We start from the raw sequence: 72,089 nt of genomic DNA, 5'->3' as shown, positions 1-72,089 counted from the left end.
GTCCCGTAAAATATTTGGGATTTTCATAAGACGTGGAAAAGCGCCATCTATCGTCATTGGTTAAAATCTTCTTGCGCCTGACAGAAATTTTTGAGGTACGTAAATATTCATGAAGGCAAAGCTGTCAAACGCTATCTATCGACATCATTAGTAAATTAGTAACTAAATATTACATGTACTATGAATAGCGCTGTTCGTAAATAATATTGAAAATTTAATAAATAAAGATATTTTATGTAACTGAACCATTCACTGTATGTACCTATTTGAATCATTCACTGTGTTTAAACGAGCAAATCAAAGTGTTAATTAGTGACTTTTTACAAACTTCCTTGCAAATTCTTACTATGTGCCGCCATCTACCGAGATGAATATTAGGGTACGGTTCAGCGGCGGACAAATGGGATGGGCGCGTGGGCGATTGTAGTTAAATAGGATAAGAATTACCTACTTCGTTTTTATTTTCTGTATGTAATTTGTAAATTTTTTGGTAGGGTCTTTATTTTAATTTACTTAGGTTGGTAGGTACTTACTTATTTGATTTTAATGATAATTACTATAGGTACGTATATTTTTAGTAGAAAGAAAGGTCATTGAATGACTAAGTGACTCACTCACTCATCACGAAGTCTCAGAAACTACAAGTCTCAAAAGAGTTCTCAGGGGTTAATGGTCTATTCCACCTGGCTTTGATCACCAAGATGATCAAAGTGGACTCCAGTTAAATTATAATTTTAGTGTTCTTTGATCACCATAAATAAATCATACCTCTGAATTGTCACATACATGTCCAATTTGTTTATTGTGGTTTTTAGAAAATATCAAAAATGTTACAAAACAAAATATGTAGTACAACAATTGGACATGTGACTATTCAGAGGAGGTGTGATTTGTTTGTAGATGATCAAAGGACACTAAAATAATAATTTAACTAGAGTCCACTTGGCTCACCCAGGTCATCGTATCCGTGGGTGATCAAAGGCACAGAATAAATTCAAAGGACACTAAATTGTCGCTGTAAGTCCACTTTGATCACCTGGCTAATCAAAGCCAGGTGATCAAAGTGGAATACACCTCCTTTTAGAACGTAGGTAGTCACTAAGACGAAATTTTGCAAAATTCAACCCTTATGGGAGTTAAAAAGGGGGTTAGAAGTTTGTATTACAGTCCTCGGTTTTTAAAGTAAGGGACTTGAAAGTTAAAGTGTATGCTCACTATGATCTACACTAATATTATAAAGAGGAAAACTTTGTTTGTTTGTTTGTTTGTTTGTTTAGTTGTAATGGATAGGCTCAAAAACTATTGGACCGATTTTAAAAATTCTTTCACCATTCGAAAGCTACATAACTCACGAGTAACATAGGCTAAATTTTATTTTGGAAAACAATAGGGTCCCGTAAAATATTTGGGATTTTCATAAGACGTGGAAAAGCGCCATCTATCGTCATTGCTTAAAATCTTCTTGCGCCTGACAAACATTTTTGAGGTACGTAAATATTCATGAAGGCAAAGCTGTCAAACGCCATCTATCGACATCATTAGTAAATTAGTAACTAAATATTACTATGAATGAATAGCGCTGTTCGTAAATAATATTGAAAATTTAATAAATAAAGATATTTTATGTAATTGAACCATTCACTGTATGAACCTATTTGAATCATTCACTGTGTTTAAACGAGCAAGTCAAAGTGTTAATTAGTGACTTTTTACAAACTTCCTTGCAAATTCTTACTATGTGCCGCCATCTACCGAGATGAATATTAGGGTACGGTTCAGCGGCGGACAAATGGGATGGGCGCGTGGGCGATTGTAGTTAAATAGGATAAGAATTACCTACTTCGTTTTTATTTTCTGTATGTAATTTGTTGATTTTTTGGTAGGGTCTTTCTTTATTTTAATTACTTAGGTTGGTAGGTACTTACTTATTTGATTTTAATGATAATTACTATAGGTACGTATAATTTTAGTAGAAAGAAAGGTCATTGAATGACTAAGTGACTCACTCACTCATCACGAAGTCTCAGAAACTACAAGTCTCAAAAGAGTTCTCATAGGGGTTAATGGTCTATTCCACCTGGCTTTGACCACCAAGATGATCAAAGTGGACTCCAGTTAAATTATTTTTTTAGTGTTCTTTGATCACCTATAAATAAATCATACCTCTGAATTGTCACATACATGTCCAATTTGTTTATTGCGGTTTTTAGAAAATATCAAAAATGTTACAAATCAAAATATGTAGTACAACAATTGGACATGTGACTATTCAGAGGAGGTGTATTTTTGTTTGTAGATGATTAAAGGACACTAAAATAATAATTTAACTAGAGTCCAATTGGCTCACCCAGGACATCGTATCCGTGGGTGATCAAAGGCACATAATAAATTCAAAGCTGATCAAAGCCAGGTGATCAAAGTGGAATACACCTCCTTTTAGAACGTAGGTAGTCACTAAGACGAAATTTTGCAAAATTCAACCCTTATGGGAGTTAAAAAGGGGGTTGGAAGTCTGTATTGCAGTCCTCGGTTTTTAAAGTAAGAGACTTGAAAGTTAAAATGTATGCTCACTATGATCTCTAGATATTGTGGAGGTGTACATATACTGTTCGGTACACTGTGGTACTGTGTACACATCGGTTTGCCGACGATATTATGGTCATGGCAGAATCGTTGGAAGATCTTGGAACAATGCTCGAAGACCTTAATCGATTTTCCCAACAGGTAGGCCTGAGGATGAACATGGACAAAACGAAGCTTATGTCGAATGTCCATGTTGCGCCCTACCCAGTTTCAGATTCTCGAGATTGTCGACAAGTAGGTATGTCTACCTCGGACAAACGATCCAGCTAGGTAGGTCCAATTTCGAGAAGGAGGTCAATCGTCGAATCCAAATCGGCTGGGCAGCGTTCGGGAAACTACGCAACATTTTTTCGTCCAAAATACCTCAATGCCTGAAGACTAGAGTGTATAACCAATGTGTGTTACCAGTGATAACTTATGGCTCGGAAACGTGGCCTCTCACTATAGGCCTTATACAGAAGCTCAGTTGCACAGCGTGCTATGGAGAGGGCTATGCTTGGTGTTTCTTTGCGAGATCGAATCAGAAATGTGGAGATCCGTAAACGAACCAAAGTCGCTGACATAGCCCAACGGATTAGCAAGCTGAAGTGGCAATGGGCAGGGCACATAGTACGCAGAACTGATGGCCGATGGGACAGAATGGTTCTGGAATGGAGGCCGCGTACCGGAAAACGTAGCGTGGGACTTCCACCTACAAGGTGGACCGACGACATCGTAAAGGTAGCAGGGAAGCGCTGGACGCAGGCCGCTTCCAATCGATCAACATGGAAAGCATTGGGGGAGGCCTATGTTCAGCAGTGGACGTCCTATGGCTGAAATGGTGGTGGTGGTGGTGGTACATATACTGAAAATGTATCATTAGAAATCAACCACGGGGGCTAAGGAGATAAAAGGAGGGTTGGAAGTTTATATTATGAAAGTCCTATGTGTTTAAAGTAAGAGAGTTGAAATTTAAAATGTATGCGCTATAGATGCTAAGAGCGGATTTTACGAAACTCCACCCCTAATGGAGTAAAACGAGGTCCACGCGTACGAAGTCGCGGGCGGCCGCTAGTACTAAATAAACAGATAAAGGGGACGGCATTAAGGCACTCAGAATTCTCAGAAACCATTGATTTCGTGTTTGTTTGTTGTAACTGTATTAAATGTATGAAAGCTGGAAATATAGGTTTTTTGAATAGATTCAGATCGTTCTTAAACACATTATTGATGCCGTTTGCTAGGTCTCATGAAGCACTTTTTCAGTAAGTAACCATTTGTTCGACATCTTGTATACCTACTATAAGAAATATTCGAGTGAGATCACTTATCGATTATTTTCGTCATCCTTATTTGTATTAAATTTAATCCCACCAAAAACATTCAGTAAAAAACTAGCCAAGTCTCGATGGAGCTGCTTGTTTATCTCTAAAGAGTAATGAAATCTAGACAAAGTCGTGCCAAGTCTATGGTTCCTTACTGCGATTTCTTTATTATTATAGTTAATGTTGTGTGACTTGGCCGTTGAAGGGTACAAAACGAGGTGCTCCATGACACCATTGCACCAATCTGTCGCCAGAACCGCTACCCATTGCCGATGGAAAATTGCCACTTGGAAAACGTTGATTCAACAGTAACCAGTCAATTGTAGGTTTAATAAAGCTGCGTATTTCAATAATACTTATGTATGATTATCTTAATAAAGATTGTTCAACGGCCAAGTCACTACTCAGTTGTTCTACGGTAAAAAGTTGTGAGATCCATGTAATACCAAGTCCAGTCCAGGAAATCAGTAAAGTTCAGTTACTATAAAAAAACATAAAATCGACATGAGAACCTCCTCCTTTTTTGGAGTCGGTTAAATAACAGTTTATCGAATTAACCATTAACCATTTCGACGTTCGAAACCAAAAAGAGCTTGCACAAATGCCCCTTAACGATTTATTGATCACTAGCTTTCCGCCCGCGGAATTTTGTCTGTCACAGAAAAACTTTATCGCGCGCGTCCTTGTTTCAATAACCGGGATAAAAACTTTCCTATGTCCTTTCCCGTGACTCAAACTATCTCTATGTCAAATTTCATCAAAATCGGTTCTGTGGTTTAGGCGTGAAAGCAAGACAGACAGACAGACAGAGTTACTTTCGCATTTATAATATTAGTATAGATAGTATAGAAGTATAGATTAACAGCACAGAGTTAGAGCAATCCAGCTTAAATATTTACCTAAACAACTGCTAACACAAGCTCTTAGTTACATATTTGTCCGATGTATTTAGCCACACGATCGATACCCGCCATTAATTCTGTTCCCATTCATACGACAGCCACGCTCGGCAAATAGGATTGCCTTCCAATGATTGCAATTAAATAAATGTGTGACCGTGTTACACGGAAAACGTCCAGTTAGCAATAATGGAGCTGCGTTTGAACTGATAAAATAAATAAACGTTATTATTTCTTGCATTTAAACACAAATAAGCGACGACGGTAAAAATTGTCGCACTAGCCGTCTCGAGATCCGAGGAATGCTAGTTCAAACCGCCGCCGCTCGACTTTTGCGGTGAACCCCCTTAGATCGGTTCAAAACAAAAACATAATTTAGCTTAGTACGAGTTATTTCTGCAATACAAATTACTAATATTCTTTAAAAAAACTCACATTTATTTTGTAACTTTCTTTAAGCACAACGACTTATTATAAGTACAACGAGATCAATATCACTATTATCATGTCTGAGAGTAGCAGTCCTCGACTTTATATAAGTTTTCTCCAAAGAATGCCTGAATGCACGATCTTCCGCTTTTTCATCCATGCCAGACCTTTCTGAAATCAATAAGAGAAAATTGAAAAATAAAACAGATTCTTCACAAGGTCTATTTTCATCTTCATATGCTGTAAAAAAAAGAAATAGAAAAAGATTGTGCAATGCTCTCAAAGAGAGTTGTAAAATTCTCAGTATTTTCTCTTCATCGCTGAAGGCGATTTCTTTACATGTGACATATTTCCTAGAAGTGCCGCGTTGTAATTGTACCCTATATTGGATTGGTCGAGCCCTCAACATTGCCTTGCTTGAACGATTCATCTGCAAACAACAGTGTAACCTTTGAGACTTTAACATTCTTCTTCTTCTTAGTCGGGCACTTTTCAGAGTGGTCGTGGTTGCGCTGACGAGGTACACGGTGGGGTATTCGATATCATTTCTGAGGGTAGCTCTCTTGGCGATGTGCTTCCATTTCTGACGGTTAGAGGCGTTTCCCATTCTGCGTCATTATTTCATACTTACAATTTTACAAAGGCGTTTGAACGAGCCTCGACTTATTCAAGTGGCGAACCGAAGAGATTACCAGGAATTAGGTTAACATCTTATCCAAATTCATCACAAATAGTCCGTTGATTTATTATATGCTTATGTAAATATATTACTTAGAACATATATAATTGCGGCGTTCTCAGATGCCCTCGAGGGGATTTGCCGCGAAGATCGGCTACGTAAACCATCTTCGGACGCACTAGCGCCGCCAAGACAGTCGGGAGACGAAATGGCCGCCGCCGCGCCGTGGCCGAAATTGGCCGGATGAATCATTACTAGTAAATACAACCAATGACACAAAATAATCAGCACTAAAATAAACAGTAATAAAAGCTAAAATTGGGTAATTAAAAGATTCTTTATAATTATTATTATAACTCACAACAACCCGTGTCCGTCCACCCCGTCGTTATGTGAATATACCTTTACTGTCTCATTCTAAGCAAACGGCAGTTCTTTGTTTGGGCAATGAGCTAATTCAGTCCCAACAGATAATTCTTTTAAATCTCTAGGGCATTGCCGGGACGGAGTCGGATGAGTGCTTTGTCTTTTTGAGTCAATAGCAGTTTTTTTGCTTATTTGTTTCAGTAATTTCAGCGCTAGTTCTTTCGTTCGTAGCAGCCAAACGAGTTCCACTGCTGGACAAAGGCATCCCCCAATGGTTTCCAGGTGCTTTCCGCGACCATCACCAGATCTCGTGATCTTTGAATTATTTATGTCTGTGAATTTATTGTGTCTAATAAATAACAAACCTGGTGGTTACTTACGTTAAACAATTCCTACTTACTTAAATGTCATGACTGTAGTTGAAACAATTATATTTTACAAAAATAAATCTGTTATACTAACATGAGAATTATCTAGCTATCTGGAACGTGGGGTCGATATAATGAAGGTCTGAATGTTACAACGAATTTTCAGAGCCCTAATTGGATTTAAATTTTCATGAAAAAACTGCGAAAATGTGAAATAAATTGGGAAAAAGTTTATTGGACAGATTTGCATTTTACAAAATTTGGAATATTTTTCGTTTCAATCAATTCGGCGCTGTGATTTTTTACAGGCATTAATGAAATATTTCACAAACTAAAACGTAAAAGCTACTCAAATAATTTTGAAGAGCGCTTAATTATTACTCGGATCTCCGAAGCCCAATAAAGCTTTTATAATAAAAAATCCTTTTAAAGGAAAATATTAGGCTACCCTTTATTAGAGTAGGTACGTGATATTATTACAATAATACCCATTTCGCAGATACAAGCACTATTATAGCAGTTTTTGGTTGAATAAATTCCAGGTAGACGAAATAAGGATCGTGTTCGTGAACCTAAAATAATAGCGTGGTAATTTATTAACGTAGACTCCTTGTTACCGCAAGTTAATAAAGTTCGCCCAACGAAAACACCGGATAGTTTTATTACCGGAATAAAGTAGGCACTACGGTCCGACTAGGCAAATAAAGGTTAGGGATGTTATTTTTTTATCCGAAACAGTCAGTACGTATCCGATCTTATTATTAAGTACATCACTATTGTTATCAAGTGATTCAGATCCTGAAATACTTGTTTAAAGGATTTCATTTTCAGAGAACGAAATTGATTTGAATTGAATACCAACGTCAACGTTATTAAAACTGAAATTTTAACTACCTATTTATTTTGTCTGCATAATTATACTCATTTTAAAACAGTGGCAAGAGTCAAGACAATAAGTTAAAAAAATATCCTAGTCCCATAATTATTTTTCAAAGTTAACTAATTGAATGTAGCAGACACAGGCAGATTTTCATAAGTATTTTAAAATCGTCGTTTTTATTACTTCAAGTAGGTAATCGTTTGAGAATAGTATCCGAATCCTACTGTGTATTGGGTATCCGTAAGCCCACTTTAGCAACCCTATAGAAATACCGATAGAATTGTATCGAGTGGCCAGATATACGGCACGGCAAACAAAATAGACTGCGAAAATGCGGGATTAGGGACGTCGCCAGACTACGTCGGGAAAGGACAATCGATTTTTTCTGCTTTCCGAATTCACATGACGTACTCGATGCGGATTATTCAGGCAATCGATTGCGGATGAACAAGGGTATTGCTTCGGATGGAAGGTCGGATTTTTCGCAGTTAAGGATAGTGGAAATTTTTTCGTATGATTTATAATTTGGGTCAGAATTTTGTGCGCAGATGTTTGTGAAACGTGTGATAAAATAATGTGATAAGCAATAAATAGTTCAAAAAACACATCTAGTCCTAAAATAAGCATACTGAGCTTGTAAGATCGTAGAACATCAGACCGCAAAACTGCCCTAAGTATTACAAAAACAGGTGCCAGATCCTTTTACCTTGATGTTTCGTTGTTAAATGTATATAGGTGGACTATAATATTAGTTTTGTAATACGCAAACGTACTATCGAACGCTTTCTTGACACTATCTGTTTATTACGTATCTAGTTGACCCAGCGAAGTTTATACCACCTACTCATCAAAAATAATGTAGGATACTAATGGAGAAAGATTTTTTCATATCGGTCCAGTGGTTTTGAAGCCTATTCAATACAAACAAACAGTCTAATTCCTCTATAATATTATTGTAGACAAGAAAATCAAACCATTTCTCCGGAGACTTCGAAAGGATTTGAACATTCGAAAGACGAGTGAAACTTATAAACTTGACTTATCAGTGAAGTGACATTCGCATGCAAGTTATTATGGTAATCTATTCATGGTTTTCGGAAGCAACAACCCAGTGTGATCCGGTTCAGATCCTCAAAATTACGGGCCGTTATCAATGGACCGGGCGGGATTTATCGGAGACCCGGGTCTACCCGGTAATATCTTAATTACTTTATGATTGTAAGGTAAGTCGGGAGTTAGTACGGTCTTGTCGGCTGATTTATGTACTTGTGACCGGTTGGCTTAATTGAAACCGGTTTCCTGGGAAATTTTGAATTTATATTCATATCACCTGCATTTTCGTATAAACGTATTTTTTGGAATTTCTTTTTGAAAAACTTCTTTTCAATATCATGGAAAATTGGAAAAACGGTTATTTCCTTTTTTTTTCATTTGAATAATTTTCAGTGTCGTTTAGAACAAAATAATTAATTTATTAATAAGTATGAAGAGTAGCATTTATACATAGATAAGTTTTTAATTAACAATTTCAACTTTTACAAAGTTAAAATTACTTAGTTAATCCAACAACAAAAACAAACTTGGAGTTGCTGATTAAATGAAATTAAAACCCTTGCATACCTTTGGCAAAACTTATTAAGCCCCACATATTGAGTTATAAGGGTCCCTGCAGTCTTGCACCCTCTCGTGGGGGTTTGACAAACATTTACTTTTCGTGTTGTATTTTGTCATTACGCGGCTGGGGCAGAAGATAAACCTGTCAACTTTCATGTTTCAGCAACAAAATGGAGGAGAAAAGATACATGGAGCATCTTTTAAAATGTTATTTGACAAATTTATTAACGCCTGTATTCAGAAACGATGCTTGCTAAAGTGAAGCATATTGTTTTAACATTGTTGTGTTCCGGCAGTCAGAGGTAAGATAGCCAGTTCCTCCGTGGTTGAGGATTCCGGGTGAAGCTCGCTTACACCTTCGGCCTGATCATCACTTACCATCAGCTGATATACAGGCCAAGAGACCAGTGATTGGTTCGTATGTGACCCTGTGCATCCACGCGCACTGTGAGATCTCATTGTAATGTTTGTGAATACGGGCGTCAATAACGGCAATCTTTGACATTTTACTTTAGAATTCATTGCATAAACCACTTTTCCTAACATATATTTGAACACAAAATTCGTGAAAGCCTAAACGAGTCAAGAAATACAGAGCACAACTTATTAAACTATACATTTTTGTTGAAAAATGACTCCTATTACAACTACAAAAGATGTCAGTATTTGGCTTGATGTGCTTTCGTCTGTACAGTCGGCGTCAAATAGTGACACCCAAAGTAGCCAAAAAGTTCTCAATACGTCTTTGTTACTATTGGAATAAGGCTGTTGTCAACTTTTTGGCCACTTTGGGTGTCACGAACATTCGACGCTGACTGTACAAGGAAATTTGATGTGGGTAAAGGAACATTTATTTATTTTAACTCTGAGATGAATCCCGGTAGCTAACGACGCCTGCTATTGTACGCCTATTCCATTGTCAGCTGATATTTAGCTAAGTACGAGGGGACGTGCCGTGGGGGACAAATTATTGTGATATTTTGGAGCAAGGATGTCCGAAAATATCGATAAAAGTTTGATGGTATCGATAGAAACACAATTGGCAAACAAAGTAGCAAAAAATGCGCATTTGAAAAATATATTGTTAATGGTTTTCGTTCAGTCAAAGGAGTTATTATGTTATAGAAGTTCTTTCTTTTACAGATCATTCGTTATGATGATCGATAGATGAACTCTATCAAACCAAAGTCTTTCTAAAGAAGAATTAGTGTTATGGATTTTTGTAAGCATAAAGAAGGCTGAACAGGCCATGACAATAAGTACATTTCTTTTTGCGTTTTGGTTCTTTTTAGAGTTCACTCAGTGTTAATTTCTTTTTAAGAAGGGGTTGCACAGCCCTATTACTTTTGTATAGATCATAACTTGCAAATGTTTGGATTGAAGCTAATGGAGATGGGGCACTTTTGAAAGGTATCTTTAAAATAAGGCTTTCATTTTTCTATGATAATGGTTGCATTTGTATTCTCTTTCTGAATAAAAGATTGCAAAGGATCTGTTTTATTGCAGCTTTGAAAGATGAAAACAAAATATAAAATAATCTTTATTGTGAAGTAAAATTAAATAATAAATAAATAAATCTTTGGACAATTTCACACAGCGCCAGCTAGCCCCAAAGTAAGCAACTTAATGCTTGTGTTATGGGTGCTAGCTTAACGGATATACTACTTATATACTTTTTTTTAAAATACATAAATATTATACATAGTCACACCCAGACTCACGTCACATAAATTAAAATTCATCATTTCAATTTCTGCCCGGCCGGGAATCGAATCTGGGACCTCTCGGCATAGTAGTCCGTTCTGAACCACTACACCAAACGGCCGACCAAATACATAAGTAGGTAATATCCAAGTGTTTAAATGTGCGACATAAAGAAATATCCACACAATAAACCTATTAACCAAACATTTTCCCTCTCCATATTGCGGTTTTACCGCTCTGCCCCCAATGTCAAAACTTAATTTATTTGCCCGAGAATATTAAAATATCAGCACAAAGGCATAGACAACAATAGACAAACACGTCGTTAGCGTGTTCCCGGAGTTATTGCGGGATCGGATCGCGGGGCGCAGGGCGCGGGACGCGGGATAAGTTACGATGCCCCGCACTGTCTGACACACGTGTGCTGGCGTGCAGGAGCATTAAAATGCTGCTGAAAGAAAATACTATTGTTTTTGTCAAAATAAGAATGGAATTGCGATACCTAATTCAAGGCCAACAAATGTCTGAAAGTTTTTTTGAAATTTATAGCGTCGTTTCAACAACTAATTTAGAGTAATATTTAGAGTAAAGACTGTTTAGAGTAGATAACATAAACGAAGGAGAAAATCTTATCGAAAAGTTTTAAATAATAATTTTATACAAATACATATGTACATAAACGACTTAAATACATATAATCCATCAGATTCTTAAAAAAAATAGTTATTCTCATTTCGTTAATATTTTAAAGGAGTGAAGAGAATGATAACATAACTTGAAAAGTAATACGATGAAAAAATTTACAAGAAAATAATTTTGAAGAAATGAAAACGTATGTTACACAAATCTTTATGGCCCAATAAACGGAAAAACCGAGACGAAGCGGTAGATCACATACCGAAGAATGGGCGACGTACGGGTGGCGGAAGGAGAAAGTAACCGAGATGGTGTTCACACTATTACGTCTCGGCCAATTTCCCGCATAGTGTACTTGCGCCATTAGATCATTGATCCAGATACATGTGACATTTTACCGGCTCACACCTCAGACACCACGCTCGCGCACACTTTATTAGCGTGGATCCAACAGATAGCCAGTTCGCTGGGGTGGCACCATTGCAACTCGTTAGTTTATCACAGATTGTCCACAGCACAGTCTGCGGCAAGAGAAAAAAAACTTGGTAATATTACGGCTGAGTAACATTGATAGTTTGTTACACCAAACGACTTGTGCAATGTATACAGCTTAGGCTAAATTGCAATGTGAAAATTATGTTCAGTACCTCTAGTACGAAAAACTTTCGAGTTCGTTTCGTTGCGTATTCAAAGTGTCATCGAAAAATTTTGTATGAAAAATTAAACAGCGCCCCCTAGGGCGGCTATAATATAGGGGGCGCTGTTTAATTTTTCATACAAAATTTTTCGATGACACTTTGAATACGCAACGAAACGAACTCGAAAGTTTTTCCTACTAGAGGTACAGATCGCTGCGACAGGTCGATCTATGTATTTCATGATTATGCCATTATATTATTTACAAAATGCCTTGTAATATAGATATTTTGTTAAGAACCCTTACTTAATGAAAATCAAAATACAGGCAGTTCTTGCATTATAATAATTATTATTTACGGGATTGCTACCATGCCTACTTACCTTAATTTTGAGTTTTCGATATCGGATGCAATCCCGTAAATAATAATTATTATGTTGGTGACAATGAAAGTTTAAAACAATAAATCCTTGCATTGCAAACGTGACTGCAAATGGTAGATGATTGCTCACTATCAGATCACCTGTTGGTCCGTTTACCTTCCTCTATAAAAAGAGAAGCACCAATGGTACCGGCATCACAAAGCGCAGCACACCAGCATTGTTCGCTGCAGTTAATGAAGACTTTCAGATGCCGACGCCAGATGTCGTCACCTCCCATGAGTGAACATATTTCATGATAATATATGAACGCGAACAATGGATGTTGGCAAGGAATATTGCTCACTACTGAAGCACGGCGGCTAAACGCATATTAAGTAGGAATTAGAGAAGACAATTATAAGGAGAAAATATTTCTACGCCAACAAACAATGGAATGTCGAACTGATTAATGTAAGGCGTTTATAAAACGTTTTAAAATACACAAAAAGCATGCTGTTGTCCCAGGAGACGCTCAAAGGCGACTAAAACTTCATGAAATTCGCTTGATTCCTTGAACCGTTTTGGAGAAATCAAGCGTTGTTATTTTTGCAAAAAAATTTGGCCCACCCTTTACTCACATTAAAATACAACAGTTATAACTCCTAACAAATCGTAATTAAAATATTTTGACTGTGATAACAATATAATTATAAATGCAGTATGCTATTTCTTTAATAGTCAGAAAAATTCCAATGACACTTCTCTGCAGCATTCCCAAAAAGCATTTAGCAAACGAGCCTGCGGTCTGGCTTTGTGTTTCAAACAATTCGCGGCATTATGCGTGCTTGGCTATTTACGTTTGCTCTAGAATTCTTAGAATGCTTTCAAGAAAATTATTCTTATTCGTAAATAGAATGTAATACAGGGTGGGATAAAAATGTTTGCAAATAGCAATGCTTGTTTTGTCGAAAACGGTTCGAGGTAGAGACGCGTGCTTGATGGGCAACTATGTATAATAATTCTATGAATTTTTGGTCACTATGGAGCGCTTCATGAAACAACATCGTGCTTTTTGTGTAAATTTGTTTTACTACGTTAAGTACAGTTTAGTCAAATTCCAAAACTTGCATGCAATCTCACACATGCAAGGAATCTTGCAGTTTATTTCTTGGCAAAGCAACAAACTACGTAATGGCACCATCCGTCTCGTGCTTGGAATACTAAGCGCTTTATGAGCTGGACGGTCGTTTGGCTTTAATGAGAACTTATTTAGTATTATTACGAGTAATGTGTTATGCTCAAAGACCAAAAACGTTCAGATTCAATTCTCGTGTTATCTATGGCCGCTTAGGGAAACAGCCACGACGCTTTATGGCAATGAAGAAATGCCATGACGCGTTTTGAGCACAAGTTGCTCTACAAATTCGTGATAGAGACGACCGACTAGCCGTTTGTAAAAACAGCTCACAACGTGTTGTGGTCACTGGAAGGCTGGGTTGCACCACCATTAATTTAACTTTGACAAATGTCAAAAATGTGTCAAACTCTATACAAAAATCACCGGTTATCGTTAAAGTTACGGTCAAAGTTAGGTGATGCAACTCAGCCTAAGTAAGACATCTACACCGAGGAATTTAGTCTCGATGCGTTGTTGTGGCACTGACTAAAATCCATGACGTTTTTCGACCATGACCATTTTATACTACGATTAGTGCTTTCTGATACAGCTTCTAGTAATCTCAATTGAACGTTTTCGGTTTATTATTTTACTCGTTCACCTAAAATCTCACCACCGGTCTATCCTACAGAAAGATCGTGGTTGTTTTTAATATCGTTTAGTTTATTTATGAGCTATAGTAAGTTTGAGGTTAGCTACAAGTAATAAAGTAGGAAATGTATTATTAAAGGTTCGGTCCTAGTAAAGTTTTGCTAATAAATAGTTGGTAATAGTTCCTTTTTGTTGGAAAGAAACTTGATAATTATTAATCACGAACAAATGGTTGGAAGATACAGTGAAAGTTGCGCCGTTGTGGAAGAAAAATGGCAACCTGACATGCAACGCGAAAAGTAGAGCTTTGCTTTATTTCTTACGATATTATTATTTATGATTTTCGTTGTACCTACTTTTCCCACTGTTGTATCTATTACGTTACTAATGGAATTTTTCACATTAGCTACTAGTAAAGTTACGCGTGGAAATACTTCGATTCTTTGTACAGTCAACCAGATTAAGATACATTTCAGGATCTACATTATAATCGATGTGAAATTGCAAACTGTGTAGTTAAAAAATAAAATACTATCGAAAAAACAAAACACGCGGCTGTGTACGACTGTCTAAAACCGACTGTCTGAAAAAATATTACTTAATAAATTAACTGAAAAGATAAATTTTGTTGGCATTAAGTATGTATTTGATTGCATTGGTGAACACTTAAGTTGTCTTGTTTCTATCTATTCAGTTCATTCATCCCGACTTAGAGCTAACAGAATCAGCCTTTTTAAAAAGATTTTAAGAAGGATTTAAATAAAGTATTAATTTATTTTCATAAAAAGTTAAAATGGAATAATACTTTCAAAGCACAAAGGACAAACTGCAGGAGCTTAGAGCGTGGGTTACAATGGGCGGGAGAAACATACTACCTAATGAATGTACAGCGAAGAGTAACCACGCTTGACGTACATCGTGAGACATTGTTTAATGTTTTCACACAACTTAGTGTTTTTTTAAACGTTTTTATAAATTGTCCAAACACCCAAAATATATATCAAAAGCTCTGAATGATTTCTGTGTACCTACCATGAGTTTACGTTAGGTGTGCTCGCTAGCGAGTACGTCAAAAATGTCTATGAAGATTTTGTTTCTTGAAAGTAGCCGCTAGGGGCGCTGCACAATATGTCATACAATTAATGTCATTTTTTTACGCAGTTTTGATATCGTTCGATCGTTCGTTTCAGCCGAAAGACGTCCACTGCTGGACAAAGACCTCCCCCAAGGATTTCCACAAAGCCCGGTCCCGCGCCACTCGCATCTAGGCACCTCCCGCGACCTTAACCAGATCGTCGGTCCAACTAGTGGGAGGCTTGCCCACGCACACATTTTTATATATTATAATAAAAAATGTTTTTGAATTCCTCAAAATGTCACCACATCAAATTCACCAGAAAACGCAATAAGCTATCCACTGAGTACACAATTGCAGGTGATAAGCTCGAAGAAGTTAAAACTATTAGGGATCTTGGAGTTGTAATGGATAGCCAGTTGCGATTCACGGAACACATTGACAAAATAATTAAGGAAGCAAATAAATCTCTCGGCTTCATACTAAGAAGTACAAAGGGTTTTAGAAGGCGTTCTACAGTCATCCTGCTCTATAATAGCTACGTTAGGAGTAAGCTTGAATACTGCAGCACGGTTTGGTGTCCAGGATATAATGTGCATATCAATAGGATTGAAAGAATTCAAAAGAAACTGATCCGTAGTCTGTCTTATCGTTTCAGGATGCCGAGAACAATTAAGGCCTACCCAGATAAAGCAAAGTATTTTGGTTTGGATCCGCTTTCTGTGAGACGTGTATATATGGATATGACCTACCTCCATAAATTGGTGAACAACCACATTGATAGTCCTGTCTTGCTGGGTCAGCTTGCCTATAACGTGCCCTTGAGAATACCACGTTACCCTTGTGGATTGTTTAGAAATAGATTTTGTAGGACGAGGATGGGTCGCAATTCACCAATTGTTCGTGTATCTCGTTTGTACAATGATCTCAGCAAAAAGTTGCCAGAACTTGATATACATTTTCAAAGTCTCGCTGGTTTCTTAAAAACAATTAAGACGGGTGACGTGCCCCTGGTGGCATGCATCTAGGAGGCCTCTTATTATTTTATTTTTTTGTTGCTTTCTTTTTGTTGTTTAAATTCAAAGTTGTAATTAGGTACTATATTATGTTATTGTATTGTGTAAAGTTCACGGGTTGCTTACATTATAATATTATGCATGCTGTGGTTATCGTTTGTGTGAGAGCAGTTAGCTAGAGACCTTTGGCTTAATTTTTTTAATTGTGTATAATACTGTATCTCATGTTGATAGCCCAATAAAATAAATAAATAAATAAATAAATAAATAAATAAATTTGTATGTCTGGCTTGTCGTAAATAAATGCGGTGCCATTTTTATCGATTTATAATAAAGTGCCTAGTCATTATATACATAATAGTCTTTTTGGACAATTAAATAATACTCGTATATGATGTAAACACAGTTTTCATCAGATTATAATAAAAAATACAGAAATTGAATTTACCTCTTACTAAAATAACGTTGGAAGTTATCCCGTTAAATATGTTAGCTTTGGAAACATTAGTGCAGTTTCTACGAATGCCGATTTATTTTGAACTAAATTCGCGAGACTTCTTTAAAAGGAAAATAGAGGTGTTTTCTTAAGTCAGCACAAGAATAATATGGCTTTTAAAACGTTCGAGATATGTGGAACATTTCATTGAAGAATATTTCATTTCGAATTGCTCATTAAAATTGCATCAAGCATACAATTTAAAAGCTAAATAGTAAAAAAATATAATTTAGGAAATGATCGATTAGTGTAACAATTAAGATACAGAAAAGGCTAAGGCTGGGTTGCACCATCTTACTTTACCTTTAACAAACGTCAAAAATCTGTCAAACTCCATACAAAAAGCACCAGTTTATATAGTTATTGTTACCGTTAAAGTTAGGTGGTGCAACTCAGCCTAATAATGAATGTTGATTGTTATAGTCATAGTTTATGGCCACTGCAAAAAAAAACTCTGTGCCTATGAGCAAATAATGTTTTGATGAAAAGTACTAGAAAAAATCTTATACGTACCCATCAACTCCATTGCTTACTTAGTAATCGCGACGTATTTGACGTACTAATCAATTCATACGCTCACTAAAGCTAACAAAAGCTGAAGCTAATCTCGGTTCCTAATGAAGTAACGGTAACGTTACAGTCACGAATGGCGAGCATTTACCGGTATTACCCGTAGCGCTGTAGCATGGTACCGCTGTAGCACCGTAGCGCTGTAGCATCGTAGCACCGTAGTAGTGGCAAACGCGTCACGCTCTGCTACGCACGGATTATGGTTGCTACTGCGTGCGGGATCAACAAAGGGCCCCGTAGCGAAATCATAGGATAGTTGTATGATGAAAGTAATTACTTTTACTATTTTAAAATAAAATAATGAGTGTTTGGGTTGGATGTAGTCTTGTAGTCAAACCGCTAAATAGCAAAGTGGACTTAGCCGTTATCAGACGCTTAAAGTAGTCATAAGTCTGAAAAATCTTTGTCATATCCCCAGCAAATAGAAGATTTTTTTTTCATTACATTTGTTTTTATATTATTGTTAATGTATTTTATTGATTTTATCATCGATTAAAAGAATTGAATTTATAAAATAATTCGAAATAGAATACATTAATTTAATTTATTCTGTTGCACGCATGTGCATTGACAACCCTAGCGTGGATTACTCTCAAACCAGATTAGGGACGGTACTTCGCTAGATTCACCTATCAAGTTGTATCGCATCTCAATCTACACAAATACATTATAGGACGTCCATACAAAAATAAAATCTAGAGTTTACATTCTAGTTAGTTTTTTTTAATGGAAACTTAAATTATTTTGGAAAAATGATAAAGTCACTATCATGTTTAAAAAAAAATGATTCACTACAATACCTTTCCTTCTTCGAATACTTAATTAACTACTCCAGAATCACTCTTATTATTCGGATTTTGCGTCATCATCGGCACCTTTTTGCTGTATCTTTTATAATGTGAAGAAGAACACTGAACAGCCAAGAATGGAAATGGCTTACATATCATACTTATTATTCGCATTTTGCGTCATCATCGACAACTTTTTGCTATATCTTTTTTAATGTGGGTACCAAACAGGATGGAGAAAGCGTCATTAATTTGACGCTCCTTATCTTATAAGATTATCGCTCCTTGATAATACTGTATCTGAAAACTAGAAACATCTCAATGCATTATATTCTGCATAGACGCGTGAGATATCAGGCTGTATCGTTATGGCTGCCCGGCATCAGTCGCGGCATCGGGCGCAGACAATGGCGTGTGAACCGACACACCGCCGGCAAGCGCTACCCGCCGCCTGTCTCCGAAACATTATATTCATTGTTTTAAGTCTCATCTAACTGAGGTTTCTCACAATAACAACTACTACCAGGCCTGTTCATCTCCGCGAGTTTACATCGAAAACAAAACACGCACGATGGCCCACCTACATTCGACAAGGCCTCACATACGAGCGAACATTGACTCACGCACGCGTATTCTTGTGTATGATGGAAGAAAATAAAGAAAATGGTGTACTAAATACTGTGCAGTATTTAACTACCTAAATAATAATAAAAACACAGAATGTACTTTTTTAAGTTGCCTCAAGATACTGAGAGGTAAATAATATTATGTTACTCACGTCACATCATTTTACCGAAGTCAGCTCTATAGCTTCGGCGCAGTGCCGATCACTGACGTTTGTCAATAAAATGGTGCTTGACTCTTGAGACAGGCTAAATTACACCATATTGTAAATGACATTGAGCATACATTTTTTTAAACACCTTCGCGAAGTAAAACTTCTGTACGTAGTACTTATTATTATTCTGTGGTAGTACTTATTATTATTCTGTGCTACTACTAATATCCTAAATCCAACGCTACCATGGCTTTATGATTCCACACAATTTGATAGCCGATTCTTAATTTCGAACTAACTACTCCTATTTTTTTTCTGATAATTTGTTGCTGGTCCAGTTGAAACTAATTTGGCTTTAACTAATAAGATCTTATTAGAAGCCAAGATTTAGATCCTGCTTAGGAGCTGCAGCAGTTAGAACAAGTTAATCGACGGAGCGCAAAAACTTGTCTTGTTTGCGGTAGATTTGAGAAAATACATAGTTAAAAATTGTTTATAAAACTTATAGTGACTGAAATAATGTTTAGCAAGAAACTGTGTTACTTATGGTTGCCGCGATCCAAGCACACCTTAGTGCAGTAGCCGCCAGAAGAACAGACTGTTTGTAAACATTTTGTTGCCAAATAAAATACTTTTCAAAATCAAAGTCAAAATCAATTTTTACTTTTTTTTTAACTCGCCGAAGACAGTGGCCGCGTAAAGCTGTGACCATTAACGATATTGCGTGCCGGCAGACGCATAAAGAACAATGAAAAGGGGATTTTCTTTATTACAGGGAGGCTGCCACCGTGTGGTCGGTGCTTTCAGGCTGACCCCACTTCGTTAGCAGACCTGGGTTCATATCCGATTATGCCAGAACGACGCTAAGGAGCAAAGTCTAAAGGAGGTATATAAATATTATTTTATTTTCTGCACCTGACTAGTCCTTAGCAAATATGCTACTCGTTCAGTAGATATTATCTACGCATATCTGACAATACAATCCAATATAGGAATCTCCAAATATCATGTACTCAATAATAAATCAGTCAGCAACACGGTAAAAGACATCCTGGTCTCTCTTTCATTTCATTTCATTCATTTGCCTAATTAATTTCATATTATGTGCGTAATTAATGTGCTTCTAAATAGGTAGGTATTGAGTTTGAATTAAGTTCGTTCGTTTCAGTCCACTGTTGGACAAAGGCCTCCCGAAATGGGTTTTATAACTTTGAAACCAGTAAAATGTGTAAATTAAATAAATAAGTATACATATTATAGCAACGTTATTTAACTATGAATAGGTATACAAGCAAATTCGTCCATGAATTAATGTTTAAAATCTCGTATTCCACATTACCATTTGCCCTCAGTGGGGTCAGAAGCACTAACATTAATTTTATTAGATCTATTTCAAGAAGAAACATTTTAAAAATAAACTAAGATTCCCTTTGCTTGACGCAGCTGAGAGGAAGCCATGGTGACCAAGTACGTAACCCATCTATTCATTGGCTCGGCAAAACTAGGCCTTTGGATGAAGAGGTAAGACATCATACGATTCGGTTGCGATCCGACACAGTTTTGAATGGAATTTTGCTAGTTAAAAACCTGTATCAAGATCACAGTAGAGACGAACATTTCGAATTTACAACCTCCATCGGTGATTGATTAAGAGTTTGTACCTACTTCAAAATACTTATTACAGTTTTTTTTGCATTATCAAAAAGCCTTTATTTGAACTTAACAAGTTTTATTTTTATTTAATAGGAAAAGGCAAATATAAAAACGGGTAGAATATCACGAGAACGTAAGATACACACTTATTCTATAACTTTACCATAAAGATAACAACTTTTATATTTAAGTTAATGGCTAAAAAGTATATTTTAATTCATTCTGTATTATAATGATATCTTGAATTAGCAATCGGTTGATGTAAACCCTGGGTAAACTCTGTAAAATAACTAGTTAGCACTTCGTGAAATGTACAAAGCTGCTCATTCGTTTGTGTACTACATAAATACTTACATACTCATGTGTGTGTAAAAGGAAGACTCGCGCATTTTGTAATGTGTGTGTATTATGTTGTAATGGTTGTGGATATTTATATCGCTTCGATCTCAAATTGGTTTTCTATTTTGTGTATTGTTTACGATCTTGATACGTTAGGTACCACTTTTGAAGGTACGTTACAGTTTATTGTGATTTAATTAGTATCTTTACTTGATTAATTTTTATCTAATCATATAATCTCTAACACCCACGGAACCTCACGAAAGCACGTGAATGCGTCGTTAAGGAAATGCTCGGGGGAGGCCTTTCTCAGCATTTGACGACCTTTGGTTATAACGATAACTCTAAAAACCATTAAAATGCTTAGTTTTACTCTACCATACCATATTCTATGAAAACATAATTTTCTTACAGGAGCTGTAACTAATTATGATGTAAGTATCATGAGTACAATTAATTATATCAATTCAGTGATGAGACATCTCTATCGCATAACTCAGAAGTCCCATTTATTAGCATTACTGGCATTACTGCCTACTTACAATATTAATGCGGCACAACGCGTAATCAACGCTTAATTACTGTCGGAGTTGCTAATAGGTAAATGATGACACTTTGATGTCCCCGAAGCACAGGTTTCACGTCGTGTTGGCTACATAAGGCCTGGTTTCCACCAAGCCGAACGCGGACGAATGCTTGAGGCAAAACGCCAATAGTGATGTCCCGCGTTCCCGACTCGTATGGCTACCGAGGGCAACGTCACGCGTCAGGTTTTTAGTGGGTAGGCCCTGCCCTTCTGGCAGGGAGAACCCCACATAACCCACTAAGTGCCCCCGCGGCTGGAGGGTATACAAATCAATGTATTTTCCTGACGAAAAAAAAATGGTTTCCACCAAGCCGGAGCGGAGCAGAGAAGTGTTTTAAAAACCAATGACATTTCATTATTTCCACATCTATTCCATTTCATATTCTATTTATTTTCTTTCCCACTGTCAAATTGTATGAAAAATTCGTCCGCCCGACTCTTCTCCGCAACGTTCTTCTTTGGTGGAAACCATGCCTTACGCGGTTGTGTTACGCAGAGTTTGTGTAGCGAAGTCAGGATGTGTATGATAACGATGTTGTATGATACTTTTTGCTGGCTTAAACGACAAAAAATGGGAAATCGTTTGAACTCAACTAGTAGTTGATCCGACAGTCGAAAAGCTTATTTTCATGAAAAACGACATGTTTTGCGCATTTTCCAAAACATTATTTTGTAAAAACCTCGCCCTCTCTGTTACGAAAAACCAAAATCAGCCAAATCAGACGAGCCATTCTTGGTGACTCTGTGAGCATTGGTTTGGTCAAATTATTTTTTAATAGGAATTAAGCTCCATGCGATTTGGTAAGTTAATGTCGGCAACCGGTTTTGTGTTACCTATTTGTTCATAATTATTTTGAGCTTTAATGACACGAAATAAGATGCAACATCAATTTAATAAAAATAACTCTACCTATATCTGAAAGGGTTCATGAAAATCAATAATCTTTCTCTCGCTAATCGTTAATAAAGTTGTTTTTCTGCTTACACGTGAAAGTTAATAGGAAAATTGTGAGAAAATCTCCAATTACTCATCTTTTAATATCAGCGGGTATTCTAGGAATCATGTAAGTATTTTTAGCGGTGAAACGAAATTCCATTAAACTCGAGTACTGAAAATAATATTTACTTAGGTAGGTAGGTACTATTCATTTAAATTAAAATACTTTTAGTCTTGAAAACAGGTGGATCATAATTTAGTAGGTAAATTAACGCAAAACAAAACTTAAAATACTATTCACTAACAAATCTGCTTTCAATTTAAAAGATAACAAAATAAAACAAACTACCTAGCATAGATAATATAATAATATGCGTAAGACGTAAGCAATTTTCAACGGCATTCCAAATAAGCAGCCTTGCTAAAATCTCTCCCTAAATAACTGTTAGTTAATTAAAATCCGTAGGCAGTAAATTTACATTCCTTATTACAAAGAGAATTTTCTATACGTTGGTTTAAGTTACGAAACCTATCTCTTAATATGTGAAAATGTGAGACAGTTTAATTTTCTTCGCAGGGACGTAAGTGCGCAGTGGAGGAGGGAAAAGTAGTCTCTTGGTGAATTAAAAAGAACATACAACCCCGCAGAAGGCCTGATTATAACTTTCTATCAGGTGAGATACAGGCCAAGAGCTTCCTTGTTGTGGACTAGAAAAAAGGAAAAACTAGGCATCCTGCTCCATGATGTCAGTGTTCAAGCGTCCAATAAGCAACCTCACTGACTGCATCATGAATAAAAGCGGTAGCAAAGTCGTGTCATGCGCGTAAAAGACCACCCTAATATTTCCTTACTTACTAGGTAAGTCTTATCATCATTTCAGCCATAGGACGTCCACTGCTGAACATAAGCCTCCCCCAATGATCTCCATAATGACCTGTTGGTAACGGCCTGCATCTAGCGCCTTCGTGCTACCTTTGTGAAGTCTTCGATCCACCTTGTGGGTAGTGCACCTAGGTAAGTCTATTGAAACCAAATTAAATCATAAGATGTTTTTTTACGGAAAATCGTTGGTTCTGCTCCCTTACTTACCGTAGTGTCCTCACGAGAGAGAGCTCACTGTATTCTACTCCTATTACTCCAGTCTCCAGTAAACATAAGTGCGATATTTGTATGCGGGAGGCACGCGAGCGTGTCTACAGATAAGTCCCATGATAACTATTTATATTAACACCACACTCGGGCTATCGGAATGATAATGAACTAGGGCTGGATCTAGACTTTCGTTACGGGGAGCAATAACGATTATGTTTAATTGGACACAAACGAGTTCATAAGTTATAACGGCTACTTGTCTGTAGGTAGACTGAAGATGACCTTTAATTTGTGACCGTGAATTACATCTATAAGGCTTACGGGAGAATTTTCTATACGTTGGTTTAAGTTACGAAACCTATCTCTTAATATGTGAAAATGTGAGACAGTTTAATTTTCTTTTAAGGAGGAGGGAAAAGTAAGTACGCCCGTATTCACAAACATTACTATGAGGTCTCACAGTGCGCGTGAACACACAGGGTCACACATGAACCTATCACAGTACCCCTATTAGGTACTAGGGGTAGAGCTCTATTCAACGCTGTGCGTTCAATTTGCTGCTTCACTTAAGCAAGTATCGTTTGTGAATACGGGCGTTAATTTATTTTTATGATCCGTACCGAACACACTTCTTTTTGTAGATATTTTTTAATAATCTATCTATATCTATCTATATAAATAAAAATGAATTGCTGTTCGTTAGTCTGATTAAAACTCGAGAACGGCTGGGCCGATTGAGCTGATTTTGGTTTTAAAATGTTTGTCGTAGTCCAGGGTAGGTCTAAACGGTGAGCAAATAAGGAAAAATTGCGATAATTTAGTTATTGCCTTTAAGGCGGAACAGAGTTCGCCGGGTTAGCTAGTAAATAATATTTTTTAGATCACTAAACATTATACGCTACCATTGCTACAACATCATATTATACTTATTCTGAAAAACCCACCCTGTGTAAATATAGAAAGTTTAATTTTGTAAACCTCATAAAATAAGATTTGTATTACGAGGACGAGCGCACACGGTCGCGCGTCCGCCGATTGGTCCCCAGGCAGCTAATCAGAGTGTAACTGCCGAATAAGACACGCAATAAAGCTTCAGCCAAACCAACGAGTCTTCCAATGACTTGGCCCATTAACTTGGTCCACGGGCCAAGTCGTTGGATTCAATTCATAAATATTTTTTCAGCAGATGGGCCCACTCTAAGATTAGAAGATTTTTGTTGATTTGGTGTTTAATTTTACGGTGGGTCCAGTTACTGGAAGAAAAAATATTTAATAATTCAATTCAGCGACCCGTGGACCAAGCTAAAAGTGGGCCAAGTCACTGGAAGACTCAGATCGCGTCAGCGATGGCGATCACTGCGCGTGCATCGGCCAATGAGAGGACGCGTTGATGTGAACTCATCGCTACAAATTCATACACGCTGATCGCTATCGCCATCGCCATCGTGCACAGTTGCACGCGTTGGTTTGGTTGAAGCTTTAGCTACTGTTCTTAGTTGCAAGTTGCAAAGTACCTCAGGCTAATAAAGGATACCTAATTTTGAACTTAGAGTTAGGAGTAAGCGTTTATTAAGTTTCCAGCTTGATGGCGCGGGTTAATGTTGGAAGGTATACTGACTTAGCAAAAACTGACTTCATTTGTAATAATAGATGTAAATATAGCAAATACCATTACTCGTATATAGGTAGGTATCTACTAGCTAGATACTCTTAAGTTTAAAAGTAAATAAGTAATTACTTACCTAAGTACTTAGTTATCTCGTTTATATCGATAGAGTCAAACGAATACTTTTTACGTGTAAGAAGCATTGTGCTGCATTATTGACACGCATTTATCTATCTGGCCAAAATAATAATAATTTAGTTTAACTTCATTTGATCGTCATCATCAGAGTAAATACAAATAAGTTAATGGTGCACTGAATTTTGTCAGTGTGTGCGTGCGCGCCGCATACGTATTGGCGCGCGCTCTCATACAAACCGCGCTCGGTGCGTTTCTATGAAGATGACCTACTCATTTGTATTTAGTCTGTCATCATCTCATCTCAGAATAATCAAAGAATTACAAAGCGTCATTTTCACAAAGCATACCTACCCACTTCAACATGTCAGATCTATGTATTTACCGCTCATATGGCTCGAGGCATTTGTATTCTACCCGCACTACGGTGTAGACTTTAGACAAGCCCCTTGGTGGAGGTTTTTGAACGAGTATTATGATCTATTGCGTTCAGAACTTCAGATACAGCCTTCATTTAGTATACTAGGTAGGTACCTACATTAAGTATTTATCTTCTTCTTTATAAAGGCAAGTTATCCAAGGCTAAGTTATTTGTACAGTCAGCCTCAAATAGGTCGTGACACCCAAAGTAGCCAATAAGTTCGCAACACGTCTTTGTTACAATTTGGAATATGGTGCCACTTTGGTGTCACGATCTATTTGACGCTGACTGTACCTACCTCCTTAATAGGTGAACAAATGATACCTAGTTAATAAGTAAGTAGCCATAGGCAGAGCGATAGCTGCAATAAGTAATGTACCTACCTATGAGCTTTAGTTTTCTAATTCAAGTTAACGAATTTAAATTTTCAAGTTTCATGCGCCAATTTTTTCAGATTCTACTCTAACTCCGCTCTAAATCGAACTTTGTGTTATACCAGATTTCTACACCATTACTTAAGTTTTATTCCACATCAAACAATCTACATTCTGTCCCAAAACACGTCCCGGTCCGAAGCGTCCCAGACGGTAATGCGTGGTCATTACCAGCGTCGCGGCTTACTCGCAAATCCTTCGTGCTGATGATTCAATTAAAATTTGCATACCCCAAGATATACAAGTAGAGATTACATTTAAAATGTTTACCCACTCTTGGACGGGATGTGGGAGATCTTATGTATGAGTACTTTGGAATTGTGTCAGCTTTCACATCAAAATGCATCTGATATTGCTGTAGACTCTAATAATAATTATCATAGTTTTGCAAGTACCTAAAGGGTTTAGATTTTCTAAAGTACTGATAATATTTTATTATGCTGTGCAATGATTCGTGATTCGTGAATACTAGAACATTTCATAGAGCGACTCATTGTTCTGTTAAAAGTCCTACCTTAATGCCCTAGTTTAGTCTTTAATTAAACTTAACCATAAGTTAATCACAATATCAAGTGGCAGTGGGCGGGGCACATAGTTCGTAGAGAAGATGGCCGTTGGGGCAGAAAAGTTCTCGAGTGGCGACCATGTATTACTTTTCTCTATGGTGGCGACCACGGGCTGGAAGACGTAGCGTGGGCAGGCCTCCTACTAGGTGGACCGACGATCTGGTAAAGGTCGCGGGAAGAGCCTGGATGCGGGCAGCGCAGGACCGTGCTTTGTGGAAAACCTTGGAGGAGGCCTTTGTCCAGCAGTGGACGTCATTTGACTGAAACGAACGAACGAATCACAATAATTTTCCATATCTTATGTTTTCCATCGAGTATAAAAGGTTTATTGTGAATTCTGAATTCCCGAATATAATATTAACTAGCCATGTTATAGGTAGTTATAAAGATAGTCAAACTCATTTAACTGCCTATAAAACTTGAATTTAACGACGCTTATGGAGTAATAAAATTTTGCGGGTAGATTTATATGTCTTCAAAACATAAATCAACCCATTCTAATGTCAGTTCGTCTTGGGGACCAATCTTGGATTCGGTAGAGAAGCAGTCCACCGACGTGCGTGCGACACATCAAGTTAGGCAGGTAAGCGATTTTGCAACAAGTCTTTAAGTAATTTGTTCTAATGAATTCACCCACAATAGGTAACTTTATTCTATGCTTTAATAATAGAGCTTTCTAAGTAGTTATCTATACCGATTAGCTGCTAGCTATTTCAGCAGTTATTCTCGCCACCGCGTCAAAGAATCATAGATGAATTAGTAGGTCATAGATCTGTGGGTAGAGACGCCTTATTTAGTAAAACATTTATTTACTTAATAAAACCTAATGCATTAGTTTCAAACACTTACATACGGGTGAACTTAATGCCATTTGGCATTCTCCTCCAGTTAACCTTAGGGCCAAACTGAGAATATGAATAGAATAAGTAGATCAGGACACAGTCACCTACTTAGGTCTAGCTGAGTGGTTCCCAAAGTTGTCTGGGCTACGACTCATCTAGTACAAGTTCCCAAACTCGGGACCCACCTGTAGAACATTTCGCCCGTTGTTGGATGGCAGGGCCCACTCAATGTTCGCTCGCGACTAGGGTTTCTGATTTCTCGACCTATTTTTTTTCTCGAGTTTCGAGAATTCTCGAGGCCAAAGTCTCGAGTTTTCTCGGGTCTCGAGTCTTTTAATGAAAACTGCTGAAATCGGTTGAAATTTAATAAAAACACAGGTTTTTTAAATCTAATATAACTACTTTTTTGCACAACAATCAATATTAGAATTTAGTACCACTTATTTTGGTAAGGAAATAAACAAAAAATAAAATCTTCTTTCATAATTAATATTTACTAATAATCATAAAAAAAGTCATAAAGTCGCGTGTACCTACTTTAAGGATAAATAACAATAAAAATCTGGAGCTACAATTGAATCACTTGTTTTCTAAAGAACATAAGTCTAAATAGCAAAATTACGATAAATAAATATTTTTTTTACTTTAGTCGATACTACCTACGCTTCCACGCAATCTATGCACATGTCGTGGCAGCTTTTAATTAAGGCTACACTATAAACACATATTGTTTTCAATGTTTTTTCCAGTTAATTGTGTATGTCTTGTTAGCTGTCCTTAAATAAATAAATAAATATTTTTTTTATGAACAAAAAAACCTTTTTAATAATTTTTTAAATTTCTTACATATACCGACTTGAATAAACTTTACGAGGAGGCACGAGTACCTAACCTAACGTCTATTAGGTAACTGTCTAGTTAACATACATCCCAACTAATATTATAAATGCGAAAGTAACTCTGTCTGTCTGTCTGTCTGTCTGTCTGTCTGTCTGTCTGTCTGTTACGCTTTCCCGCTTAAACCTCGCAACCGATTTTGATGAAATTTGGCATAGAGATAGTTTGAGTCCCGGGAAAGAACATAGGATAGTTTTTATCCCGGTTTTTGAAACAGGGACGCGCGCGATAAAGTTTTTCTGTGACAGACAAAATTCCACGCGGGCGAAGCCGCGGGCGGAAAGCTAGTAATAAATATAGCATACTCGTTGGTGAACATTATTACTTAGTTTCGATTGAGATCATTACTTGCATATCAAATCAGTTAAAAAAGGAAAGACTAGGCCAGTCTAAAAGCAACGTTGACCTATTAAATAATAAAAAAAATACTTTTGTCTAAGAAAATAGGCTTTCAAGAATATTAAAGCTTCAAAAGCGAAACTCGAGAATTCTCGAGCTCCGGCAATTTTTTTCTCGTCTCGAATGAAGCCAAATTTCTCGAGTTTTCTCGAGTTCGAGAAAGCTCGAGCAGAAACCCTACTCGCGACCCATAGTTTGGGAAACCCTGGTCTAGCTAGTATTATAGGCATCAATAAAAAATTAATCCAATGATAGTCAATTGGTCGTATTCCGAACTAGGTAGTCAGAAAAGCTGAAGCATCGACAGTCTAAACTGAAAACTGTACGTTAAGCTAGGTAGTCAGAAAAGCTGAAGCATCGACAGTCTAAACTGAAAACTGTACGTTAAGTAGGTACTAGGTACTTACCCCTTACTAATAAAACTTACACGCTCGTTGAACAGTGTTTTAAAGTGACGTTTAGTATTGAAATGTCATTTTAAAACAGTGTTCAACAACTGTGTAACTTTTTATATAACTTTCTATTAAACATTGTATTACATATTTAAATTTTTGGACGTTCATGAACAAGTGTCTGGGGAAAAAATTATACGCCATAGCTTGGTTATACTGATTTAATAAAAAATCACAGTCGTTTGATTTATAGTGGATTTATAGTAGATTTTAATTAGTCATTATTTGATTTGTGTCCTTTTGTGAAAAACGTTTTTCAAATATATTATTGTATCAGAACTCCTGCAGTTTTATTTAATGGAACGATCTTAACACAAAAGTTAACTGAGCTTTAATTTCTAAAAAATATATTTTTATTCTGACCGTGCATAAAAATCTTATATTTTTGAAGTGGTTTTAAAATGGGTTGAGCTAGGAATGTTTTTGGGGTGAATAAGGAACATAAAATTAAAAATTTGTTGTGGGTAGAGTAAGGAACAAAATTGGGTTGAGTAAGGAAAAAATAATGAGTGGGTTGAGTTGTCGTGGGTCGAATACGGAATAACCCTTATTCTGTGGTGAGTGGTCTAACAATCTCTACCGTTTCTATAGTCGCGCCCGTCTGCACCATAAAAAACCAAGCTGAGGGTCCCTTCATTAACATTTAAAGTGCGGCAAACGCTCGCATTGCGATAAGAGATTATGTAAATTTAAATCAAATTGTTAGTGGGCAGAGTCCAGTAATCCGACGGCGCCGGTCCCATATAATCCTTTATACAACTGCCCTTCACGTGGACTGTTTAGGATTTATTTTCGTGTTCTGGGTTAAGAAGTATTTAATTTGCATATGAAATTAATTGTCCCAATTCGATGTGCAAAGTTAATTAATGAGTCAAAACAAATAAACGTGTCAAGTTTTTTCGTCGTAGTGCAATAAAAAAATATTGGTTAAATTACTATAATTATAATTATTAAATCATTGTTTATACTTTTTAAGTTTTCTTCATAAGGAATGTAGGAAACGTTTCGTGTAGGTGTAATAATTTATTGACGTCTTCTATTATGATAAAAATCAAAGGTGGCATAAAAACATCGCAATCTTCAAAATATATAATTTATTTTTTATTAATAAAAGCAACAAAACAATTCTTCAGTGGTAATATTTAATGTACAGCACATCAGACACATTTTGTTGAAAAATAGCATTTATTCTGACGAGATAAGAGCCACTGTGTTTACCTTGATGTGCTGTCGTCCGTACTTATAAGTGCTGCATAACAAATTACTGGAAAATACATAATATCAGATCCATTTATAAATACAATAGAGTATAAACTGTACATAGCTTTTATTTGGGCAATGACCATGAGTCCACTGTTTTTATTCTTATTATTATATTAAGTTTTGATACATTAAAAATTAAATACTGTATGATAATTTCAAGGTTTTTAGTTTGGCTAAGGTGCATCTGGGTCATAACCACGTTTCAGTTTTATAGATTTCAATTCATTCCATGGCTACCGAATTTTTTTTGTAGTTAACAAAAATTTTTCAATCCATTGATGCTTGTAAAATATATTTTTTTAGTTTATTTACCCTACGAATATAGCTGGAGCTGCTTTGAATTTAGGCATAACAATTTGGTAGCAAAATGTAACGTGTCCATTTTGTCGCAGTTGCAAGTTATTGTCGCCAATAGATGGCGTTAAATAAACATATTATTATCTCATTTGTGCAATAGAAATGGTTGAATTATTCTTCCAGATTTCACTAACGATTTTGATTGGTATCAGTTTTCCTTCTCCTTATTTTCTCCTGGGGAGCCAACTAAGAACCATCTCGTTCTAGCTTTGACGGCCATATTGCGAACCAATCGCTTCTTGTCGTCGAGAGATGGCGCTAAATCCAATAAAATGTCTTGCTTGTGAGGAAGAAGTATCATGGTGCGGTATGAGTTTGCGATTTCGTAGAGACATTGTAGACTTTTTATCCGAACATCCTGAAATAGTTTTGAATTATTAGAAAGAGTTTATATAAAAAAATAATGTATATCCTACAATAAATATAATGGATCCCACAACACAGGGAATCCTAGTGTGGGAACCAGTGCCTTACTTTGTGTACATGTAAACTTTTGAAACAAATAAATTTTTATTATTATTATTATTTATATTTATATGAACTGGTTCTTGGGCTCTGTGTATTAAGAGCATACTATTCTTAGCTTGCATACAACACACAACATTAACTTCATAAAGGTTTTCTTACCATAGATTTGACGTATTTCGATAAATTCACCAATCGCGGTAAAATAGTCTGTAAGCTAAGCGCCACAACATCGTGTTTGTCTTGCACAAAATGGCACAGAATATCTAGCATCACTTGCAGCAAATCTTTATTGTCGTAATTTAAGGACTCTACTATTAATGGTGCAATCTGAAAGCAGAAAAAAACACCCTGTTGTTATTTGGAACATGAATCATCAAGTCATTTAGTCTCTATTGCAAGAACTCGACCTTCTCCAATTCACCAGAGGCAAATGGAGGATTCGATAAGTCCATATGCGGGTCAACCGGGTTTTGGGATTGAGGAGGCCTGATATTCCGATTTCTTTCTAACGACATTCACGGGAAGAATGGTGGTAGTCCTGGTGACTCTGACAGAACCAAACACTTACTTTCATTAGATAAATTAAAATATCATCATCATTTCAGCCATAGGACGTCCACTGCTCAACATAGGCCTCCCCCAATGCTTTCCATGTTGGCCTGCGTCCAGCGCTTCCCTGCTACCTTTATGATGTCGTCGGTCCACCATGTGGGTGGACGTCTCACGCTGCGTTTTCCGGTACGCGGCCTAAATTCAGAACCTTACTGCCCCATTAAATGCATGCAAATTAAAATATACAAAATATAAAAAAGAGAAACGCTTACCTGTCCAACATCACTATTAAGTACAGTCTTCGGCACCTTTTCAAGTACATACGCCCAACTCAGCAGATAATATTGCTTTGTCTCATCATCCACTGGCCCGACTGTACTGGTTAGTGATTTGAAGTTCTGGTAAAACCTTTGCTTGTATAACAAACCAGATCTACAATGCTGTTTTCTGTTCAGGTAATCGGGGTAGTCAGTCATGATCAGTTGGATAGCTTCGCAGCCGTATTGACTGAATTCTGGTGATGATAGAGTAGTCATGATCTGAAATAGTTAACCCATAACTTAAGCATATTTTATTAGTTGCTTACTAAAGAATTTGTCCAAAGATATTTAAATAAAAAACTTATTCAAAAGCAAGAACTTTTAGCCTAGCGTAGACCACCAACTATTAGTCGGCCGATAGTTGGGCCCGATTTCAATTTGTATGAAAATCAAATGTGTAATGTGCGGACTTCCATACATGTCCAGCCCGACCCAACTATCGGACGACGAAAAAGACGTGGTCTGCGCCAGTGTTGGCAAAAAGTTAATCTGATTAATGATTAAAAATTAATGATTAAAATCATAATCAAATTTTTTTGATTATGATTAGTTAATCATTAATCAAAAATTTTGATTAAGATTAATTAATCATAATCATTAATCGTTAATTTGATTATTTGATTAACTATCTACTATTTTCATAAGAAAAGGGTTGGGAGTGTATGAAAAGGTACCCGCGACTTATAAAATATCTAGCAAAGGGGGGATCTGGAGTTGTACTGTCGTTTTCCCAAAAAACTGCGTCAATTTTCACTACTCAAAACACTTATCGCACTAGTTTTGTTTCTCACAATTCCTTCTATTCTTCCGGTATCCTCCAGCAAAATTGGGTCAGGATAGAAGTTAAGCGGGCTGGCTGACGATAGGGGAGAAGTCCCCCCCGCCCCTCCCAAGGTAGGGGCAAGCGTGGGCAATTCAACGGAAAGGTGGGGTTGCTAAACTAGGACGTTTTGTGTGTTGGGGAGGTGCAGGAGAGTTCGTAACAGAAGTTTCGGGGGGAGGCCCACGCGTGGGCAATTCAATAGAAGGATGGGGTTGCTAAGCTAGGAGGTTTTGCGTGTTGGGGAGGTGCAGGAGAGTTCGTACCAGAAGTTTCGGGGGGAGGGCCACGCGTGGGCATTTCAATAGAAGGGTGGGGTTGCTAAGCTAGGAAGTTTTGCGTGTTGGGGAGGTGCAGGAGACTTCGTACCAGAAGTTTCGGGGAGAAGCCCACGCGTGGGCAATTCAATAGAAGGGTGGGGTTGCTAAACTAGGAGGTTTTGCGTGTTGGGGAGGTGCAGGAGAGTTCGTAACAGAAGTTTCGGGGGGAGGCCCACGCGTGGGCAATTCAATAGAAGGGTGGGTTGCTAAGCTAGGAGGTTTTGCGTGTGGGGGAGGTGCAGGAGAGTTCGTACCAGAAGTTTCGGGGGGAGGGCCACGCGTGGGCAATTCAATAGAAGGGTGGGGTTGCTAAGTTAGGAAGTTTCGCGTGTTGGGGAGGTGCAGGAGACTTCGTACCAGAAGTTTCAGGGGAGGCTAGGGGTGGGGGGCAGGTGGTGGAAGTGTGGGGTTGCAAGTAAGTGCTGGAACGGTAGGGGAAGTGGACTGATATCCTCCTACGGGAGGTCGGAAGACTGCACCGGAAGTTTCAGCGAGGGAAGGGGGCGGGGGGCAGTCTAGGTTACCTTATATTTATCTAGGTATGACCTGTCATAGAATTGTAGCCTAAAACCAAACATCTAATATTAGAATTCAATGTTTTAACATTGTTTTCGATAGAACATTTAAGAAGTTAATCAAGTTAATCAAATTAATGATTATTGATTAATGATTAACAAATTAATCATGATTATGATTACTTTTTTAATCATGATTATTTTAATCAGGATTAATTTAATCATGATTAAAATTAATCAAATTAATTAATTGATTAAAAAATTAATTGATTAGTGCCAACACTGGTCTGCGCCTAGGCTTAGTGCTTAATAGAATAATAGTGTAGTCTGGTCGCCGAGCACGTAGAATTTTGTCCAATGACCCCAGCTACCTATCCTTATCGCTCGCGCGTAATTATATTGCTGTCGCGACTGTGCGACGGGACGGGCGGCAGCAGTAAGTGTGCGAGCGCGACAGCAATATAATTATGCGCGAACGATAAGGATAGGTAGCTTGGGGTCATTGGACAAAATTTTACGTTTTTTTTTTTTTTTTTTTTTTTTTTATGTGATAGGAGGCAAACGAGCAAACGGATCACCTGATGGTAAGTGATTACCGTCGCCCATAGACACCCGCAGACCCAGGGGCGTTACAGGTGCGTTGCCGGCCTTTAAGGTAAAGATACGCTCTCCTCTTGAAAGCTTGCAGGTCGTATCCGTCCGGAAACACCGCAGACGACAGTCCATTCCACAGTTTGGTTGTACGGGGCAGAAAGTTTCTAGAGAAACGTACTGTTGTGGACTGCCAACCATCTAAGTGCTGGGGGTGGAAGTGCTGTCGGGTAGATCGGTGGCGAAAAGTGGCGGCAGGAATAAGTCCGGATAATTCTTCGGAGCACTCCCCGTGATACATGCGATAGAATATGCACAGTGAGGATACATCTCTACGCAGCGCCAAGGGGTCAAGCCGATCCGAAATGTCCTGGCAGTCAACGATTCGAGCTGCTCTCCGTTCAATGCGGTCCAGAGGGAGAAGCTGGTACTGGGGTGCACCTGCCCAAAGATGAGAACAGTATTCCATATGAGGCCGAACCTGCGCCTTGTAAAGTTGCAGACGATGGGCTGGAGTGAAATACCGTCTCGATCTATTGAGCACACCAAGCTTCTTCGAGGCTAATTTAGCCTTACCCTCTAAATGACCACGGAACTGGACTTCGCTCGATATGTCGACACCAAGGATTCCGATATTGGCTGAGGCAGTTAGGGGAGTGCTCTCGAAACAGCGGGATACGACAAACGGCAACTTTTTGGCGGTGAACGCGCAAACTTGTGTCTTTGTAGGGTTAAATTGGACCGTACGTGCTCGGCGACCAGACTATAGTAGATACGTGATGTGTCTTTATCGGCATTTACAATGACAGCATAAGAGTTAGACTATACACTTCTGTTGCACCTATAAACAACTGAAAATACTGTAGCGTTTAGCTTGACGTATCATCCAGACTACAAAAATCCGCTAACGCTTATTCTAATACAAATAATGGCGTCAATTAAAGAAAAGAGGTCTTCCTTATCTTTTAGCCTATTCTAAACACACACATTTACATATCACACAATGATGAAATTGTCGTTAACTAGCTTGTTTATTGAGATAAGTCTTCTAAATTGAAGCACTTATCTTAATGTTCAAGGTAATTAAACTGGTACTGATGAATTGAGTTTTAATACATCACGTATTTGATAAACCAGTTTAGTTTATTTGTTAGTTAGTTCTATATGATTTAGGCAATTTAATACAATAAATATTAATTTACCTATAACTAGAAGTTGTAGTAATTAAATGTGATAATGAGTAAATTAAATAGTTTTTTTACCTTTTGCAGCCAAAATGTAAACAGTTCATTTCCTCTCATAATTAAAGCCTTTGTTATCCATCCATACAAAACTATTAGTCTTGATGATAAAGCTTGTTCCCTGTTACCTTTAGAAAGAAAATTCTTCAACAGTTCATACAAAAGTTCGAACTTCTGACCATACTCAGCCTTATTCAAGAAATGTGCCACTATCACACAAGCTTTATTCCGAATAATATCATCGTTACTATCTAACGATTGAGTTAGTGCCATCGTCATTATGTCCTCGAAACTAGAATTGTACACACTCTGATGAACAGAACTATACAGGCAGTGTACCAAGTGAAAATTGGCCTCATCACTCTTAAACTTTTCCAGAATATTCTCTGTGTGCTTTGACAATATTTTCTGCTGTTTCTCTTCTGGTAAACTACTTATTGTATTAGCTATTAACATAAAACCGTGTGACAAAGCCTCTTGTGATCCTGTATGCAGTTCTGAAGTGACCCAAGATAATATAGAATCAATAAGACCATGATCACTCTCGATTTCAGATAATTTCTCATTAGAATATAGACTAGCATTGGACATTGATTCATTCATAGCCTCTACAACTTTAAATGCTTCCGTATCTTTAGTAACAATGACCTTTAACATTTCCTCAATGATTATCTTCGTAAAATCATCTATACTGGCCAAGTTGGACATCAAATTCAAACGCTTTTCCAACGCGACTTTATCTTGGGTCAGATTCTCCAAATCGCACTTCCCTTTTATGACTAAACACATAATATTTTCGGGATATTTTCTAGCAATTGCATGGACAGTTTCAACACTAACACTCAGCAAGTCCTTGTCTTGTGAATGTTGTATGTTGTGTATTAGAACTTCAACAAATGGCAAAACAAGGTCACTTTGTAACGCATTCCGGACTCTGATTAAAGTTTTGAACCCTGCAATCTGGTATTCTTTTGATGGCTGACTCACAGCAGTTAGGCACAGACGCGGGATCTCATTGACCTCCGATTCCACTTGATCTAAAACTTCCCAATGCACAGCCAATCCATACAAATCGGCAAGGAAATCTAGGCTGGCGATTTGCAGTTTGGGTGTCGTTTTGAAACCATAATATGCCACTATAGCAGGTATCATGGACTTATTAACGATAACGCAAGATTCTTTTGATGCGTTTGCTGTTGTCAGCAACACCTTGGTTGCTTGAACAAACTGGGCAACAGTGGTTGATTCTGCTATTGCTGTTTGCATTGAAATCAGTATGCCTTTGAGAAAGTTTTCAAAACCCTGGTCTGTGTTGGATGCAGTGGCTAATTTAGAAGTTAATGCTGACAATGTCTCATGAGCAACCATCTTGAGTTCTTCATCTGTTTTGTGAGTTATCTCTCTGTGTATGGAAGCCCATAGTGTTTTTAGGAACGGCCCATAAGTTTCTACTTTGAATGTTTTACAGCTCTCATTCTGAAATTACAAATAATAAACATTTAAATTATTGTTATACAAAATAAATAAATACACTATAAAACCTATTTTGAGAAGATGGTTCACTTACTAATAGTCTTAACGAATCAATTTTAGCTAATCGTAAGCTTGAATCCAGTTTTTCAACGAGCAAAACTAAGCATTGTTCTCCAAATTCAGGTACAGCACAGAGACAAGGACATAATGCATTTGCCAAATCTTGTCTCGTCACTGGGGCCGGATCGTCCGGTGCAGGATGAAAGTCAATGGGGTAGTAACAAGATATAACTTCGAACATTTCGTCTACTAAATGACCTAAAGGTACTTCTTTTAAAAATGTAAATAGGAAACTGAAAAGGAACAGCAAATTGCGTGGATCTCTTTCTCCGTCCATCGCAGATATGACACCATATACAAAATCTGGACCCAATGATTTTATATCTGAAATAAATTGTTCAAAGTGTTAATAACACAAACAGTCATATGGGGGTTCTGCAGGAATCACAAATATTTCCAGAAAATACAGTCATATTAATTTAAAAAGATTTATGAAATAAAACTTACATTCTATGTTTTTATCCATTAAATTCTGTGTTATGCAGTAAATATTATATCTGTCTTGTCTAACTTGTGACTGGCAGGGTACTTCTCTGAACAGAACAGTAAAAAACTCCCCACTATTGTTGATATTGTAATGTGCCATGTTGACTATTGCCAAATAACCTTCTAAAACAACTGGAATTACTCTGTGGTTGTCTTTCAGTCGGTCAACATAAAACTTGGATATGAAATTTATCTGCGTCTCCGTTAAGAAATCATGCGGAAGTTCTTTGAGAATTTTTGTAAAAAATCTCATCCCTTTCTCCCGATTTTCGGGTTCTTTGTTAGTTAGGGCTCCACCCATGTTCTCAACTAGCTGCACAACATCGAGGCGCCCAGACATGATGTCTGTAATAAAAAAAAATACTTGAGGAATCATGAGAACTAATTTATAGTTTTCTTGTACAATAGCAAGAGTTATAACGTGAACAGTAGATAAATAATGTAGATAAATAACCTGATATTATGCTGTGCGTTTCTTTGAATATATCATTGTTTTTAATAATTTCTTCAGCTAAACTTGGTGTAAGCCATGAAGAACTCATTTTGCAGAAAGAAAAGTTATTCTACTCTATTATTGACTGATTTATTTACATGTTACGTTTCGAATTATGTAATTATGTGGATGCTAGGTTTATTTTAGCTAGTTAGGGTAAATAAAATAGAAAAAATGTTTTGTGAAATTACACCAGTTTTTGAGGTTATGCTGTTTTTTTTTAATAATCTGACAGTTATGGTACAGGCACTTGTTCACTACACAATCGTTATTGTCGGTGGGCCAGGTGACCTTGATTTTGAGGTCAAATTGTTCACTATATCGTACTTTTTAAAACATGGTTCTTATCTTGCTCAAAATTTACAAATTAAAGTTATTGTTGGTCGCCAAGCAAGAGTTGAGGCGATCAGTTCAAGAAAGATTTGTATTAAAATTTGTAGACGCTGACTTCTTGCGTGCGTATTCTTAGTCTTACTGACTTGTATGGTCTAAGCTCTAATGCACAGTGTTGCCAGTCGGGTCTTGTCAGAAATTACCAGAAATATAAAAAAATGTAACCTTTTTGAATAAAAAGTAACCTTCATACTTGCGGAGCGATTGTGTAAGGTTGTTCATGGATGGTTCATGTTTACCTAAATTCGAAATTTTGACCATTCCATGAAGACCGAAAAGTGACCGGTCGTATAAAACCGTTTCATGGATTTGCGTATTATTATCAAAAAAACATTTGCTAAAACTCATTGTCTTTAACAAATAATAAATCAAATTCATGATTAAATGCAGTTTATGACATAATTTTTAAATTGTCACTATTAATATTTTTACTGAATAACCTGTAAAAGTTAATTCTACAATTTCTGAAAAAACACCTAAAAGTAACCTTTTCATTAGTGTAACCTAAAAGTAACCAATGCAGTTCAAAAGTAACCTAAAAGGTTACAAAAGTAACCTTCTGGCAACACTGCTAATGCATAATATTCTGTAAATTATGTTTGCCTCAACTTTCGTTGCGCCAAATCCTTTATAAATGTATATTGTATTAAAGTAGAAAGTGTTCAACGCAAAAATTATGTGTTTCGCTGTAAATAGAGATTTTGAATTCGATTAATATTTGTTTAAATGTCAAATAACTTTTATGATCGGACCTACGGTCGGCGGACCCATAGAGAACAAATGGGATTGCAAGCCGTTTAAGCTATTTCCAAAGCCGTCAACTTGAAGAAAAAAAAATGTCACCACATGACTTGAAAAAAAAAGTAAAGTCAAAACAAATCTGACTGCCACTCACAGATTAGAGAGTATGTCACTGCTCTCATCATATTGTGTTTTTCGTGTCTCGTGCTGCCTCTGATCCATATCTGTGCGTGCTGCTGAGTGATGCAATATTAACGAAATCTTGTCTAAATTTTATAGCAGCTAGTTATTGAAACTTAACGTTTAAATCCAAAAATGTCTCACAGAACTCTAATCGACTTTGTGGTTAAGTACCACACACCGCGTTTGCTGAATAGCATGGTGTTCTTCCCAAGTCAAGGAAATTTATATTTTGGAAGGCGTTTGGTAGTACCCTCAGCATCATTCTCTACTTCAACTCCGAAGATTCAGTCTCCAAGGCAATTTGGAACGTCTACAGCGAAGTTCAATGAAGTACCTCTAACTACTGAACCGAAGAAGTTTGAAGGCAAGTTTCAATTGATGTACACATGCAAGAAATGCAACACTCGAAACTCGAAGTACATAACAAAATTAGCTTATTACAAAGGCGTTGTAATTGTAAACTGTGACGGCTGCGAAAACAAGCATCTAATAGCAGATAACCTGAATTGGTTTTCTGATATGAACGGCAAAAAGAATATAGAAGATATCATGGCAGAAAAAGGAGAAACAGTACAGAAGATCATGTCTCCAGACCTAGAATTTATTGCTATAGAATTAGCAAAAGAAGTTGAAAAACAAGAACTGGAGAAACATTTGTTGCAATAGTTTTTATTTAAAATAGGATTAATAGGCAGTATTTATTTTTGTATATTTTGTTTGACAAATGTTAATTAAAGTATTTGGTTGCTTGGTTATTAATGATACCTTCAAGTTTTTGTTTTTATTTGGCTCATGAAATGAATATCAATAACAGAATAACTGACAGTACCTACTTTATAAAGATATCTTATTGTAGTCAGCAATTTAAATAATTGCTAAGTGATCCTAGAAATTATTCTGTAAATTTACTGACTTAACTGGAATATAGGGATCTGTAATTTTTACTTTTTACTAGCTCACTTGTTAGGTACTATGTCATGTATGTTTTACACAATCATTCAAATAGCAACATAGATATACTTTTTGTACAGTAAAATCTAATAATAAACTAATTTCATCTTCTTTTGTTGTTTTGCTTTCAACCAAAATTAAACACATTTATAAGATTATGTAATTTATTAACATTTTAAGAGATTACAATAAAATATGGCCAAATAATGGAACAGCACTTATGGAATATCTTGATTACAATAACAGTGGTACAATAAACTGACAAATCTTATGTAGGTTTTTAATGTGACTTAGTCATAGTCATTGACCTCATGTTATTCTTATAAAATTAATTACAGAATTAATTTCCTTACCATACACATGTGCCTATTATTCTGTTATAATAGGCACATGGAGCACGTAAGGAAATTATCTGTTTTTAATAGTTTTTATATCATGTGGATATGCCAAAAAAACAGGTATGAACACTGGAATAAATCATAATGCTACAAACTCCTGCAAAAACTGTAAAACTTACTGAATACTTAACACCATAAAGCACCATAGAAGTGGTGTAACTAGCTCAACTTTATATTGGCACAAACTACTTGGTTTCCCATTCAAATAAAATATAAAAATAAGGCACAATATAATCACAATGTAATACAATATCCATAATCTCCTAACAATAAAATACTTGGGTACATAATATCAATAAAATATACAAGTTTATAAAATCTAATCTCTAACAAGTATCTAAAAATAAGTAGGATATAAAATGGGAATGCAATACAGTCTCATTTAAAATTCTATGAATCTTCAAAAAATATTATAAAATTGGTAAATTACTAATGGAATTATTGCTTATTGTCAAACAAAAATTGCAAAATGTTTAAAGAGTTTACAACAGACTCTAGTGACCAACAACAACTTGACACACATAAAAAAATAGATTTCGTCTCCATTTACTAGCAAAATGGAATGCCTTTAAAAATATTTTTAAAGCCTAAGTAGGCACATACCAAATTGGGCCAATGGTTACCATAAAAATTCAGTCTTTATATCAGTTTCGTTGTAATCAAAACATCAAACTCTTTTTGGACGGCTAACAATAGCATAATCTGTTCCATTGCAGTTATTATGATTGACTTCTTCCAGGCCGACATGATTTTGAAGGGCTTGAGCCTGAGCCGCGGTTGGGACTTGGGGCCCAGGGGTATTTGGTTTCCTTATCATCCCATAGCCCAAATGTGAGTCATCTGCAAGCCTTGCTGTTTGCATCACATTCTCCACCTCATCATAGTCATTCCATGTGTCTTTATTTTTAGGTTCCCCTAAAGCTAAAGTTGTTGGACGGGCCTCTATCTTTTTATACCTTGAAGACTTATTCAATTTGCTTGTGGAACCAAAATACTGTAATCTATCATAGTTCTCATCTTCTGGGTCTACCACTGGGCTAGGTAACAAAATTATTCTTGATGCTTCTGGCCCAGTGGTATTCAGATTATCTTGAGACCTTGATATGAGTTTCAAACAGTTAGGATTGTCCCCAAGATTTGGAGTAAACTCTGTGTGGTCTGGATCATCAATTCCTAATGTCTTCCACGCTTCACTGCGCACCTCAATCTTATCATATGGCACTGATGGTGGACTCTCTTCTCTTTTGCATTGTTCAATTGGCTCATAGTTATCAAGCTTTTTGTATCTGCCAAAATCTATGCTCTCATCTGTTGAACTTGGCAAATCTTTGATAATACCTTTCTGGACATTTATTATCTTGCGTGGAGGCTTTTGTGGCTTGGGTTTTAAAGCTGGTTTTGGCATTAACAATGGAGCTGTATCTCTGTCAGAGGAACAAATACTTTGCTGGCTTGATACAGATGTGGTTTTGAATGATAAAGAGCTTAAATTCAAATCATCAGGTCTGGCAGCCACTAAGGGGCTCCTTGATCCTGGAAACAAGTTTGCACTGGGTTGAATGTTGAATTCACTGTGTTCTGGACTGTTCAAATTGTCATTTCCAATCATTTGTTTCATTGTCTTCATCTTTAATGATAAACACTTGAAGATTTCAGATTGGTTTGGATGTTCCAAGTGGAAGATACCTTCTCCTGTGTCACATTTTCTCCCTGCTTCAAATGTGAACTTGCCCTGCCTGTAGCCGTATCTCCGGATGTACCTATAAGGCCAGTTGGCATACAGCTTGTTATCATTGACATCTCTTAATTCAATAGCCGTGGCTGTAAGCACAAGGAGATATCTAATTGCCTCTAGTCCGCATCTTGACGATGCTTCTGACGTGCACATTTTGACGGAGAAGACTCCTTCTCCAGATGAACAATACAGATCATTATCTTCATCACAGCTTATAGGATTCAAATCCCGACCTCTAAACGCTACAGACTGGAGAGCAGTGACCCATTCTAGTGTCTCAGCTTCTGACTGGGCACTTATCTGCTGTGTAATGGACTTAGTAAGTATCGTTATAGTATTAGGACTAGAATGCGTTATTTTGATGCAATTCTCAAGAGTAATAATCTTAGGAATAGCAGAGGAAGCTGTTGTGGCGTCCTCCTTATGATCATAAATTTCTAATCGTTCAATTCCTTGCTTACTTGCATTGTATAGGATGCAATACTTTTGCTGCCAGGTTTTCTGAAAAATAGAAGACAACAACGTTTATTACATTTTCATGCAAGAAATAATGTAATACAGAATCTACATATTCCTTATTTTAATTACCAAATACAATTTAAATTGTAGATATAATATATTTGTTTCTACTCATACTTTGGTAATAAATGAATGAAACTAAAAACAACTTTTCTAAATGGTCTTTTAATCAAATTGGTTATCTTTCTTTCTTTCAAATATCTTTTGATATGCCTCAATAAACCTAATGAATTTCTTTTTAATGCATAACCTATCGGTGGCAAACGTGCGAGCCAGTGGATACCTGACTCATTCCGAATGCAATAACAACGCGAATAACGGTGTCATAACATCTTGCCTCAACAGGAAGCATTATTTCAAAAAGTGAACTGATTAAGTAACCCTTTGCGATAGAATTACTATTAGTAAATTCTAAAACGCGTAATCTTACATACCTTTTTAGGGAATTTGCTAAATACATTCCCACCAGCGGGTGGAAACAATAAACAACCGGATTTGATCTCGTCGTCTATATCCATCTTAAATGCTACGCTGAACGGGATTTAAGTAACTTTGTAGCACGAAAGTAACACAATTAAACATAGCACAAAAATCTTCAATAGTATTTCGAAAGAATACAAGAGAAAATTAATGCACAAACAATTTAATAATTCTGACAGCGGTACAGCGTGTTTCACGCAGCCATACTTTTTTTATTATTTTATTTTCCTCATTCATCGACGTGTTCTATGTTGTATGAAATTGGTGGGTGGATCCGCCGATTTGATTCCGCGAGATTTATTTTACGTTTTTTGAAAAACTTTACAGGAATGCGTGCAAACTAGCTTAAACTGAAAGGTTAAGCAATGAGCTTTTTAGATCAGTGTGAGGCCCTTAGATTCAATCGTTATTTTAGAAGTAACAAGCGTCCAAATATTTTTTCACAAAATGGTAATGACGATTTCCCAATGGTAATGATTTTATTAAAATGGTAATGATCTTATGTTAATGGTGATGACGAAATATAATTTTATAGTAATACATTAAATTAAAATAACTTGAAAACTAAAATTTAGATATAATTGTTCAGCTAAACACCAATTTTATCTATGTTATTTTCCTAGCTAAGCACGTACCTATTAAAGAATGGGTTGGAAATAAAAGTAAATGTATTCAATAATTTAATGAATTTATTGAATTTGGAACAATACGGACATTAGTTAAAATTTTTTTACGTTCCTAATATTATTCAGAATCAGAAAAAATATATATTTACACCAATGAGGATTTTGATTGAAAAATATGCCAAGCTACTCTTACTTAGACTTACACAATAGTCAACATACAAGAAATGAATAAAAAAACGTCTTTTCGTAAACTAATAAAAAACCTTCTCATTTAAAAACAAAGCTTAAAGAACAATGGGACAAAACGTCCCCAGAACTGTAGCACCTTAATACCTACCTTATATGATAGACCATGCTAATACCCGACCGATCTCTCTAGCTACAATCACGGCAAAGGTCCTTGACAGTGTGCTTGACTCTCTACTAGATAAATATTTAAAATCACATGATGCTCAATTCGGGTTTAAGCCTGGACTGTCGACCGAGAGCGCCATCCTTAGTCTTAAGCACACTGTCAGGTACTACACGGATCAGGGGACTCTCATTTACGCATGCTTCCTCGACCTCTCCAAGGCGTTCGATCTTGTGTCTTATGACATCCTTTGGGATAAGATGAGGAGGCAGGGCATCCCGTCAGAAGTATCACAAATATTCCATTATTGGTATGCTAACCAGATTAACAGCGTAAGATGGGCTAACGTTTTTTCTGAGGAGTATGGGTTGCAGTGCGGGGTGAGACAGGGTGGGCTGACGTCTCCCAGGCTTTTCAACCTATACGTAAATGACCTCATTGTTGCCCTTAGCAGTATGCGTATCGGATGCTGGGTAGATGGTGTTTGTATCAACAACATAAGCTACGCTGATGATATGGTACTGCTGGCGCCAACAATGGGGGCTCTCAGAAAGATGGTGGGTGTGTGTGAAGTGTATGCTAAATGCCATGGCTTATTGTATATTGTGAAGAAGAGCGAATACATGGTATTTAAGGCCGCCAGTAAATGTCCAAACGTGGTACCCGACCTCTTGCTTAATGGGGTAAAGTTAAACAGAGCCACTAAATTTAAATATCTCGGACACTACGTTACTGATGACCTTAAAGATCATGTTGATATCGAGAGGGAACGAAGGGCGCTGGCAGTAAGGTGTAATATGTTGGCTCGCAGGTTTGCCCGATGTAATGACCATGTCAAGATCACTCTGTTTAAAGCATACTGTCAGAGTCTATACACGGGAAACCTGTGGACCACGTACTCGCAGAAATCGCTTAGCGTCCTTCGGGTCCAATATAACAACGGTTTCAGGATGCTGTTGGGCTTGCCTCGCTTCAAATGTTTGCTCAGTCGCACACTGACGGCTTCTTTGCTGTCCTATGCAAAAAGACTGCCTCGTTGCTCAGTAGGATACGGGCGAGCCCCAACAGTATCCTGAAGACCGTGGCGGAGAGGTACGACTCTCCTATTATCCGACATTTCCTTCGGCTACTTCTTACCGAACGGGTTGGATAATTAGTGGTATGTTATAATAAGTAAATTACTAACATAGTTGTATAAGGCACCCATTTACTAACCATGTGGATCATTGTTATCTTTAAATGAATAAATTGAATGGAATACTATAATTTTATTATAATTATGACAGCTCAAGTGTGACATGTCTCAGAAAAGTTATATCAAAAATAAAAATTCATAAGCAACCCTGAAAAAATACATACAAAATCACTTTTGACCAACTTCAAAGGGCACGACATCTTGACCCAGGGACAATTCGACCCCTGCTACAACTCAAACCCTGCGACAACTTGATTTTTTTCAAAACTCAACACTTTTAACTTACTTCAAATGTAAAAGTATCATAGTTGAATATTTTGGACTTGTCGTAGGGGTCGAGTTGTCCGGGTCAAGTTTTTGTAGGGTCGACCTTCGTTTAAAGTAGGTTAAAATTAATTTAATCGAGTTATCACAGGGGTCGAGTTGTCACAGAGGTCCAGTTGACCCCGATGACAACTATGATACTTATTGTAAACCATTTAGCTCCATCAATCAATGCCTGAACAGAATCTACAATAAATGCTCAGAGTAGTCGCAGGGGTTGACGTGTCGCAGTGTTCGACTTGTCACAGGGTCACAAGTATAAGTTGTCGGAGGGTTCGAGTGGTCGTAGGGTTAAGCAGTCGTAGGGTCCAGCCACCAGCGGCGTAAGGGAGGACCATTTTGGGATGTCTTACCTCCCCGCTATATGTATACCCAACTTACTTACATTAAGGACTTATGACGGGGGGTGCTGTGCTGTGCTATGCCCCGGGTGCCAACCCATGCTACGCCGCCACTGTCCAGCAGTCGTGAAACCATTTGAAGTAAGTCAAAAGTGTTGAGTGTTGAAAAAAATCAAGTTGTCGCAGGGGTCGAGTTGTCACAGGAGTCGAATTGTCCCGGGGTTAAGCTGTCGTGATACCCATTGAAGTTGGTCAAAAGTGATTTTGTATGTATTTTTTCAGGGTTGCTTATGGATTTTTATTTAAGATATAACTTTTTTCTGAGACACGCATGTCACACTTGAGCTGTCATATAATAAAATTATAGTATTATAAGGTAGGTATTAAAGTGCTACAGTTCTGGGGACGTTTTGTTACATTGTTCTTTTAGGAAACCATTCATAGTCATCATTACCATATACAAAGTGTCATCACCATAAGCCTAAATGATATGGTAATGATGTTAATGGTAATGACGAAAACGATTTTAAAATTATATAAAAATAATTGTCACCACTATTGGGACACCTCAATATCGCCATTTTTTTATTGTAATCACATGCTACAAAGTGCTAATTATTAGAAAAATATCGATATATTAAACTTACTAAATCGCACAAAATGGGAATGACGCGAGCCGATGACAAACTGCGAGTGTCTCTCGTTTTCGGAGTTTAAAAAGTCTCGGAGCTGCGTAAATTTTACGTGCATTCTGTTCTGTTACGAGCAACGAATTGAAGAGTGGGACGCGCGGACACAAGCGGGGATAAGTCGCGTCGCAGCCGCATTAAAGAACCTTTGATGCTGCCGCGATGGCTATGACGATTTCTCGTGACAATATTTCAATTCATGATTCCATTTTATTGGCTAATACGATTTCAATATAATTTTGTTATTTTGTCACGGTAAATATGTACATTTTAAATTTATAATCAAAATCTGGTCTGTGTATAGGTAAAGTAAAAAAAATTAAAAGACAACGGCAAAGGTCAGTACTTTTACTGTGATGGTAATGACGTTTAGTGCGTGTTTTCTTGATTATCGAAATAACTTGAAGTATTTAATCAATATGGATCATGGCGCCTTATGTGGAAACTTGTATGAATCGTTATTCAGAAGTTTAATTTACCAGAACTACAACAGTTTTTTTTTTATCGATCGGAACATAAGTTTTTTACTGTTTCGCGGATTTACCCTGGTACACTTGCACCATACTCTCTAATCTGTGACTTGCACTAAAGATAACACTTTCATATAATTTTGTATAGGAAAATAAGGTCAAAAAAATGATCGAGATGTTTGTTCCGTAATGGAACACGCTGCCGTCAACTCATTGTCCGAAATGTTTTTACTTATAAAAACTATTAGACTTTACATCTTTCTGTATAATTAAAAAAGGCATAAAATAAGAAATTAATTAGCAAAAATAAATAACTGGACTTATTTTTAGGGTTTGTTGTAATGTTTGTGATACATAGAATGAATTACATTAAAATAATCGGCTGAAGTTATTTGTAGTTTTGTTCAGTTTTGTTTGTTTCGGACATGGCTTGCTCACTGACAGTGTCCTGTCAAGCAGCTGACTGTCAGTGTCAGTCACCGATTGATAGATTTCGTTTGGATCTCGGACGCAATATTATTTTAGCGATATTTTTCAGAAAATTAGTCCATATTAACGTAGAAGTAACAATATTTTCAAACGTGCCCTCTTTAGCTTTTGCAAGATGCAAAATAACATCAATCCTTTGGCGGGCACTGCACATTTACTGGATGAACTAGACAGTACGTTTTACTTGCTTTGTACCGGTGCTCTTGCCTTTGTTTTTCTGTTTTTACCATTAATTAATTATTGTTTCATGAAGAGAAACTCATGGTGCTGCTTCGCGATGGGAGGACCTTGATTGGATATCTGCGGTGTGTCGATCAGTTTGCGAATTTAGTTTTGCATAAAACTATTGAACGGATCCATGTTGGTAAAGAGTATGGTGATATTCCAAGGGGAATATTCATTGTTAGAGGCGAAAATGTCGTCCTTTTGGGTGAAATTGTAAGTAGCAAAAATAACTTCTTGTTAAATTACCAGTGGTATTATTCATGGTATTATTAGCTATAATCATTTTTGTCTTCCATATTAAAAAAACGTAAAGTACTGAATTTTAATGCTGTCATGTTATTTTTATTGCATGTGTGTAGCACATGATTAATAATTACTTACATAATTTAATTCCTCTTATTTATCATTTCCAGGATCAGGACAAAGAAAAGAACTTGCCGCTAACTGAAGTGTCAGTAGACGAAATTTTAGATGCTCAGAGACGGGAACAAGATGCTAAAATTGAGCAACAGAAGTTACTCTCAAAAGCCCTAAAAGAAAGGGGGCTGAACCTGCTTGCTGATTTAGGGCATGATGATATGTTTTAGGCTCTAAATATAGCATTCTCATTATATTAAGATAAGACTGTAATTAAAAACATATTAAATAGTATCTATGACTGTAACTATTGTTTTTGTTTAATATTATGTTTATTAATGTATTATGGAAATAATATTAACCTACATTTACCTATATTTCTTTTATTATCTTCCATGGCATGAAAAAAATATCAAGTAAAATACTTAGGTAGGTATGTAGATAAAGAAGTAAAGTTTGTGAGGTTGTAGGAGTAATCTCTGGGTTTAGGGGATCTAGATCTTAGGCATATTGTTGTTTAAAAGTATAGTTAAGTCATAGGTGGCTAGTCTTTGTCCTCTAACTTTTCGTTCGAAACCACTACCTTAGCCCTTATGCCCCTTCAATACTCAACTGAAAAACTACAGGATCTAAAATAATTTAAGGGCTCAAGAGAATACCCCGACCGAATAAAATAACCATTATTTTACTTGGTTAAATAAAAAATTAACGAAAATTACTTTTATTAAACATTAAACACAGGAATCTATATTTTATAATTATTTGCAAACCATACCCCACCACTCATGTGCAAACCGCATGAAGCCACAATGAAAAAAAAAAGAAATAAGTTCAGTTCAGAAATGCTAAATGTCAAACTGGAAGTTTGTTTACTGGTTTCTGAACGTGATAAAATGTCCGTTGTGAGAATGTGACATTTGAAAAACAGTTGTTAGATTTTTATTTTTGGGTTATTGTTATGCTATTTTAACAAATAAACAGGAAAGACGCCCGTGCAGAATAGAAATAAGGCCCTGTGATGTAATTCAATATGAAGACATGTAGTCCAATGTGATATTATTTAAGTTGTCTGAAGTGGTTGTGTTTACTCAATTAAAATGACTTCTATTGATGTAACAATGATAGAAAGACTGAGAAAAGAAAATTTAGACCAATTTTTTACGTTAGTTCGTATGCATTTATCATTTGTTGTAGATATAAACACGGACGAGTAAGTATTTAAGTCACTATTAATAGACATACTTTGCTCATTGTTGGTAACTATTGTGCTCAATCTTGTTTTTTTTCAGTGTTGATTGTTCAACAGATAAACCAAAGCAATTCCGTTGGAATTTTCATAAGAAAACTAAGAACCCTAGTTCATTATCTAGTCAAAACAATGTTAATTCAATAAAAAATACAGCTGAAGCAAATTCTATCACAGAAGAAGGAATTTTGAGACTAAACGAGCTAATAGACTTTTTATCTCAGCCAGAGAGTAAGTGGTTTGTAATGATCATTGTTAAAAGCAATATTCCTTTCCTTTTTACTATTTTAACTAGTTGAACATTTAGTTAAAACCTTCAAGATGTATGTATGTTCATGTAATACACATTTCCTATGGCAGTCCCTACCAGATATTTACTAATTATGAAATACCCATTAAAGAGCTGTGTAAACTTCATCAGTGTTTGAGTAAGTATAACTCATTATTTCGTCGGCCGTTTGGTGTAGTGGTTCAGAACGGACTACTATGCCGAGAGGTCCCGGGTTCGATTCCCGGCCGGGCAGAAATTGAAATGATGAATTTTAATTTATGTGACGGGTCTGGGTGTGACTATGTATAATATTTATGTATTTAAAAAAAAAGTATATAAGTAGTATATCCGTTAAGCTAGCACCCATAACACAAGCATTAAGTTGCTTACTTTGGGGCTAGCTGGCGCTGTGTGAAATTGTCCAAAGATTTATTTATTATTTATTTATTATTATTCTTGACTGCAGATGTAACTCAAGAAGGCATATTTCGGCGAACCGGCTCTCTCAGCAGGCAGCAAGAGTTACGGCAGCTACTGGTAACTGGAACTAACCTTGGTCTCGAAGACAGCAAGTTTTCGGTCCACGATTGTGCTTCGGTACTAAAAGGGTTCCTTGCAGAGCTACCGCAACCACTCTTGATGGATCAGTATTATCAAACGTATTGCACTTTAGCCAGTGAGTTAACGATATTATTGTTTATTTTTTAATTTTGAAAGAACTATGAGCTTGTCCTCTTATTTTTGATAATATGAAAATATCTCAATATTGACCAGTGACATCTAATGGTTTGAATGATGATCAACAAGTGTGTTGAAATTCTGTAGAATTAGAGAACAAAGAAACAAAGTTTTTTAAAATAATTTATTGTTAACATAATCGAAAGGCATAAGAAGTAAAACTTGAGCCCTATTGTTTTATTAAAAGATTGTGTTATGATTTTTTTTATTTTGATCAGCTGTTGATTGTCTGTTACAGCGCAATACCCACCAAATGCAGAATCATCAGAGGACAAACTCCTGATTGCCCTGCAGTTGTTGCTCCTACTGTTAACGCCTTCACACAGGAACTTTCTGGAAAGGTTGCTCAAACTACTTCGTCTTGTCGCCGACAATGAAGCGTCGAATCGCATGTCTCCGGACACTCTGGCTACAATGTTCACACCACATTTATTGTGTCCGAGAAAGGTGATCTTCTTATATTTTTTAATTTTTTTCTTAAGCTGACAGTGCCTTACATTTCTACCATCACAGCTGTATATTATGCAGATATTTTGATTATAAGACAGAAGTGCAATCAACAAAGAAAATAATTATACTTTTTGTGGCATAATAATATGCGTTTATGATGTGATTGTAAAAATAAACACTGGCAATACTGGCATGGAATAACTCCATTGAGTTATTCCATGTTAATAAAAAAATAAATGAATCCATTGATTCATTTATTTTTTTGTTAACACATACAAGCATGTATTCATTATGGAAAACCTTGGGGGAGGCCTTTGTCCAGCAGTGGACGTCATTTGGCTGAAACAAGCATGTAGTTTATTTCCAAACAGTCATCTGCATAATACATCCCAACTAATATTATAAATGCGAAAGTAACTCTGTCTGTCTGTCTGTCTGTCTGTCTGTCTGTTACGCTTTCCCGCTTAAACCTCGCAACCGATTTTGATGAAATTTGGCATAGAGATAGTTTGAGTCCCGGGAAAGAACATAGGATAGTTTTTATCCCGGTTTTTGAAACAGGGACGCGCGCGATAAAGTTTTTCTGTGACAGACAAAATTCCACGCGGGCGAAGCCGCGGGCGGAAAGCTAGTAATATTATATTTTACTGCCTGGCTATGATGATTAATGCTGGCCCATTTATGTGAGTAGCAATCTTTAGTATCTTCACAATAATAACATTCTCTATTCTGTCTTTCTCCCCCAGTTATCCCCAGAGCATTTCCACGCGGACTCCATAGCTTTAGCGCCGGTGATCAGCTTCATGATCCGGCACTGCGGGCAGCTGTTCGCGGCGCCGGCCCGCCTCGCGACCGACGCGCGCGCTTACTTCACGGCGCGGGAAAGGAAGAAAGTGCTGTCGCCTGATGTGGACTTGGATGAGAGCATCACTGACAGGTGGGTGTTGGTACTTTCTTCCTCCTTTATACATGTAAAGAGTTACTTGGATTTGTTATGATCGCGATGACGCGCGAGCTTACTTCACGGCGCGGGAAAGGAAGAAAGTGCTGTCGCCTGACGTGGACTTGGATGAGAGCATCACTGATAGGTGGGTGTTGGTACTTTCTTCCTCCTATAGACATAAAAGAGATAGTTACTCTGCTTTTGTTATGTTTGCGACGGATGAGTTCGTAATAGCGCGCGAGCGGAATAAAGTGTTGTTGGATGAGAGCATCACTGATAGGTGGGTGCGATACTTTCTTTTTATCTACTAAATTACTCTGGCTATCTTGCAAAAACTAATCAGCTAGGTAGGTCCAATTTAGAGAAAGAGGTTGATCGTCAAATTCAACTCGATTGGGCAGCGTTTGGGGAACACAGCATCCTTCTGTTCAAAATACCTCAGTGCCTAACGGTTACCAGTTTCTCTTAGTAGTGATGACATATACTTTTATGACTCCGAAACGTGGCCTCTCACTATGGGCCTCATAAAGAAGCTCAAAGTTGCATAAATGAGCTATTGAAACACCGAGCTTGGTGTTTCGTAAACGAACTAAAGGCGCTGACATAGCCATGATCAGCTTCATGATCCGGCACTGCGGGCAGCTGTTCGCGGCGCCGGCCCGCCTCGCGACCGACGCGCGCGCTTACTTCACGGCGCGGGAAAGGAAGAAAGTGCTGTCGCCTGACGTGGACTTGGATGAGAGCATCACTGATAGGTGGGTGCGGTACTTTCTTCCTCCTTTATACATGTAATCAGTTGGTTACTTGGTTTTGTTATGATCGTTATGGACGTGCATGAGTATTTCAAGGCGCGGGAGCGGAAGAAAGTGCTGTCGCCTGATGTGGACTTGGATGAGAGCATTACTGATAGGTGGGTGTTGGTACTTTCTTCCTCCTATAGACATAAAAGAGATAGTTACTCTGCTTTTGTTATGTTTGCGACGGATTTGCATGAATGAGTTCGTAATAGCGCGCGAGCGGAATAAAGTGTTGTTGGATGAGAGCATTACTGATAGGTGGGTGCGATACTTTCTTTTTATCTACTAAATTACTCTGGCTATCCTGCAAAAACTAATCAGCTAGGTAGGTCCAATTTAGAGAAAGAGGTCGATCGTCAAATTCAACTCGGTTGGGCAGCGTTTGGGGTACTACACAGCATCCTTCTGTTCAAAATACCTCAGTGCCTAACGGTTACCAGTGTGTGTTAGTAGTGATGACATACATTTATGACTCCGAAACGTGGCCTCTCACTATGGGCCTCATAAAGAAGCTCAAAGTTGCACAGCGTGCTATGGAAATGCTCGGTGTTTATTTACAAGATCGAATCAGAAATCAGGAGATCCGTAAACGAACTAAAGGCGCTGACATAGCCGTGATCAGCTTCATGATCCGGCACTGCGGGCAGCTGTTCGCGGCGCCGGCCCGCCTCGCGACCGACGCGCGCGCTTACTTCACGGCGCGGGAAAGGAAGAAAGTGCTGTCGCCTGATGTGGACTTGGACGAGAGCATCACTGATAGGTCGGTGTTGGTACTTTCTTACTGCTATAGTCTGGTCTGTGAGCACGTAGAATTTTGTCCAATGACCCCAAGATACCCATCCGTATCGCTCGCGCGTAATTATGTTGCTATCGCGCTCGCACACTCACTGCGGGTGCCAGTCGCACAGTCGCGACAGCAATATAATTACGCACGATAAGGATGGGTAGCTAGGGGTCATTGGACAAAATTCTACGTGCTCACAGACCGGGCTTTAGTTACTCTGCCTTTGGTATTACTACTGACGTGCACGAGTTTTTTACGGCGCGGTAATGGAGGAAAGTCCTGTCGCCTGAAGTGGACATGGATGAAAGTATCGATAAGTGGGTGTGGACATACTTACTTTGGTTTCTTCTTACTAACTAACAGCCCTTCAAGTTACCAGCGAGTCGAGACACTATAGGAATCAATTGTTACCGTGGTCTCATGCGACCACTCAGGGTTTCACGAGCTGGTTATCCCCGAGAATTTCCACGCGGACTCCATAGCTTTAGCGCCGGTAATCAGCTTCATGATCCGGCACTGCGGGCAGCTGTTCGCGGCGCCGGCCCGCCTCGCGACCGACGCGCGCGCTTACTTCACGGCGCGGGAAAGGAAGAAAGTGCTGTCGCCTGATGTGGACTTGGATGAGAGTATCACTGACAGGTGGGTGCGAACATACTATCTTAAGGCAATACAAATAGATTCTGCTAACGCGTACGCGCGGGAACGAAAGAAAGTCTCATCTGAGATCAAGATGAGAGCATCACTGACAGGTGGGTGCGGTACTTTTTATTCTAATTTATAGCAATAAAAACAGAATATTCTGCTGCTGTGTTTGCGATGGATGCACACGTTTATTTTACGGAACGGGAAGGATGAAAGTCTTGTCGCCATTGCTACACATGCCCAAGAGTTCTTTATGGCGCGCGAGCGGAAGAAAGTGCTGTCGCCTGATGTGGACTTGGATGAGAGTATTACTGATAGGTGGGTGTAGACATAGTTTGTTTTCTTCTTACTAACTACTAGTATGCTCCGAGTCTTACCACGCGGACTCCATAGCCCTAGCGCCGGTGATCAGCTTCATGATCCGGCACTGCGGGCAGCTGTTCGCGGCGCCGGCCCGCCTCGCGACCGACGCGCGCGCTTACTTCACGGCGCGGGAAAGGAAGAAAGTGCTGTCGCCTGATGTGGACTTGGATGAGAGCATCACTGACAGGTGGGTGTTGGTACTTTCTTACTGCTATAGTCTGGTCTGTGAGCACGTAGAATTTTGTCCAATGACCCCAAGCTACCCATCCATATCGCTCGCGCGTAATTATGTTGCTATCACGCTCGCACACTCACTGCGGGTGCCAGTCGCACAGTCGCGACAGCAATATAATTACGCGCGATAAGGATGGGTAGCTAGGGGTCATTGGACAAAATTCTACGTGCTCACAGACCGGGCTTTAGTTACTCTGCCTTTGGTATTACTACTGACGCGCACGAGTTTTTTACGGCGCGGTAATGGAGGAAAGTCCTGTCGCCTGATGTGGACATGGATGAAAGTATCGATAGGTGGGTGTGGACATACTTACTTTGGTTTCTTCTTACTAACCAAAGGTTACTAAAGGTCTTACTGTCAAACCAACGCAATGACACGCGATCAGCCGGCGTGCAGCGATGGCGATCAGTGCGTTTAAGTCTGGTTGCCATCGCTGCACGCCGGCTGATCGCGTGTGATCGCGTTGGTTTGGCCGAACCTTAACAGCCCTTCAAGTTACCAGCGAGTCGAGACACTATAGATATCAATTGTTACCGTGGTCTCATGCGACCTCTCGGGTTCCACGAGCTAGTTATCCCCGAGCATTTCCACGCGGACTCCATAGCTTTAGCGCCGGTGATCAGCTTCATGATCCGGCACTGCGGGCAGCTGTTCGCGGCGCCGGCCCGCCTCGCGACCGACGCGCGCGCTTACTTCACGGCGCGGGAAAGGAAGAAAGTGCTGTCGCCTGATGTGGACTTGGATGAGAGCATCACTGACAGGTGGGTGTTGGTACTTTCTTACTGCTATAGTCTGGTCTGTGAGCACGTAGAATTTTGTCCAATGACCCCTAGCTACCCATCCTTATCGCTCGCCCGTAATTATGTTGCTATCGCGCTCGCACACTCACTGCGGGTGCCAGTCGCACAGTCGCGACAGCAATATAATTACGCACGATAAGGATGGGTAGCTAGGGTTCATTGGACAAAATTCTACGTGCTCACAGACCGGGCTTTAGTTACTCTGCCTTTGGTATTACTACTGACGCGCACGAGTTTTTTACGGCGCGGTAATGGAAGAAAGTCCTGTCGCCTGATGTGGACTTGGATGAAAGTATCGATAGGTGGGTGTGGACATACTTACTTTGGTTTCTTCTTACTAACCAAAGGTTACTAAAGGTGATCACGGCGCGGGAGCGGAAGAAAGTGCTGTCGCCTGATGTGGACTTGGATGAGAGCATCACTGATAGGTAAGTGTCGTGGGCATAGAGCATCACTGACAAGTGGGTGCGGCACTTTCTTCCTCCTTTATACATGTAAAATTACTTGGATTTGTTATGATCGTTATGGACGTGCATGAGTATTTCACGGCGCGGGAAAGGAAGAAAGTGCTGTCGCCTGATGTGGACTTGTATGAGAGCATCACTGACAGGTGGGTGCGGACATACTTGCTATCTTAAGGCAATACAAATAGAGTGCTATTCTGCTAACGCGCACGCGTGGGAACGGAAGAAAGTCCTGTCTCTATATGTGGACTTGGATGAGAGCATCACTGATAGGTGGGTGTGGACATAATTACTATCTTAAGGCAATACAAATAGAGTGCTATTCTGCTGCTGTTGTGATTGCGACGGACGCGCACGCGTGGGAGGGAAGAAAGTCCTGTCGCTATACGTGGATTTGGATGAGAGTATCACGGACAGGTGGGTGCGAACATACTTGCTATCTTAAGGCAATACAAATAGAGTGCTATTCTGCTGCTGTTATGTTTGCGACGGACGCGCACGCGTGGGAGGGAAGAAAGTCCTGTCCCTATACGTTGACTTGGATGAGAGCATCACTGACAGGTGGGTGTGGTACTTTCTTCCTCCTTTATACATAAAAGAGATAGTTACTCTGCTTTTGTTATGTTTGCGACGGATGCGCATGAGTGCGTTATAGCGCGCGAGCGGAAGAAAGTGCTGTTGCCCGACGTCGACTTGGACAAGAGCATCACTGATAGGTGGGTGCGAACATACTTACTATCTTAAAGCAATACAAATAGAGTGCTATTCTGCTACTGTTATGTTTGCGACGGACGCGCACGCGTGGGAGGGAAGAAAGTCCTGTCCCTATTTGTGGACTTGGATGAGAGCATCACTGACAGGTGGGAGTCGGTACTTTCTTTCTCCTATAAGCATTAAAGATATGGTTACTTGGTTTATGATCGTTATGAACGCGCATAATTTGATGAGTACAGCACCGCGTGGGAACGGAAGAAAACGTGACGTGGATGTAGACGAGAGCATCACTGATAGGTGGGTGCGGACATACTCGTACTTTGTTTTCGTCTTACTCTTAAAGTACTAACTACTAGTTATCTCCCGAGCATTTCCAAGCGGACTCCGTAGCCCTGGCGGGGGTAATCAGCTACAACCTTTTTTTAATGAGACTTAACGATTTCTTTACGACGCACCAAGTTCGGTCGCCTGACGTTAATTTATTGAAATCAACGCTCGGTTACCTATTTGTAACAAAATCTTGTACACATTACAGGACCGCAGCGAACACAGTGTACACATTCGTCGATCGCCACCGAACGCGGGCAGAAAACGAAAGCAATCCAACGGACACGGCGCTGGCGCAGCTTTACGCACACATACAAGCGCTGCCCGACTCGCACCACAAGCGCCGCCTCATCAAGCACTTCAACCGCCAGAACGGATACGGTAAGCTTATGGCGTTACTTGTAGGCTAATTCGTTCGTTTCAGCCGAAAGACGTCCACTGCTGGACAAAGGCCTCCCCCAAGGATTTCCACAAAGACCGGTCCTGCGCCGCTTGCATCCAGTCACCTCCCGCGACCTTCACCAGATCGTCGGTCCACCTAGTGGGAGGCCTGCCCACGCTACCTCTTCCAGCTCGTGGTCGCCACTCAAGAACTTTCCTGCCCCTAGGCTAATTAGGGCTGGCCTAATTGATTAAGATGTTGGGCTAAGGGCTACCGATTCAAAGATGGGTATGTCAGGGGCAGGCTGGTAGCCCGACGTGGACTTAAATGAGAGCATCACTGATAGAAGTGTCGTGGACATAGAGCATCTAACTGACAGGTGGGTGTGGTATTTTTTTTTTCACCTATTGTTGCAGTATTATTACTAATGCGCGCGCGCCTACTTTACGGCGCGGGAACGGAAGAAAGTACTGTCGCCTGACGTCGACTTGGATGAGAGTATCACCGATAGAGATATAGAGAGATGCCAACTAATGCGCCGAGTTCGAAACTCAATGTCGCATTAGAAATTCACACACACAAAGAAATCAAAATATTCAACTGCAGTATCAGTACTCAACGTTCGAATAATCTTTAGTACTACGCAAGCAATGTAAACTGTTTACATTGTGACGTCGCTGCTGTCATCATTGATTTCACGAGCAATGTGTTCTGTTTTTGGGCATATCGCTGCGACACCGGCCCCGCCCCCTTGTCACATCTCCCTTTAGTTTCTGTGATCTGTGGTGGGTGCGGTACATTATTTTGGCCTACGACAGAGAACGAAAGTAATCCAACGGACACGGCGCTGGCGCAGCTATACGCACACATACAAGCGCTGCCCGACTCGCACCACAAGCGCCGCCTCATCAAGCACTTCAACCGACAGAACGGATACGGTGAGCTTATGGCGTTACTTGTAGGCTAATTCGTTCGTTTCAGCCGAAAGACGTCCACTGCTGGACAAAGGCCTCCCCCAAGGATTTCCACAAAGACCGGTCCTGCGCCGCTTGCATCCAGGTACCTCCCGCGACCTTCACCAGATCGTCGGTCCACCTAATGGGGGGCCTACCCTCACTACGTGTTACGGCTCGTGGTCGCCACTCAAGACTCCTGCCCAGCGGCCATCAGCTCTGTGAGCTATATGCCACGCTCACTGCCACTTGATTTTAGCGATTCTACGGGCTATGTCAGACACTTTGGTTCTCCTGAGGATCTCCTCTTTTCTGATTCGATCACGCATGGAAACTCCGAGCATAAGACGCTCCATCGCCCTTTGGGTGACCTTGAGCCTTCTTATGAGGCCCATAGTAAGGGACCACGTCTCAGATCAGTATACCTCACACGGGACTATTCCCACCTCTCGTTCCCACCGTTTCAACTCCTGTAGCCAGGATCTACAGCTTGACCGCCAATAAAAACCCAACCAGTGAAGGTCTTTGTCCCGGGGAAAATCGCACACTACACTTGACGTTAACGTTAGGGGCCATCCATAAAGTACGTCACACGAATTTCATGATTTTTTGACCCCCCCTCCGTCCTTGTCACAGGTGGTCACATTTCTGAGACCCCCCCCTCCCTAGTGTGACGTCACATGTTTTGCAATTTCACATCGAAAAATTTATTAAATTAACAGCAGTTCCGAAATTAGTTTTATTTCCATTTAAATTAAGTACTTTTTTTTATGAAATCAACATTATATCAAATATTTGAAACAATTGAAATGTGACGTCACGAAACTTAGGACCCCTCCCACCCCTTGTCACACCATGTCACACTTTGTCAACCCCCTCCCCCCCTCTTTACGTGTGACGTACTTTATGGATGACCCCTTATGTGAGATGCAGTCTGGAACGGTAACCCATTTTCATAGGAATATCCAGCTTCTGACAATATGAATCTGAAACATCGCTTATTATGGGCCTCATAAGAAGATTAAGGTAGCCCACAAGCAGGCTATGCTCGGAGTTTCCCTGCGTGATCAGAAATGAGATACTATAGCCCGCCGAATTACTAAAATCAAGTGACAGTGGGCACTAAACGGACCGATGATCTGCTTAGGATCGCGGGAGGTGCCTGGATGCGGGGCGCTCAGGAACCATCTTTGTGGAAATCCTTGGGGTAGGCCTTTGTCCAGCAGTGGACGTTATTTGACTGAAACGAACGAGCTACCCTGGCGGTCGCTGGTGGCTCACACGTGCGCCGCCGCACTCAAGCACACACGGCGTCAAATTTACACGTGTAGTTAAACTATTGGATAAAGTTGGAGTATTTTAATTTATGCAGAACAAGTCAGGTATTTTATCGCACACAATTGATGTTATGTGAGATGCAGTCTAGAATGGTAACCTTTTTTGCCTCTACAGACTGCTACTGTAGAATAACAATAGAAATATTTTTTTACATGCTCCTTATGCGACCGCTTGGGGTTAGACGGTTTCTGCTCCAACCAGTCATCAGTTACCTATAACCTTCTCTGAGCTCTGATTCACTTGTCTTTATTTATTTCTCAGGTACCCCCATCCAAATCCAGAGGACGGGTAAAGTGGCAGGCTCGCGTAGTTTCGGCGACTCCATCAAACGGCACATCTTCAACAAGGGACTCCTCAACAAGACGCCGAAGAAAGGATCAGGGTCTACTATCAACACCGTTGAAGAGGTGAGTGCTTTTGTATGCTGTGCGAATATAACCTTTATGATAACCGTCTAAAGTCTATGTTTGTATGCAATTTGCTTCGAGATGTTCGGTGCGATGATTTCTTAGATAAGGAACTAAAGGCGTGTGCCTCTACACACAAGAAGAAAATTCTGTATGTAAATTCCACCACAAGTGAAGAACTTCAATTGTTTTACACTTCAAGGGCTAGGCTACTTTTCTTCCTTTAAGATAATTCCACTGTATTAAATAAATAAATATCTTTGGACAATTCACACAGCGCCACCTAGCCCCAAAATAAGCAGTTAATATGCTTGTATTATGGGTGCTAGCTTACCGGATATACTACTTATGTACTTTTTTTTCAATACATACATAAATAGAAACACCCAGACCCATCACAGAAATTAAAATTCATCATTTCAATTTCTGCCAGGCCGGGAATCGAACCCGGGACCTTTCGGCATAGTAATCCCTTCAGAACCACTACACCAAACGGCCGACTAACGGCATTACGTAAGTCTATTTAAAAAAAAAACTAACTCTTTACACCTTGATACTATTACTTCTCGCTCGAACATCTCCATTGCCCATCAAATCTAACCCGCATCGTGTAAAACTCATTTATTTCTGTAAATAGGCTTAAAAAAAGCACTTTTCGTCCAAATCATGTGTGTCTCTTATCTTTTATGTTCTCTCCTAACTTTCTTTCACTCGCTAAACGCATGCGCTGTTCACAGAAGTCAAGCAAAGGGAAGTTGCGTTTTACCGACGACAGTAAAGTCGATGTATCGCACAAGAATATCGTCCTAAAGAATCTGGCCAACAAAATCGCCAGCACAGAATCTCTAGACAACGAAGACTACGATTCCGATGCAAGCAACGAAAGCACGCTTTCAGAGGGCGCTTTAAGTGTATCAAGGAAACACAGCCCGAAGTTTGTTTCCGAACCGAATTTGAGCGTTTTGGACTCGGAGGAAACTCCGAAAAACACGAAGAAACGCGGAACGAGGTTGTTCCGTTCGAAAATCTTATCCGCATCGCAGAATTTGAACAAAAAGTACCAGAAACGTAGCGCGGTTATCAAAGGAACGCCGACGTCATGCGTTGCTTGTTTCGATGATGACAATTCGGACGCGTCGTTTCCCGATTCGAGCGATCGGAGTCCGATAGTGGATACGCCAAAGAAGACTCGCTTAGACACGGAAGATTCGAACGTACAGAAGGAAATGAAGCTGCATTATTTAACCAGCACGCCGGGGTTATCTGAAGCCGTGGTTTTCGACGAAGAGTGCGTCACACCGTTCGCTGTCAATTTTAGAAGAGCCTCAATGTCACCTATAACGAAGTCTACGCAGAAACTGTCAAAAGCTATGCAGGTTTGTCGCATCGTGCTTTTTGTCATGCTTTCTGTGTTTGTTTACGTGAAAATAAGCATTTATTTCTAATTGCATTTGACTACTACAGCTGATCTATTTACTGTCACTTTTCAATTATCATGATTTTTCTAATATTTCACTAACACAAACTTCATCAACTGAAAAAATATTGAATACTTGACTTATTCAGATTTAGATTGTGCTTTGTCTCACCAACCGTGCGATATTTAGAGACGCGTGTAGATGATTTTTGTTTCGTCTAGTTTTTTAATTAATAATGTCCTCTTGTAAATGATGAACAAGGCTTAAATTAACTTTGAATTTTAAGTTTATTTCACTTGTAAATATTTTTGAGTAGATTTTACAAGATAACCAAATTCCGAATCTAATTTCCTTACCCCACCATTCCAGGAGTCAATAATGACGCCACGCTCGCGGAAGCCTCTCATAATAACCTCGGAACAGCGCGACAGCCTGCCAGAGACAAGCGACAAGAAGCCGGAACCAGAGCCAACGCGTGACGTCATGTATCACTCGATGTCGCCGAAGAATGACAGCGACTTCGTCTCGTCTGAAGATGAGGATCTTATGTCGCGGTCGTCGTTTTCTTGTGAACGGTGAGTTTTGTTGAATTTACAACGATTTGCGAGAAGCGTGTGAGAAAACTGTTTACGAAGAGAGCTTTGTCATCTAGTAGCTCAAATTGGAGATTTCTCAAATGCTGCTCTTATGTGCTAATCTTCTTTTGAATAAAATAGCGTTTGAATATGATCCGCGTCACTCAATAAGGACATTCCGGGGACGATAATGGAAATATTCTCGCTGGATGGATTTTTCTCAACAATATTGTGTTTCTAAATTTGACAGTAGACATTTATTACCTTGCCTAACGACAACTATTACTCAGTTATCTGTATTTTCAGATCGCACCACTCAAATGCGTCGCTGCAACCAAAACCATACGACGCGCGATCACTCTCAGTCGGCGACGTAAGTCCTTTGCGCTCTGAAAACACACGATTCATCATCAGCCACGAACGACCGAACCTGATCGAAGAACAACTAAACACCACCTTGTGTGGAGACGCCCTTATACCAACGTTCAAAGTCTCCCACGAAATGACCAACTTTGTCGACCAAAAAACACGTTCTTTAACCGAACCCTTCAGAGAGTATCTACTAAGTCGTTCAGTATTAACAGCCACACCGGTCGATCTATCGATTTTAAATAAATCGAGCGACACCGAAGACAAAATCACCGATTCTTTGCTATACTGCCTCGACGGTAACGTTCCATCTGAGTTAACTTTATCGATTAGTAACTTGGCGGTCGATAAAGATTCGAGTTTGAGATCGCCGCTGAAGGATATCCATAATTTTGTGGAAATGAGTCCAAGCAGGAAACGATGTGCTAGCTCGAAAGAAGTGGCCGAGTCTGAAAGCAAAAAGGTGATAGTTGAAAAGGAGAGTACCGAAATCGCTAGCGTTTTTGAGATACGCGAGACTGAGCTTTGAAGATATAAAATCTACTTGTTTTAAAATACTAATGTGAGTCTTGTATCGATCTCGTATCGTATCGAAACCTAAGGCAAAGAATTGGGGGTACTAAATCTTGTAGATCATGGTTGTCTTTGCACTTTTAAGTGAGGTCATACAACAAAATTATAAAACTATGACAATTCATCAAAATTATAAAACTATGTACACACGTCTAGTAACTTCAAATTATATGAAAAAGCTGACGTCATAAGGTGATAAGGGGTCAATAGAATAACAAACTTAAGGGACCTACCTTAGGATACCAAATAATCCTGCTCATACCGGATCTACCCAAAGTCGAAAAACGTAGCAAGTTTTTCATGAAACCAAACACTGTGGACTTCTTTTTCAAACGTTATTGTATGCGTTGTCAGTGTTTGTACTACTTGGTCTATACGCATAATATTTATGTGTAGTGCAGTGGTCGCGATTTATGCCAAAAATATAACTATAAGGACTTGCTGATTGCGATTGTGATTATGTAAGTACATAATAATAAACTTTTTGACATCCTTGAATATTGTGATTATGAACAACAATTTGTTGTAATTTGATTTCAGATGTAAAAAGTTTTATAAGTCAATGTAAATAAACATTTAGATACTAATTTTATAATTGAACTAGACTTCCAAAATAATTGTATGACGTATCATGTTAGTCTGCCGTACGGCGTGAGGTAACCAGTAGTCAATAGTCATACCTTTGTCCCTTTGTCAGTCAGCGATAGAGGTGCGTATGCAAATTGTTAACCACAAGCAGAGTAAATACAAATGAGTAGGTCATCTTCATAGAAACGCACCGAGCGCAGTTTGTATGTGAGCGCGTCAATACGTATGCGGCGCGCACGCACACACTGACAAAATTCGGCGCAACACCAACACCCCGCTAATCCTCGCTAAATTTTGTCAGTGTATGCGTGCGCGCCGCATACGTATTGGCGCGCTCACATACAATCCGCGCTCGGTGCGTTTCTATGAAGATGACCTACTCATTTGTATTTACTCTGCCACAAGCCTTTAACTCGGCTACCGAGTACAACTATTGTACTCTCGTCCAGTACTCGGAAAAGGGCGGGGTTATTTATTACGAATAATGGCGACTGCGAAAAATGTAATTAAACGCGGCGCTCTCATTGGTTGGAGTAATAATCGCGTTGCTATTGCACTTGCAATTGGTCTAAGATCATGCCGTGATCATGATAATATGCATGCCGCTCCCATCGTTTTGGTTCATAATGATAAAACTTGTACATTAAATTTCCGCCGCTGAGCGGTGCTGTCAATGACTGACAACGGTTCCATTGTTGATCGGACTCGTACCCATTTCTCGTAGTGTTATAACTTTAAGTCACATTGTTAATTCCAATTACATATTTGGCATGAGATCCATACTATGCTTTGGTACAGGTGATACTGGAAATTAACGTTGACTATAATTTGTAAAATATCGATTCATTCCTATGACGATGTCACAACTCTGTAGTCTCATAACACCGCCGTAAATCTTCGTCTTGCAGTCATAGAAATTAAACCTTATTTTACGGAATTAGAGCATCTACTTCTATTTGACGAGAATAGATGTCATGATCTTTCACAACTGTCAACTATTGTGTTTCTTATTCTTGATAGCTTTATGTTCTTCCATACGGCATACCACCGTAGCGTCGTTGTATAGATCAAGCAAGTAGACTTGAGGCCATAAACAAGCAAAGATTTGTATCTGTATACGCTTGTCACGCTGAAGTCTTATCTTACGTATTCTGACTGATTTGTGTTATGTATTCAAATATTACATCAGTGTGAGTATGTGTTCGCCTCAACATTCTTTGCGCGACCTATAACGCTGTGCTGTGTATGGTTCTTATGTCAAATTATTGACTGGAATTACAATCCTCAGTTACTCATATAAAAAATTGTTGCCCTAATAAATTAGACGCCGACTTTCTACTGTTCGTATCAGTATTAGCTGTTCTGTTCTCAATTTTATTGGCAGTTTTTATATTCCATCTAAGTATTTCTGACAAAAGTGAAACGTACGTTTTAAATAAAAACAAGGATATTTATGGATGGATGATGAATAAAATAGAATTTCCTGGCGACTACTATTCTGTTGTTTTTCTAGTGGTAACATTATTTTTATTATAAAGTCAAAGTATACAGGGTGTTAATAACAGTTATCAAAAACTTACTTTCATTAAATACAGTTTTTGTCAACTTTTCTTTAAACCCTGTCGCTGCATTGGAAAAGCAACTATTACTTATGAATGTATTTTTTATAAAATACAAGTTTTTATTATCTTTTTACTGTTATAAAAGATCAAGACTGTTAACCATATTGATCTAATTAAGTGCCTCGAAAATATTACATGGAGTCCATATTGCTTTATATTGATTTTTCTTTGGTTAGATCGCATCTTTCTTACCATCTTTATTTATGAAAACTTAACTTATTTAATGGCATTTTTCTCAACTTCAACTGTTTGAATGTCTTGTAATTTATTTGTTAACTACCAAAGAGTTCAATGTTAGCGATGTGGACTCGTGTTACTAGTTTATGAATACATAATATACAATAATATGTAATGCATATTTATACGGTTATAGTGATTAAAGATTATTTTAATATTATTAATTCTTTTCCTTTATTCTTTATGACTCAAATCTTGTATTTTAGGGCCCTTTTAAATTGCGACTTTTTGAACGATACAGACGCGATTCAGTTGCGATGCAGCATCGATAAAGTCGTAAAACATCTACATTTACACACGCGTTACTAAAAGCAGCGATACAAACTCGATGACGCACACTGGTTCAAGAAACGATAAAAATGGAATTAGCGATTTATTCACTTTTCTCGATGGTGTCATGTGTATAATGTCATAAAAAACGTTTTGTTTAAGTTCTATTTTTCTGAGAAATGCGTAGTTTTTGCTATATTACATGTTTTGTGTTTTATTTGTATGAAACGTTTCCTTCACGAGGGTCTTATTCAAAATGTTAAAGTTTGTTAGATATGACTACTTATAGGTTTTAAAGAGTCATACTAATAGAAGCTAATACAGTAACAACTTTGTCCCAGTGCGTCCCCGTTTAGGATATAAGTGATATTTTCTAAGGTAGGGCAGGTGACCCGGTTTTGGCCATTTTAAGAATTTTTTAGATTTTGAGGCTATATCATTTTACAGTTTTTGTTATCACGGACTTATTTCTTGTAAAAAGTGATTAAATATATTTAGATCTAGCCTAAGGATACATTTTTTTTCATAATGATTCAATGGAAAAATAATCCTGTAGAAAAGAAAAAGAAATGGGAATTTGTGCCATTTTTGGCCAGCTTTACCCCATTTCTGGCCACAGTCATGTGCCAGTTCTGGCCATCAAAATTCATCAAAAAAAAAAAAAAAACTACTCGACGGATTTTAACGAAACTTGGTACAATTATTTTTCATACTCCTGGGCAGGTTATAGTATACTTAGGAATTCCCACGGGAACAGGAATTAGCGGGAAAATCCTTTTGTATGAAAAATCTAAACTGCTTAAGTTAGACGCTTGAAATTTGGCATGTAGGTACCTTAGTAATCTTAAAGCTTAGTTACAACAAGGAATTCCCGAAATTCCCACGGGAACGGGAATTAGCGGGAAAATCTTTTTGTATGAAAAATCTAAACTGCTTAAGTTAGACGCTTGAAATTTGGTATGTAGGTACCTTAGTAAACTTAAAGCTTAGTTACAACAAGGAATTCCCAAAATTCCCACGGGAACGGGAATTCCCGAAATTCCCACGGGGACGGGAATTCGCGGGAAAATCCTTTTGTATGAAAAATCTAAACTGCTTAAGTTAGACGCTTGAAATTTGGTATGTAGGTACCTTAGTAAACTTAAAGCTTAGTTACAAGGAATTCCCGAAATTCCCACGGGAACGGGAATTAGCGGGAAAATCCTTTTGTATGAAAAATCTAAACCGCTTAAGTTAGACGCTTGAAATTTTGCATGCAGGTACCTTAGTAAACTTAAAGCTTAGTTACAACAGGATATTGCAAAATTCCCACGGGAACGGGAGTTAGCGGGAAAAAACATTTGTACGAAAAAATCTAAACCGCGTAAGAAGGGGGTAAAACGGGATCCACGCGTACGAAGTCGTGGGCAGCCGCTAGTATGAAATAAAATATCTCAGCTTGAATTGAAATCAACATTAACCTATAGTACCTATAAGTTTATGCGGTTAGTACTGGAACAATTTTCTTTTCACAACACCGATTTTTTTAGTATTTGGTTTCGATGGAGGCATTATAATCGTAACTCTGAAAATGAATCGATTACTTATATCAAAATAGCTAAGTAATTAAATTGAAAAATCACGATAAAAACTAAATGGCCAAAAGTGGGGTTCTTCGTGCACCACTTTTGGCCATTCATGTGGCCAAAGATGGGAAAATTCATTTATTCTGGCTCCATTAGTGGCCACCTCTCATAAACCCCTTAATAAACAAATAGCGATAAAATATCATTAGTACCACTTAGACAGTGTATTCTTTATTACGGATTAACATAAACATTAAAAAAAATAAGAAGGATTTAGAAAATAATGATTGTTTACTCACCCGCTCGCCTTAGCCTTTTTGCTAAGACTTAAAACAATTAACGCTTCTCAAAAAATAATGACTTGTTGGATTGAAGTGAAGCTTGACACATCAAAGCTGTTAACGCTATCAGTGTTGCTAATATTAGATATTTTTATTCCCGTAAACCATAGAGTAATATATAAGTCTTTGCCTTAGTTATAACGATTTGAAGTTCTAAATGGCCACAAAGGGGTCGGTGGCCACAACCGGGTCACTTGCCCTACGAAAAAGTAAACAAAATATATGGATAAAAGGCAACTTTATGATAATTTATTGATTTTCTAAAATAAAAAGAAGCTAACAATCATTCCAATCTTAATCATTTATTATTCAACATCATCATCAACATCTATAAATTCAAAAGTTTCATCATTATTTGAAGCTAGTAAATTTTTAACTTCATTAGGAAGAGGAGATTTTGACTCACACTCATTTTTGGTCTTATTGTTGACAAAAAGGATCCGAAGAAATAAGTATATTATTTAAAATATCACGATTGGTCACTTATCGGTTAAATTTACGCGTATGATTCTCTCTGATCTTTATTCCGCGATTCTGCAGCTTCTTCCGATAGTGCTCCTATTGGCATAATATCTAAGTAAATTGAGTGAAGTTTTGGGGGTTTATTTGCTCACCGGAAGCCATAGCCCTTAATAATACAGACAACCTAGGAATCAGATCTTGACTAACTCCAGTGATGTTGGATGTTTTTTCTGGATCTGCAAAAAATCTACGCGCAGTATTTCCGTTGTTTGTTGTTCCAGCCCCTTGCTGCACAATTATTAGCAATCCAGTTTTATCGCGAAACCGTTTTTGTATTTCAGCTTTTCGTTTCTCCATATTTGCTTTTTTATTATTTTCCTCTTGCTGTCCAAGTTTTAAATTCTAGTCTATAAGTAATGTGTAATATAGTCTCCATAGCCCATATCCATGCGTGCAATGAAGATAGGCCATACCATACTTGTACATATCGATACTTAAAGATCTTTGTTTTAATTTTGTTAAATGATTCATGTCGGTTTTGCTTTGCACTTAGATATTATGCCAATAGGAGCACTATCGGAAGAAGCTACAGAATCGCGGAATAAAGATTTTAGAAAGATCAGAGAGAATCATACGCGTAAATTTAACCGAAAAGTGACCAATCGTGTTATTTTAAATAATTTATTTATTTCTTCGGATCCTTTTTTGTCAACAATAAGACCAAAAATGAGTGTGAGTCAAAATCTCCTCTTCCTAATGAAGTTAAGAATTTACTAGCTTCAAATAATGATGAAACTTTTGAATTTATAGATGTTGATGATGATGTTGAATAATAAATGATTAAGATTGGAATGATTGTTAGCTTCTTTTTATTTTAGAAAATCAATAAATTATCATAAATCTTTAAAACCTATAAGTAGTCATATTTAACAAACTTTAACATTTTGAATAAGAGCCTCGTGAAGGAAACGTTTCATACAAATAAAACACAAAACATGTAATATAGCAAAAACTACGCATTTCTCAGAAAAATAGAACTTAAACAAAACGTTTTTTATGACATTCTACACATGATACCATCAAAAAAAGTGAATAAATCGCTAATTCCATTTTTATCATTTCTTGAACCAGTGTGTGACGTCGCGATTCGTCGCTGGGAGCGTAGCAGCTGCATTACAGTCGCGATTCAAACGCGATACAGCATCGATGTACACGCGAAACAGGATTGATACAAACGCACCGACACAAACTTCTTTTCCCCTCTACCCCTGCGCCTGAATTCAAATTTCTTTCGCCCGTATTCACAAATGATGCTTGCTTAATTGAAGCAGCATATCGAACGCACAGCGTTAAATAGAGCTTTGTGATTGGTTCGTGTGTCACCCTGTGCATCCACACACACTGTGAGTGCTGTGAGACCTCATAGTAATGTTTTTGAATACGGGCGTGTATTTGCATAATAGATACAAACGTGTGCAATTTGTGTATTGCTACTCACGTGCGGGGGTTTCGATCAATTTCACAAAATAAAAATAATAGTTGAAAGGAATATATCATTTTTTTTGTAAAACAGAACTCGCACAGACGGAACTACACCAGTTTATATGAGGAGGATGATGGCTACTCCGATCAGCAGCAAGATGGTTAGGCAGCAGTATAGCTGGCAGCAGAAACGGTAGCAGTAGTTGACGAACCGCTCGCCAATGGTCTGGCGGTAACAACTGGGGACAAGATTTCGTGTTAGGAACTAGTATTATGGTAAGTTATTGTCAAATTGTAATGCATGTAATGTAATGCAAGCGTAGGACGTCCACCCACAAGGTGAACCGACGACCTTATAAAGGTAGGAGGAAGGCGCTGGATGGGGGCCGCTACCAACCGGCCGTTGTGGAAATCATTGGGGGAGGTCTATGTTCTGCAGTGGACGTCCTATGGCTGAAACGATGATGATGAAGATGAATGCATGTTTTGAGAAGGTCTGCTGACAGGTTGATTTTTGTTTTCAAAGTCAAAAGTCAAGTATTTCAAAGTCGGTGAATGCATTTGAATACTTTTATAGCTAATGAGGATCAGTACTGTTGTAGAAAATTCAATAAAACTAGTATCTACGTTAATCTTTAAGACATAAGAAAGATATATCTTTTTGAATTATCCAAATCGGACCATTACTTACGAAGATATTAAGTAATAAACATAGGCCGTTTTTGCCGCTAAAAGTCAACGTACGCACGGCCGCGTGACGTCATTATATCCGAATCGAGCGCAGCCGGCGTACTAATGGGATGGAAAATATTTTTTTCCGGCTAAACTATCAGTTTTAGAAAAAAACTTTTAATAACATTTATTCTTCAAAATAAAGTAACCTATCGACCAGTAATTTTTAAAAATAAAAATTGTGAAAATAAGTATTGCTATGTCCAAAAACCACATTTTCATAGGATTCGATGCTATGCGGAGACGCGGTTGGGGTGAGTGTAACTTAATGATTGTTTGTATTGAACATAATAATACATAATATGATGCTAATACCCAGTTTCTGGCCTGGGGGGGGGGATAAGTCATACCCAGCTTATAGCCTGGGGGGAGGGGCAAGCCTTACCCAGCTTCTGGCCTTGGTGGGAGGGGGGAGAGGCAAGTCATACCCAGTTTCTGGCCTGGGGGGGGGGGGGGGGGGGGGTAAGTAATACCCAGCTTCCGGCCGAGGGGGAGTCATACCTAGCTTATGCTTATGGACTGGGGGAAGGGGCTAGCCTTACCTAGCTTCTGGCTTGGGGAGAGGGGGGGGGGGGAGGGGTCAAGTCATAACCAGTTTCTAGGGCTGGGGGGAGGGGCTAGCCTTACCCAGCTTATGGCCTGGGGGAGGGGGGGGGTCAAGTCATACCCAGTTTCTGGCATTTCTGGCATGGGGGGGGGTGTCATACCCAGATTCTGGCCGAAGGGGAGTCATATCCAGCTTATGCTTATGGCCTGGGGGTAGGGGCAAGCCTTACCTAGCTTCTGGCCTGGGGGGAGGGGGAGGGGTCAAGTCATACCCAGTTTCGGGCCGGGGGGGGGGGGGGGGGGTAAATCATACCCAACTTCTGGCCGAGGGGGAAGTCATGCCCAGCTTATGACCTGGGGAGAGGAGAGGGGCGGGGTAGTCATACCCAGCTTCTAGGCTAAGATTAAATAGATTTCCAGCACGGAGCGGCTGTCCTTTCCTGCAGCAGCTGGCCCGCCCATGGGAACGGCGAATGGATAGGTAGGTGCGTAGGTTTAACTCAGAAAAACTAAATAACAGGTAGGTATTAACTATTAAGTGTACATCGAAATGATTTTCATAGCAATGTCTTATTGTTAGAAGTTATACCTTATTGTTAGAAGTAAATAAATTAATACTTATACATTTTTATATTTTACTTGGAAGAAGATATGAC

At 38.4% G+C, this 72,089-nt stretch overlaps 5 protein-coding genes across 6 annotated transcripts in view; 2 read left to right on the top strand and 3 right to left on the bottom strand.

Annotated features, from left to right (window-relative positions):
* Positions 1-30,834: 30,834 nt before the first annotated feature.
* LOC135076293 (MMS19 nucleotide excision repair protein homolog) lies at positions 30,835-38,604 on the bottom strand. The gene is made up of 7 exons (XM_063970777.1): positions 38,293-38,604; positions 37,800-38,183; positions 37,327-37,676; positions 35,781-37,235; positions 32,225-32,491; positions 31,560-31,727; positions 30,835-31,290 (listed from the first exon to the last, which is right to left on the bottom strand). The coding sequence occupies exons 1-7, from the start codon at positions 38,378-38,380 to the stop codon at positions 31,081-31,083; spliced, it is 2,922 nt and encodes a 973-aa protein (XP_063826847.1). The 5' UTR covers positions 38,381-38,604; the 3' UTR covers positions 30,835-31,080.
* A 2,145-nt stretch (positions 38,605-40,749) lies between these two features.
* LOC135076292 (uncharacterized) lies at positions 40,750-43,933 on the bottom strand. The gene is made up of 3 exons (XM_063970776.1): positions 43,892-43,933; positions 43,686-43,801; positions 40,750-43,233 (listed from the first exon to the last, which is right to left on the bottom strand). The coding sequence occupies exons 2-3, from the start codon at positions 43,767-43,769 to the stop codon at positions 41,665-41,667; spliced, it is 1,653 nt and encodes a 550-aa protein (XP_063826846.1). The 5' UTR covers positions 43,770-43,801; positions 43,892-43,933; the 3' UTR covers positions 40,750-41,664.
* A 4,249-nt stretch (positions 43,934-48,182) lies between these two features.
* LOC135075904 (U6 snRNA-associated Sm-like protein LSm1) lies at positions 48,183-49,106 on the top strand. Its single transcript, XM_063970364.1, has 3 exons — positions 48,183-48,390; positions 48,471-48,655; positions 48,856-49,106. The coding sequence occupies exons 1-3, from the start codon at positions 48,333-48,335 to the stop codon at positions 49,027-49,029; spliced, it is 417 nt and encodes a 138-aa protein (XP_063826434.1). The 5' UTR covers positions 48,183-48,332; the 3' UTR covers positions 49,030-49,106.
* Positions 49,107-49,700: 594 nt separating this feature from the next.
* LOC135075903 (uncharacterized) lies at positions 49,701-63,565 on the top strand. Its single transcript, XM_063970363.1, has 10 exons — positions 49,701-50,009; positions 50,089-50,276; positions 50,783-50,992; positions 51,293-51,501; positions 52,251-52,441; positions 57,782-57,954; positions 60,508-60,653; positions 61,391-62,029; positions 62,441-62,646; positions 62,953-63,565. The coding sequence occupies exons 1-10, from the start codon at positions 49,897-49,899 to the stop codon at positions 63,542-63,544; spliced, it is 2,667 nt and encodes an 888-aa protein (XP_063826433.1). The 5' UTR covers positions 49,701-49,896; the 3' UTR covers positions 63,545-63,565.
* Positions 63,566-70,236: 6,671 nt separating this feature from the next.
* The window catches only part of LOC135075902 (uncharacterized), a 6,098-nt gene continuing 4,245 nt past the window's right edge, over positions 70,237-72,089 (bottom strand). For both annotated transcript variants that reach the window (XM_063970361.1, XM_063970362.1), the window contains exon 3: positions 70,237-70,394. In XM_063970361.1, the coding sequence (XP_063826431.1) occupies positions 70,274-70,394 (121 nt within the window). In that variant the 3' untranslated portion in view covers positions 70,237-70,273. The remainder of the gene's footprint in view (positions 70,395-72,089) is intronic.

The sequence above is a fragment of the Ostrinia nubilalis genome, chromosome 11 (genome assembly GCF_963855985.1).
Source record: "Ostrinia nubilalis chromosome 11, ilOstNubi1.1, whole genome shotgun sequence".
NCBI lineage: Eukaryota > Metazoa > Arthropoda > Insecta > Lepidoptera > Crambidae > Ostrinia > Ostrinia nubilalis.
This window is presented reverse-complemented; position numbering and strand designations above follow the sequence as displayed.

Bases quoted from the DNA above. Each gene is read 5' to 3' on its own strand.
- LOC135076293 (XM_063970777.1), bottom strand. From the start codon at position 38,380: ATGAGTTCTTCATGGCTTACACCAAGTTTAGCTGAAGAAATTATTAAA. The intron at 38,184-38,292 runs GTTATTTATCTA...TTTTTATTACAG, and splicing joins AACGCACAGCATAATATCAG to ACATCATGTCTGGGCGCCTC. The intron at 31,728-32,224 runs GTAAGCGTTTCT...TTCTGCTTTCAG, and splicing joins TTAATAGTGATGTTGGACAG to ATTGCACCATTAATAGTAGA.
- LOC135075904 (XM_063970364.1), top strand. From the start codon at position 48,333: ATGCAAAATAACATCAATCCTTTGGCGGGCACTGCACATTTACTGGAT. The intron at 48,391-48,470 runs GTACGTTTTACT...TGTTTCATGAAG, and splicing joins TTTACTGGATGAACTAGACA to AGAAACTCATGGTGCTGCTT. The intron at 48,656-48,855 runs GTAAGTAGCAAA...TATCATTTCCAG, and splicing joins TCGTCCTTTTGGGTGAAATT to GATCAGGACAAAGAAAAGAA.
- LOC135076292 (XM_063970776.1), bottom strand. From the start codon at position 43,769: ATGGATATAGACGACGAGATCAAATCCGGTTGTTTATTGTTTCCACCC. The intron at 43,234-43,685 runs GTATGTAAGATT...TCTATTTTTCAG, and splicing joins TTAGCAAATTCCCTAAAAAG to AAAACCTGGCAGCAAAAGTA.
- LOC135075903 (XM_063970363.1), top strand. From the start codon at position 49,897: ATGACTTCTATTGATGTAACAATGATAGAAAGACTGAGAAAAGAAAAT. The intron at 52,442-57,781 runs GTGGGTGTTGGT...TACACATTACAG, and splicing joins GATGAGAGCATCACTGACAG to GACCGCAGCGAACACAGTGT. The intron at 62,030-62,440 runs GTTTGTCGCATC...CCACCATTCCAG, and splicing joins AACTGTCAAAAGCTATGCAG to GAGTCAATAATGACGCCACG.